The 71454-nt window shown below is 46.6% G+C and overlaps 1 protein-coding gene and 1 long non-coding RNA gene across 2 annotated transcripts; one reads left to right on the top strand and one right to left on the bottom strand.

Moving 5' to 3' along the window:
• Positions 1-16949: 16949 nt before the first annotated feature.
• SOX9 (SRY-box transcription factor 9) lies at positions 16950-21750 on the bottom strand. The gene is made up of 3 exons (XM_030838067.2): positions 20961-21750; positions 19722-19975; positions 16950-19173 (listed from the first exon to the last, which is right to left on the bottom strand). Exons 1-3 carry the CDS (start codon positions 21389-21391, stop codon positions 18329-18331), a joined length of 1530 nt encoding a protein of 509 aa, XP_030693927.1. The 5' UTR covers positions 21392-21750; the 3' UTR covers positions 16950-18328.
• Positions 18833-55694, top strand: LOC132594166 (uncharacterized). The gene is made up of 3 exons (XR_009560389.1): positions 18833-19105; positions 49819-50040; positions 55101-55694. It is a non-coding gene; the product is annotated as an uncharacterized lncRNA (long non-coding RNA).
• Positions 55695-71454: the final 15760 nt, after the last annotated feature.

Raw genomic sequence — 71454 nt, 5'->3', positions numbered from 1 at the left:
TTTGAGATATTTTAACATAGGAGATTGGTATAGTCAGAATTGTTTTAAAATGACCACTCCTTAGGCAAGAGTACCCCCTCAAGCCGTAATTGCCATAAAATGGGATAAAGGAGGGCTAACAGAAGGCTTTGTGAAGGAGGTAACATTAGAGATGGTTCTTGAACTCCAGATAGAATTTGCATATACAGCAATGGGGAAAGGCATTGGGGAGGGGACTCGGTCATTCATGGAGCATAGAACGGTTGAAAAGGAGACTCGTGAGAAATCAAGTCAACAATGGAAATTGGGTCCACGTGACGGAAGGCTTACTTGTTTGTCTTATTTGTGTTAGTTCCCTGCCATCTTCACTCATGAGGTCTTCCAAGCAGTAATCAGTCCTGCCCGCGACGTTCCCTGGGATGACACAGGAGTCTGCTCTCAGCATCCCTCCTGGTGATGCTTGATTACGGCACCTCCTTTCTGAGTTGGTGGCCAGCGCCCCAATACTGAGGGTGGGAGACTTGCTCTGTGCGCCAATGTTTCCTTCTGCCTCACTGCAGGAATGATCTGTGATCCATGCTGGTGCCCCAGCCACTGTCAACCATCTCCATTTGGCCATTTTACAAATTGCCCCAAGTAAGTACACACTTGCACATAAATTTCCAGTGACAGAGCAAACTAGAAAAAACATGTATAGGCTGGTCTCTTGTAGGACTTATTAGCACAACTACTCCAATAAAGTGATTTGGGTAAAAAAGAAAGCAACTAGTGACTATGGTAATTGACTTACAACCCACGTGCACATAGGACTTTGCATAACCCTCTTCCTCCTCATGGCTGGCTCCCATTTTGGACTTCTTCCTGTCTCCATAGCTTCAGAGGGATTCTAGTTCTGAAACTGGAAGAACCTTACTAAGCCTTCCTTAATGTAAAATAGTTTGGACATGAACTTGAATAACCGTTGAGCTGATTTTCCAGCTGATGGGAGATGGTTAATTGTCTGCTGTCTATAGGAGTCTTAAAAGTCTGTCTGGCCACGTTAATAGCGACTTGGAATTTATGACTTGAGACCACTGGGGGCGATGAGGAACTCAGAGCCCCGGCAACTCAGGGTAATCATCCCTTAGGTAGAAAACAAAGCCCAGTGGGCAGATCTCACTGTAAATAGAGATGATCAAATGTAAACATGGTGCAAGTTTAGCATCCCTGGTGGTATTATTTTCTTTCCTTCTGGGGTAGTGCCTGCTTGTTCAAAAGCATGTACAACCAGTTGAGGGTAGTGTAAGATTTGGAGGTTATGGAATAGTCTGTTTGTATGCTACAGGGTTGAGAACTCTGCAGCATTTTCAGGAATCAACTTTTTTCCCTGATACGGTATTTTATTCTAACAACTGAAAGGTAGGACAGGCAAGTTATTATGAGTAGATGAATGGACAGATCTTTTTTTTCCCCCTTGAATCTTGGGTCAAAATGCAGTCTTGACACTCATGGAAGGAAGACACCCAATCTGTCTCCCAGGGAGAGTGGGGAAACCTTTCACAGAGTTCATATAAGATATCTTGTTGAGAGAGAAATTCTAGCATAATCTTTGGGAGACAGGAACAGGATCCGCATTGGTATGAGCTGCAGGTTCTCTGCCCAGAAGCTCAGAGTCATAACAGGAATCTGGTCAGTGGTTCTCTGCTGTCAGCTCCTTGTTTTCTGGCCCTAGTTTAACTCTCAGCCTACCCGCTTCTCAGTGTTTCATTGGTTCCTCTGACTGCTGCCTTCTCATCCAAATACCTGGGATGTGGGGCCAATGAGCCCTCCTACCTCCTGGGGTCATCAGGAGGATCAAAAACGACAGGTGTTCAGCACAAAGTGCTAGAGAGATGGAAGTCCAGTAAATCACGTTGCCCTGCTTTTCATTCTTGCACTTACCGGACACACGTGCAATGGAAGGGCACGTGCAGTGGTTAACAGAGGTTTCCACTGGAAGCTGGAGAGTGTGGGCCCTTCCATGCCTTATTTCTACACATCTGCAATTTGTTAATTATTCACAACAAGCAGGGCATTTTTATAGTTAAAAAGAAAAATTTAAATGTCACAGCAGTAAAGAAAATGAAGGATCTTTACTCTGCATACAGCAGAGTAGCTCACCGTGTGAGGAGTGGTTACTTGCACTCAGAGAGCAGGTGAGAAAAGGCAATGACTCTGACCATAGTTTTTAAGCATTCCTGAGCTTGTGGGCTGAGTCAGTACCATCCTTTTCTTCACCAACGATGCACACAATCTCCTTTAATTCAGCTGAATGTCCCCCTTCCCTGTCTCCCGTGAGAATGCACCTCCGCCTACAGGGAGTGTAGTTGTACAAAGGCTTCGGCGGCTGTTCTCTGAAACCCGGCCCCATGTTGCTGCCGAAGCCATGCCTCCCTCAGGCTGCTTCTGGCCAAGGGCTGAGCCCAGCAAGGATGCCATGCTGAGGGAGACCTGCTCCTGGGAAACCCAGCATTCCTGTGAAGGCCGACTCTGGCTGGATAATTCCCATACGGCCTTGCCCAGCCGCCAAGGATGCTTTCACCTCTGCTTCCTGTGGAGTCAGACTTGCCTGGTGGTCTGAGAGCTCTCCCAGCTCCTCCAGCTCCCCATCCCCCCACCCATGTTCCTTCAGAGAGGCATGTCCTCTAATAACGTCCTTGCGCATCATCCCATCTCAGCATCTGCTTCTCAGAAGACCCAGGCTAACACTTCTTGGGTTTGTGCTTGTTTGCTTCCGTTTTCCTATCTGCAACCTCCAGGGTGGCAACTTAGGAGTCATCAATGAGATGACTCTGTCTTCTACTCTCCAGCTCAGTTTCTCCCTTCAGTCCCACTTCAAGCTTGGATAGACCTCGCCCTAACTCGAATCCACATGCACGGGTCTTGTAAGAGTGTGGTCAGTGGTTGTCCATTTCGGTTGCTCGGTTTTCAGGTGTTTTCATGCCTTCCTTATCTTCACCGCTGATCCGCCTTCATAGACCATCTGGAGGTTCTTCTGAGTTTGTGCTGAGAAGACCCAAGGTCTGGACCATACTTGCAGCAGGAGCTCCTAAGTACTCTCAGCGATGGAAAAACAAAACAGAACTACACGTGCTATCACTCTTGGTTTAAGATGGTTGCATTTGGGGAAGTTTCAAATCAGAAGTTATCGGAAAGCAGGGTCCTATTTGCATCCAAGCCCGAAGTCAGGGCTACCCAGACCTCAGCTTTCTGAGGATGATTTCAGCGGTTTGGTGAGAGCAGTTACTAGTAAGGGGACAAAGGAAGACCTTGGCAAAGGTAAGATAAGAAATACCATTCAGGGCTTCCCTAGTGGCGCAGTGGTTGAGAGTCCGCCTGCCGATGCAGGGGACGCAGGTTCGTGCCCCGGTCCGGGAAGATCCCACATGCCGCGGAGCGGCTGGGCCCGTGAGCCATGGCCACTGAGCCTGCGCGTCCGGAGCCTGTGCTCCGCAACGGGAGAGGCCACAGCAGTGAGAGACCCGCGTACCGCAAAAAAAAAAAAAAAAAAAAAAAAAAAAAAAAGAAATACCATTCATTCTCTCCTTCTACAAGAAGATACTAAATATTTTTTCTCCCTCACCTCTCCCCTTCCTTCCTTCCTTCCCTCCCTCCTTCCTCCCTCCCTCTTTCTTTCTTTCCTTTATCCCTTCCTTCCTTCTTTCCTTTCACCAATATTTATCGAGGGCTTAATATGTGCCATGTACTCTGTGATCAATGCAACACTGTATTAATTGCTAAGTGCTACAGGGGATTCCAAAAAGAAAAAATGTAAGGCACAACTCTAGTCATCTATAAGCTTGAAAACCGTTGCTGTAAAAAATAAACAAACCCACATAAAACAGTTGGGAAGCAATGACAAAGCAAACGTAAAATGCAGGTAAATACCTGGGTGTTATCGAGGTAGCATGGAAAAGGCATAGGATACACCAGCTCAGCAGTGACTCACTCAAGGTCTTCAGAGGACATGACTCAAGTCTTCAAAGATTTAAATAAGGAGGGAAGGTAGTAGGAGTATGCTCTAGACCAAGAATCACAAGAACATCGACCGGCAGCAATGGCTCTAGACCAAGGCAACTGTTCCCCTGCCCCAGGGGACATTTGGCAATACCTAGTGACTATTAAGTGTTGTCACAGCTGGGGAGTGATGCTACTGCAACTGAGTGGGTAGAGGCCAGGGATGCTGCTAAACACGCTATAATACACGGGACATTCCCCCACACCCCCAAAACGTCCATAATGCTGAGGCTGAGAAACCCCGATGTACAAGGATGAATGACCCAGCACTGTGATGGGGGTGGAGGACAGATTATCGAGAGACATGACTGGAGGCGGATCCGTTGGGGAAGGAGGAGGGGCAGGGCTTAAAAGAATCGAAAGGTTTACGTGGCTGACATTGTTCTGAGGATCCAGTGCTGGAGGTTCTTGAACGATCCAGAAACATAAGAAAGTTCGTGTTCCAGAAAACTCTGATGACAGCAGAAGCAAGGAGGGAATTCTACCAACTTCGGCATGAGAGGCAACAGCTCTTCTAGGTGGAGAACATGGAGATATCCTCCTGCCACAGAGTGAAGGAAAAATAATCATAAAAAGTCCGGTTTGGGTATTTCAGTGTGACGGCAACCTCAAAGCCCTAGCTTTGTCCCTGGGGCCTTAGAGACATCGCCCAGCTCTTCCAGTGCCCTTTTCAGGGATGACACTAATCCTTTCTCTCTTGAGGGGCAAGTTGGTCTTTCAACTCGTTTCTAACTTTTCCTAATCCTGATGGCATAATTTCTCTTAGGCTTTCTGGAATTTGAGTGAATTTTCACTGCGGGCTGAAACCATTAGGCCCGTTTTTGTTCGTTTTTCTGTTTTTGTTTTTAGTAGAAAAGTTAAAGTAAAATCAAGACAAAAAGCTGCAAGTTCTCCTAGGAAGAAAAGCGGTTGTTTTCAGGGGAAGGTTTGCTCCTGCATCCGAGGCTGCTGTCAGCAGACACTCTTCCTTTAAAGTTTTCTGAGGACACCACCTCCTCTCCCAGGGACGCCTCTCCTCACAGGTGCCTGGAAGGTCATCAGGGTGGAGAGTGTTCACTGGTGGTTCCGTTCTTTGTTGTCCTGAGAGGAGTTTGTGGTGCCTGGTGTGGAGTGTGTGTGCACACGTGCCTGCGTCTGCTTTGCTTCTGGGAACAGGGAAAAGCACAAGAGAGAAACAGATGGGCCCCCCTGAGCTTCTTTTTGGCCTGGAAAAATGAAACGCGGAGAAAATCGTCATAAAAAACGGAAACAGCTGTGGCAGGACCACAGCAGCTTGTGGGGTGGGTCCTCGCCTGAGGGGCTTGCAGTCTGTCAAGATTCTGCTCCCGGGCGGGGCGGGTATCACCCAAAATAATGTCCTCAGCTTAGCTGTTGCCCACCCCGCAGGTCATCACATCGACCCTATGCCCTTCCTCCCCTCCTTACTCTCCAAGCCAGACTGCAAGACAGATGGAATTACCTTTTAATGTATCAGGAGAAGATGTGCAAAGAAGCCCCCTCACTGAGGCTGGTAGTTAACTGTGCAGGGTGGCTGTCCCTTCTTCCACATCATATAAATCCCCCAACTTTGTTGAAACCTGTATTTTGTCAGTGTCTTGGCACATCAAGTTGACAGCAAGTTGGCACACCATGTCATTTTTGTCCACGATTGACCAGGATGGTACACTGAATAAGCAGAAACGACATTTAGTCATAATCACTGGCTCCCTGTCAAAAGCTATTGGGCTGCATCTCCAGAGGGTCTTTTGGGCTGGGCAGAAATCAAGAGGGGAAAATGTGGCAACGTGGGGGAAGGATGTAGCTCTCATACGAGACCAGACGGAGCTTCTGGGAAGGCGAGGAATTTGCCACTCCACCTTCAGTCATGAACGGGAATTAGAGTTTCCGTTAAATCGCTAAAGTTGTAATAAAGTATAACACGGAGGGTACGTGTGACCACGTGGCCCCATAGGATAATCTAAACGCCCATCAAATGGAAGATGGCTCTACCAACCAGGATATTGATTTTATTTTTCTGGTAATCAAGTTATTTATGGATGAAAGAATCTTGCATTTTTCATTTGTTATTTAAAAGCAATACGCATTCGGACGAAGACATTTAGAAACTAGGGAACTCCTGACTCCAAGCTCTATTTTTTTTTCACTGAACTCCCTGGACTAAATTTAATCCAGGAACAGAACTCTCCATAATTTATTAAATATCCTTGGTGAACGGGGATCTCTCCCTACTAGGTGTGAGGTCCCTCTGTACCACCGGCTTCTAGCATTGAGCCTGTCAGGTGGTAAATGAGAAACATTTGCTGTCTTGATGATTATGACCTCTTGAGCAATGTGGCTGGGTAGACCAGAGCAAGACAGTTCTTTCTATACTTTGTGCCCATGAGGACTGGTTTGATTAATAGCTACGGGTGCCGGCCCCTAGCTGGACAGCTGAATTTCATTTGGCCTCATGTTCATGGATCTGCTACTGCTCATGGCTGATTTCGGATACTCTGTTGGCTCAAGTTACTTTCCTGCCATCTTAATTTTGCTGTCTGGCATGAGGTGCAGGCTTGGTTTCAAGAGTTAACTGGGACTTCCCTGGTGGCGCAGTGGTTAAGAATCTGCCTGCCAATGCAGGGAACCCGGGTTCAAGCCCTGGTCCAGGAAGATCCCACATGCCACGGAGCAACTAAGTCCGTGTGCCACGACTACTGAGCCTGTGCTCTAGAGGCCGCGAGCTACAGCTACGGAGCCCGCATGTCACAACTACTGAAGCCCGTGTGCTGAGAGTCCATGCTCCACAACAAGAGAAGCCACCGCAATGAGTAGCCCCCGCTCGCCGCAACTAGAGAGAGCCCGCGCGCAGCAACGAAGACCCAACGCAGCCAAAAAGTAATAATAAATTAAAAAAAAAAAAAGATTTAACCACTCGCACTATGATTGAATCAAAATGACCAGATGACACAGTTGAAAATTGGAGTGGAAAGAGTCTTGGTGGGAATAGGAAATCAAGGAGCAGGGACACTGGGGAGACTTAAAAATGCTGTATCATTTTTTTTTTCAAATCCCAGAAAACAGCTGCAGGTGGAGAATAGGATGGATTTCAAGAATTCTCCATGGAGGCAGGGGTTCAGACAGGGGCCAGCTGGGTGATGAAATCAACTCAGAGGTCAGATGTGTGTTCATGTTCAGTGACGGCTTCAGAAATTTCAGGGACTTTCAAAATTGGTTCTGGAGAGAAGCAGATCTGTTGACTGGGCAGATGGGGACTAAGACATGATCGTTCTGGGATTCAGGGGTCTCGGGCTTAAGGGAAAATGAGGCTCCAGACTCCTTGCCCTATCTCTGTTTTGGGGGACCCTAGAAAAGAAGTGACTCTTGTTTGCTGAATTTACGGAGACATGGGACACTCAGAATAGGAGCAAATCTCACCCTTTCTAGGTGAGATTTAAGCTATAAAGTATGAAAGCCCCACAAACACCGTCTTTCTGTAAGTTCCCTTATCTGCATAGATGTGGGTTAGCTCCCCACAGGTCAGAGAACTGGGCGTAATTTGAATAAGCACCACCTAGAAGTTCAGACGTTTATTTGGGTTTTCACATTTCCCTCCCTTATCCTGACCTCCTCCACCCTCCCAAGCTGCCTGTAAAGGAGCTAAGAGCCCCCCATTAGATGCTCCTGGATTCCCAGCCCTATTAATCTCCAGATGGACCTGGAAAGCCAGCACAGTCGGCTCCCTCACAGTGCTTGGCATGCCCTGTATGGCTCTAGCCGGATTCATACAGTGCCGAGGCAGCTGCGAAAATGAAAAGCCATAAGAAAAATGGATATTCAAACCCTTCCCATCCAGTGAAAGGAAATAAACATCTGGGTTCCAAAAGAGTAGGAGGTCGTCAGATCTGATGTCATATGAATTCTGTAATGCAAAACAACGTGCAAGGGAGTTACACAGGTCTTGGAGGAAGAGAGGTCATTGGAAATGCACATTAAAAGCATGAGATACCATTTCACACTTGCAAAAACAGGTGTCAAAAATTTAAAATCTGACAACAAATGTTGGTATTGATATAGAGGAACTGGACTACTCTTGAGTTGCTTGTGGGAGTGTAAAATGATTTACGCACTTTGGAAAATGGTTTTGAAGTTTCTTACAAAGCTGAGCATTTATCTATTCTATGACCCAGCAATAACATTTCTAGGTGTTTTCCCAAGAGACATTTATATTAGTTTTATTCACAAGCGTTCAAACTAAAAAAAAAAAAAAAATCCAAATGTCCATCACGAGGAAAATGGATAAACACACAGTTGTTTATTCATACAATGGAATACTACTCAGCAAGAGAAAAGAATGAACTGAATGCACACAAAAGCATTGATGAATTTCATAGAAATTCTGTTGAGCAAAAGAAGCCAGATATAAATGGGTACATATTATATGATTCCATTTGTATGAAGTTCAAGAACAGGTAAATCTAATGTGTGGTGTTAGAAATCAGACCAGTTGTTGTCTATGGGAGATGGGGATTAAGAGGGAATGAGAGAACTTGCTGGGGTGATGGTTATGTCCTATAATTGGATCGGGGTGGTCGCTGTTCAGAGGTATTCGTTTATCAAAAATTATTGAGTTATACGCTTAAGAGCTATGCATTTCATAGTATGTCATTTAAAAAAAAATTGCCTCTAGAAAATAAGGGAGGGGTGGATCAGAAAGGGAAAAGAAAATCTGTGAAGGCTGGTTTTTGGAGAGTGGACGCCATGCAATGGATATTCATCTTGTCTTCGATGGAGAGGTGGGGTGGTGTTATTCACTAACCCTAAGTTTAGCAAATGGGCCTTTAAAGAGGTTGCTCTTAAAGCTTTGGAATGACTTTTTATAGGTGGGGAACACAGAGAAATGGCGCCTGACTCAAGAGTCTAGGTAACTTGGGTGAGATGTGAGAGGTGCTGACTTCTCCTGGCTGAGTGGTGTGTTTCCACTTACCTAACGTGGTTCTCTGGGAGAGAGAGCAAAGCACGGGGTCACCTTAGGTCCTGTGTAGCAGAGTCTCCTGCAGGGGCAAGGAGACCTCACTGCTGGACGAGGCCGGAGGTATTCTCAGAAGTGGGGTAAGGGTTGAAAACTACCAGTTTGAATAGCAGTGTATCTTTCTGAGTTAAGGCAACTGCATGAATAAGGAATCCTAAAAGTGCCCCAGGAGAAAAAGAACCGGCTCTGATCAAGAGCCTGGCCCACCAGGGATACCAGCTTTAACCATCTACGAGGACCCAAGAGTGTGATGCCATCCAGATGCAAGTCCCCTTCCCTTCCCTTTCCTCATCTCCCCTACCTGTCCAATCCCCTTCGAATCTGTTGGGCAGACAGAACACAGCAGACGGGATGTGCAGAGAAGGGTAGGGCCATCCCTCTTCCCCACTCCAGCTTTCCATCCTGAAACAATCATGAGTTGAGGAGGGAGAAGATTTAATATTAAGCCGTTGAGGTATTCCCCGGGATGGGACATTTCAAGGACTGAAGCAAGACTATTTATTGTTTTACTAAATAACCAGAGGACTTTTGATTTTCTGAGAATGTTGGGAAAAGTCCCGTTCTTATGGCCCCCATTCCCAGTGCCACCCTCAAGGATCACTCAGGGCCAAGGGAAGATCCTAGCTCTGGAATAAAGCCTAAAGAGGCAGAAAAGGCAAAAATACAGCTGCGTGTTGATCACAATACACATGCTGTGTTTGCTCAATATTATAGCTGGCATGTCTGTCCAAGTGCCCACTGAGCATCTCAGAGCATGTTCCTATATCCCAATGTTGGTTAAATGGTACCACCTCTCACCTTGACGCTGAAGACAGAGCACAGAGAACAGAGCACTTCATCCTCTGTGTCTACATCCCACCAGTTTTCACACCCTTCCACCTCAACCCCTTGAGTCTCTTCAGAGCCGTCATCCTCTCTCTATTTTTAGTGCCACTGCCTTGATCTCAGCTCAGGCTTTCACTCTTCCCCAGTAGACTGAACAAGAGACTCCTAAGTGGTCTCCCTGTTCTTGGATTTTGACAGCAAAGTCAAAAGTCTGGGCTGGGGGCTTCCCTGGTGGCGCAGTGGTTGAGAGTCCGCCTGCCGATGCAGGGGACACGGGTTCGTGCCCCGGTCCGGGAAGATCCCACATGCCGTGGGGCGGCTGGGCCCGTGAGCAATGGCCGCTGAGCCTGCGCGTCCGGAGCCTGTGCTCCGCAACGGGAGAGGCCACAACAGTGAGAGGCCCGCGTACCGCAAAAAAAAAAAAAAGTCTGGGGTGGAATGATGCCACCCCAACTTTTTAAAGCACACAACTGCTCTTGTGCCCACCCTGGTTAAAAGCCTCCTAAAGTTCCCTATGACTCTACCCTTGCTTATCTCTCAACTAATTCTCCGCCATTTACCTACCCACATCCAGTCCTAGTCACACCAAACCAACTTGTAGCTGTCCCCAAGTGCAAATCTGTTTCCGATCGCCATTTTCTTGCTTCAGAAAGTCCCCTCTCTGTGTCTGAAATGTCTCCCCTCAGCTAATCGACCTCCTCCTCCAGAAGGCTCCCTCTGCTTCCAGCTTCTGTGTTTGTATAGGATTCTGTGCACACCTCTAACTTAACACTCAACACTACTGTTGGTTTAATTACTTCACCTCCATCCTTTTCCTTGTGAGTTCCTTCTCTTATTCCTTTTGGAGTCCCCAAATCCTATCTGGCACGTAGCGAATGCTCATCCAATGTTCACTAAATTTATGATTTAATTACAGAGTAATCGATGACTTTTGGCCTTTGAACCCCTAATTCTCAATTCCTACCTCAGAATCTTGGGCAATAAAAACGACTTGAAATCTTAATGAATTCATCAGTAAACAATTTCTGAGCCCCTGTTATGCATCAGACACTTTTCTAGGTACTAGAGGCAAGTTGGTTACAAAGCAAAGTTCAAAGCCTTAGTCAGAGGAGAGGAACGTAAACGGCGAAGATCATTCCAGGAAGTGATGGTGTAACAAAAATATACAGGAAAATGAGTGAGCGACTGGGACGATAGCAGTGTGGGCTCTTTGATCTGGGACGGTCAGGTAAGGTCTCTTGGCAGAGGTGATGTTTGAGGTGAGATCTGAAAAATGGGAAGGAAACAACCAAAAATTCTGATGAAAGGGTGCTTTTAGGCTGAGGAAGTAGCAAGTACACAGGCCCTTAAGTGGCAAAGAACTTGGCAGATTCGAGAACGAGAAAGAAAGCAGAAGGGTGGCAACATAGGGAATAAGGAGGATGATGGTAAGAGACGAGGTCACAGAAATAGGCAAGGGCTGGACTCTGTAGCAAAAGGGTCAGCAAAGCTTTTCTGTAAAGATCATCTAGTGAATATTTTAAGCCATGCCGGCCAAGACCTCTGTTGCAACTACTTAATTCTACTACCATAGCATGAAAGTCGCGTTCACAGTATGTAAGTTAACGAGTGTGACTATGTTCTGATAAACCATTATTTGCGACAGTAGGCGGTGGGCCGAATTTGGTCTGTGGGCTATAATTTGCAAACCCCTGGAGTAGGACATAATAGCCTATGATAAGGGATTTGGATTTTATTCCAAGCGAATAGGTAGCCATTGGAAGGTTTTGAACTATGGCTGTGGGGATGTGTGTCGTAGGTCAGATTTTGCTTTAAAGATATTCCCTGTGACATAATCTACAACAAAAGAATTTATTCTCCTTTCTCCATTAAAAACTCTATTTCAAATTCTCTTTTGAAAACAGGACTAGGTTGGGGGGCAGGGGAGACAGGCTGTGGGGTGGGGGAGTCCATGCTAACTGTCTATAATGTTCACTAGTTACGTGACCTTAGGTTCATTGCTTAATCTCTCTGAACCTCAGTTTCCTACTTAATAAAACTGTAATAATAACACCTGTCTCTAAGGGTTATTAAATGGATTAAAAGAGATCATGTATATAAAACATGTCACAGTGCCTGGCAAAGTACGGGCTCCATGATGTCAGTCCCTTTTCCTCTTTTTCCTTCCATTGAATCTGTGTATGTCACTCTCCCGTCAAGAGAGAGGTAAATGTAAATCTTGGTAACTGAGTTCAAAAACTCAGTTGCACAATGACAGGATTGGTGAGGACTTCCTGGTGATTTGGCTACTACAACAACAAATACAATTTAAATTTAAATTAATAGAAGCACAATTTCCGATGACAAAAGGGGTGAATCTGTTTGTATTCCATATTAGTCAAACCATATCTGGAGTCCTGGAAGTAATTCTGGGCATGCTAAATTGAGAGAAATTTGGGTAAGTGAAGTACACGCAAAGAAAAATGGCAAGATATGAAAGGGCTTGGGAACCATATCATAATGTAAAATGTATTGGAAATTCTAACACGGTCAAAAAAAAAAACTAAAAGAAAACTTGAAAACTGTACAAATAGTTGAAGCTCTGTCATTTGGAAGAAAGACAAGACTCATATCATGTTGGTGTAGAGGTGGGTCACCTTGGACAATGGGATGGAAACTGCAGAGATCAGATTTTACAGCATCAAAAATCTCCCTGATAGGACAAGTGAACTGTCAATCAATGCAAGCCTTCTAGGAAACACTGAGGAGTCATTCAACAACTGAGATGCTGATAAAGGAATTTTGCAATGAAAGTCCAACCAAACTAAAAGACGTCTCATCACACCTTCCAAATTTCTGATTCCATAAACCTGTGGGGTGCCGTAACCAAGTCTCTGGAGGTCAGGAGACCCTCTTGGATTCCAGGGACTGGATCCTTCTCTTGATGTCTCTGGTGAAAAAGAAGATTGTGAGATACATGAATCTGTATTTTATCAAGAAGTAGAGAGACTAGTACAAGATTATTCTTGGTGGGCAGGAGGGAATGGCTAAGATAGAGTGGGTCCCCTCTATGTAAATTGGGTCAGAGTAAATTTCATGTCAGTGAAAAATGGATGGAGATCAGGAGAGAAAAAGCGAGTTCATGAAGGTCCCACCAAAGTTATTCCTAAATCCATCATCTACCTTGACCCTCCGCCATTCTAGACCAGGCCACCATCATCTTTCACCTGGATGGCTACAATAACCTCCCAACTGGCCCTAATGAGTTGCATTTTTTTTCATAGCACGTGAACAAGAAAATATCAAGGAGTACTATTTGTTTTCGCCTGTCTTCTTCACTCCAAAATGGAAACCCCATGAGGGCATGGGTTATCTCTATCTTGTTCACTGCTGAATCCTGACCCACAGGAGATGTTCCAAAAATGTTTAGGAGAAGAATGAGGCATATACATCTTCCTAAAGTGGAATATGGCAGCATGAAATTACGGTAACTGGATTAAGTTCAGCATAAAGTCCTGAAATTTCAAGAAACGTATCTAGCAGTAAACTACAAGGGAATGTTCATATTGCCTCACATTTTGCCTGGTTGTTTTAAATAAATGCACATATGACATTGCCTGTCCTGTGTTGTATTGGTCTAAAAATGATTCTTCTTCAGATATCCAGAGTCAGGCCTAGTCTGTGAGTGATGGAAAAAGAGTAGCCCAGTCAGGGCCCAGCAAACTTTTTTTTCAGCTGCAAGAAGCAATGGGAGATCCTAAGAAAACACAGGGGAAAGGTGGTGTAAGAAAGGAAAAAAGAGAAATGAGTAGGAAGAGGGAAGTGAAAGAATGAGCGAGGACAGGTAATTAACATTTCTTGTGGGCTTTATTTCATTTAATCTCTATTATGCCCACGAGACAGTATCATTCGAGAAATGAAAATCATTTGAGTCTCAGAGGGATAAGAAAATCGTGTAAGGTCAAGAGGTAGAATGCTATGGTATAGGTTCCCAATAACCTGTTCTGTGACATTGCCATCAGGTCCGTGGATATGATAAAAGGTTGGTATTTATTAATCACCTACTGTGTATTAGGCACTGCTGAGAACAGAAAGAAAAGCATCTTGTTTGCAGCCTCTGATGTCATGGTTTGCTGCCCAACAGCTGTAGTCAGGGGCAGACCTAGGTTTTGTGGGGCCTGAAGCTTTTTTTTTTTTTTTTGAGGGGTGAGCTCTTTAAGAAAAGAATATAAATTTTAAAAATACAAGTTTAAGTACAGGGCCTTCAAAGGAGCCTGTGCAAGCAATGAGCCCTGAAGCTTAAACTTCTTTAGCATCATAGGAAATCCATCTCTGGTATAGCAATAGTTCATCAATTCATTTAATTTAAAAAGTGCCACCGTGGTGCCTCAAAATCAGGGGAAGGGGAGGGATGGGACGGCGTTGAGGTGAGAAAGTCAAACACACAGCTCAAACTAATCCATAAGTTCAATTTTAATAATAGTGCAAAAGCCTGATTGTAAATGAGTTTTTTCAATTCCCTTTTGTTTATCCCATTTTGCTAAAAAATTCGCTTTTTGTAAAAATAGTTAAGAAAGAGAGAGCTTTTATTTTGAGTACAAATAAACAAATAACCCTGGATCTGCATACAAGCTTTTTCTGGTCTGGAGGACTCTGCTGTTTCCAATCAAGATCTTGTTGTCAAGGTGATAAGCTCTGCATTTCTGGATTTAGAATAAAAATTCCTCTAACGTATTTTATAATCTGGTGATCTTGGGCTTTGACCAGATCCGGTGGATGGGGGTGAGCTGATTCAGAGGCATGCTCTGCACTCCAGTGTCTGTTGTGTTTTCCTGTGTATCAGACCCACCTGGGGAGCTTGTGAAAACCTTTCTGCCCTTTCCTTCTTGTTCTAACGTAGGAGGAATCCTGTAGAGACCCGTCAATTCCGATGCAGTCAATTCCCAGGCGGCTCCCTGCTAAAAACTGCTCTAAAAACAACCCTGTTTCATGAGGGAGGGATTATAAACGTTCTTAACAAAAAGGGAAACCGAGGAACAGGAAAGTAAGAGACTTGCCCTAGGTCACCTAGCAAGTTTATGTCTCAGCAGAACATTCTGGCTCTAAGAAAGTCTGCCAAAGTTTACACACTGAGGAAAAGAGCACATTTCTAGGAGAAGAGAGAGCAATCTGACAAACGGTAGAGGTTTGGGGAAAGGGGTGGTCGTGATGGGATGGAATGTGTTGATTTTAATTGACAACAGGCTTAGGGCACATAAGGGTGTACAAGAACTAATGAACAGCACGGAGACTTTTAAAAAGGACGCTGTGAGTTTTGGCAAGGGGGAAAAATAGAGATTTTGTACCCATGGAGGATAGACTCTGGGCCTGAGTGAAGGGATACTACGGCACAAACAAGGAACAGAGTCTGGGTGAGGGGGGGTGGGCAGGGAGGGATTTGCACAGCACCCCGCAGGTCACAGGCCCTCAATCAGTGTTTGTTGAAGGAATTTGCAAAGGAGGAGAGTATAATGTTGCCTCGATTCGATAACTACCATGTTCCTGGTTGCCATGATCCTCGCGTGGGACACAAGCCAGGAATCCCATAAGCAAAAACAGACAATGTGACGTAATAACCAAGTTTGGACGCTGGTTAAGACTGTCAGAGACGTGGGCCCAGTAGTGAAACCAGCCTGAGATGAGAATGCAGACTCACCCCCTTAAAATCACTTCCCCAATCAGCTGGGGTGTGTGTGTGTCAGGGGGAGGTGGGGTGTCTCAGTGTTGGGGGTGGGAGGGAAGGAGTGATTTCATCTGTTTAATGAAAAATGACCTGAACGATTCTCTGATCCTGGAAACTCCCATGTAACTGAGGCCAAGGAAAATAGGATTAGGTCTTACTACTTCTACGACGGCTTTGCATCTTCTCAGAATGAGTTAAACTGGAGGGAACAGAAAAAGAAGGGAATCTCATGTCGTTGTGCCTGCAGATAAAGGAGACTTGATGGGACAGATTTCCCCCTGGTCTCCTTCAGAGAGTTTTACTTTGGCTTCCTTTGCCTTTTCAATGGACACCCCGTTTCTTTGCTATGTGTTCATAATCACAGAAGGTTTGCTCTAACCCCCTTTGGCATTCTGTCTTCTGACAAGCTACTGATTTCAGGGCTAATATTCCCCCTCTGACTTCTTTAAGTGAGCAGCTTTTGCCCTGAAGCATGAGGGTGTTAAAACCACAACAAACATCTTTGCCAGAATGGCAGCTACGGACATGTAATTCTCTATGTGACCTAATGGGGTGGCACTTTTCAAGATTCTTCTGCTTTGAGTTTTGGGGACACAGTCTTTTCTTCAGAGCAGGTTTTAGGATTGCCAAAAGTGCGCATACAAAATAAAAAACATCACAATGATTGGGATGTCATGATCCCTTTGGTGCCCCAATTCTTCAAACCATCCTTTTAACAGGAGAACCAGATGAGTAAGTCCACAGGCCATTGTCTTTTTAATGCAATGTATATTTATTGTAAACAATAATATACAAAAAAAAGAAAGGATGAGAAAAAGGAAAGGTAAGTTTCACAGAGAAAACAAAAGGTTTGGGGGGGAAAACAAGCAAAACAAACAAAACACAAACACAAACCAAACCTTACCTAAAGACAAAATATGATTTAAATGCCAGGTTTCTTAAGTTACAGGAATATTTTTTTTAAAAAAAGATCTGCTTTTATACAGAAATGGAAAGATGCCATATTATAAGAGTGCTTTAAGATTTTACTCTACTGACTTCTAAAACTGTTAATATATCTTTTTTTAAATAAAAAAAAAAGTTTGCTGTCTTTTTTAAAAAGCAATCCTCACTCCCCAGCCACAGAATTAAGAATTAAGGTCTGTCAGTGGGCTGACCCCCCTCCCCGCTCCTCCCCCTCTCCAAGAGAAAACGAAGGGGAACATCGATGACACACGCTTTTGACACATTGAGTCACAACACACACACACGCACACGCGCACACACACAGTTTAGGCAGCCCAAAGATCTGTGGCAGAAAACACTGCAAATGACTCAGTGATACACTACATCTGCAAACTCTCATTTGTACAAAAAGAGAAACAAGTTTCCAGTTTGTTTTCAACAAAACAACAAAGAGGAAAAAAAAAAAAGGACAGACAAAAAGGCATTTATACAAATCTAGGACAAGGAATCCAAAGAAACTTGTTTTTAATAAAAAAAAAGATTAAAGAGATAAATAAAAAAAACTGGTTACAGTTAAGGACATAATTTAACAAGAGATGACCATACCCTTTGAGGACGCGGCTCCAACAACCTATTTTAAAGAAGGTAAATTTAAAAAATTTAAAAAAAAAGAAGATTTTTTTGTTGTTTTTAATTAAAACCTCTCCTTACAAAATAAATAATCTTAGCACATGGAATGTCTTGAAGTTAACTGCTGGTTTTCAGAGAGGCACAGGTGACAGTGTAAGTGAGAGGATTCTAGCATCTGTGTTCCACATGGGGCCCGGGCAGGCAACCAGGGGGCAGTGTGCTGGGGCACAGTATTGGCTGCTGAAACATTCCCCAAACAGATTTCGTCTCCTTTGCTTGCTTTTTGCTTCTTTCTTAAGGTTGCGGTGAGCGAGCAAACACAGGAGGATAAATGCACTAGAAGAGGGCACAAGGATTTTCCAGCAGCATGGTTTTAAGGCTTTAAGGTGTTTTTCTCATTTAAAAAACATATATATGATAAAGCTTACCAAATGCTTACCAAATCGTCTCTAGACTATTGTTTACTTCCGTATTTGCAAAGTAAGGCCTTGATTTTTCTAAGGCAACTCCTCCTTGAATCAGAAAGCCTGAGGAATTAAGCAAAGCTAACCCCCCAAACTGATCACGTAACACAAATCTGTGGCTTCTGTAGGTTAATACAACACACACACTTTTTTTTTTTTTGTCTGTTTGTCTGTAAGAGAAAGCAAATCTGTACAAAAATACTCTGGTTGCAAGAAAAGCTAGGGCACGCTGTTCGACTAAGTAGTTTAGCTGTTGGAAAAATAAGAGCATTTAATTTTTTTTATCTAAAAATATGTATAAATCCCCTCAAAATGGTAATGAATCATACACAGTACATACTAAAAATATTTAAAATAGAGAATATTCCTCACAGAGGACTTTTTTCTTTAATTACTGCTAAAAAATAATTACAAAGTCCAAACAGGCAGAGAGACTGAGCCAACTGGTCACACGAATCTCCATCACCCTCCACGCTTGCTTTGAAGGTTTCCAGTCCAGTTTCCCGTCGGTTCTGCTGGTCCGTCTAGCCAAGAGTGGCCTGGCCACTGATTCACAACAAGGTGGTAATGCGTTTGGATAGTCAATGTTTCTGTCTTGTAATCTGAGTTCGACTTGCCTTCAGCGTACATGTCTTTAAAGGTAAGAAAAAAAAAAATGTCCAAAGGAAATTCTGGTTGGTTGCGTTATTTCTTGGGTTCTTTTTACGATCATCATGGCCATCGTCGCTCTCTAAGCGTTCCTCAAGGTCTGGTGAGCTGTGTGTAGACGGGCTGTTCCCAGTGCTGGGGGCTGTGGGTCTGCGGGATGGAAGGGACCCCGGAGGTGTCGGCGATGGGGGTGTACATGGGCCGCTGCGCCGGGTTCATGTAGGTGAAGGTGGAGTAGAGGCCGGAGCCCTGGCCCGCCGCATGGCTGTAGTAGGAGCCGGAGTTCTGGTGGTCAGTGTAGTCGTACTGCGAGCGGGTGATGGGCGGGTAGGACGGGCTGTAGTGCGGGAGGCTGAAGGGGCTGTAGGCGATCTGCTGAGGCGAGTGCTGCTGCTGCTCGCTGTAGTGGCTGGGACTCAGCTGCTCCGTCTTGATGTGCGTTCGCTGGGCCTGGCCCGGCTCGCTGCTCAGCGTGGTCAGCGTGTGCGCCTGCGCGGGCGGCTGCGGGGGCGCCTGCGCGGACGGCTGGGGGGGCGCCTGCGCGGGCGGCTGCGGGGGCGCCGGCGGGGCCGGCGGGGGCGCCTGCGGGGGCGGCGGCGGCGCCTGCTGCTTGGACATCCACACGTGGCTAGCGCCCGCCGGGGTGGCAGCTGTGCTGCTGATGCCGTAGCTGCCCGTGTAGGTGACCTGGCCGTGCGTGGCCGGCACCCCCGGGTGGCCATTGGGCGGCAGGTACTGGTCGAACTCGTTCACGTCGAAGGTCTCGATGTTGGAGATGACGTCGCTGCTCAGCTCGCCGATGTCCACGTCGCGGAAGTCGATGGGGGGCTGTCTGCCCCCCTCTGGCAGTGGGCGCCCCTCTCGCTTCAGGTCAGCCTTGCCCGGCTGCACGTCGGTTTTGGGGGTGGTGGGTGGCGTCGGTGGACCCTGCGATTGCCCTGAGGACGATAGAGGAAGAAACACAGGGCGATCAACCAGGGCTGTACGGAGGCTTTAGTCTCAGGAACCCTCCTGGGACCCCTCCCCCCCCGCTAACGTGTCCCGTATCCGCGGGGGAGGCGCGCTGCGCCCGACAGAAATCGCTGAATGATTAACTCGCCGGTACACACTCGGCAGTCTCCTTTTATCAGGGGAGGGTCTGAGGCCCGGAGGGTCCGGAAGACCAAATTGCTACTTGTACAAGAGCCCTGTGTGTGCTTTTAGGCTTGGGGGAGCAAAGAGAAAAAGGGAGAAGCCCTGTAAGGCTGTAAAGGCATTTTACCCCGCAATAGAAATTACTGTTAGGGTGCAGGGATTAGGTTGGGGTGTGTGTGTGTGTGTGTGTGTGTGTGTGTGTTTTTCAGGGACTTGGCGCAGGGGTTAGTGTGTTTCCCTCCCCAGGGAGCGCCAGGTCCCTAAGCAGAGCCCACTAGGTGGCTGGGGGCCCGGGGGTGTGCCAGAAGGGGCGCGGTGGCCAGGCCGGGGTGGGGGCCGGGAGGAGACTCACCGGAGTGCTCGCCGGGGGAGTGGACCTCGCTCATGCCGGAGGAGGAGTGCGGCGAGTCGGCCTGCAGCGCCTTGAAGATGGCGTTGGGGGAGATGTGCGTCTGCTCTGTGGCCTCCTCGGCCTCCGCCTGGCCGTTCTTCACCGACTTCCTCCGCCGCGGCTGGTACTTGTAATCCGGGTGGTCCTTCTTGTGCTGCACGCGCAGCCGCTCCGCCTCCTCCACGAAGGGCCGCTTCTCGCTCTCATTCAGCAGTCTGGGGGCGGGGTGGGGGGGGTAGCAGACAAAAAGAGAGAGAAAGAGAGGGAGGGGGGCTCCGTGAAACCGGCTGAGCTGTCAGGTCGGCGGGAGGGTGAGGTGACCCCCACCCCTCGGCTTCTTCGAACACAGCCCCCCTTCCTCCCTCCTCCCTGCTTTCCAACCACTACCGCAACTCGAAACTTTTCTTTAAAAAAAAAAAAGTAAAAGAAAAGAAATAAACAAAAATCTCCGTTCTTCTAGACCGACCTGAGCGGACCCTCCCCGCCCCGCCCTCTCCCCTTCTCTCCTAGTTTGGAAACCCTGGAGATGAAAACAGCTTCCCGCGGCTCCCGCTCTCCGGGCCTTTGCTACTGGAGTTATACCCGCCCCCCTTCCGTCCGCAACACCCTTTAAAAACTTTCTGAAAAACCACTTAATCTGCAAGGAGCTCCTCCTGCCCACCCCCACCCCCGCCACCGCACTCACACACACTGCACCCACCTATTAGCAGCAGCCTCCCTTCTCGCCCCTCCTTCCTGCCACGGGGCCCTCTAGCCTCGGCTTCTCCCCCCACCCTGCATCCCATCTCCGTGGGCGAAGGGCTTCACGGGGGAGCGCAGTTCGAGGGAGGGGGAGGCGGATTTCAATTCCTTGGGATTGAACTTCACTGCGACGGGAGATCCGGCCGGCAGCCCTCTCCCACCGAGTCTCCTGCTGGTGTTCTCCCCTCCTCTGGCCATCTTCCGCCCCCCGCGCCCCGCCGCCCCTCCCCGCTCCACCTACCCCCTCCCCCTTTCCCCCAAGAGCAATCCAAGAACTTTGTCAAACTCTGAGCCAACTTACACCTCGTCCCCATTCCTCCCCCTCGCCTCCCCCCCGCCCCACCCCGCCTGCTCCGGGACCGGCAACTCCCTCCTGCTGGGAGGCGGGGCGCGGAGAGACGGTCCCGGCCAGCGCCCCCCGTCGCCGCCGCGGAACCCACCCTGCCGCGCCCGCCCTACCTCCAGAGTTTGCCCAGCGTCTTGCTGAGCTCGGCGTTGTGCAGGTGTGGGTACTGGTCGGCGAGCTTCCTGCGCGCCGCCTGCGCCCACACCATGAAGGCGTTCATGGGCCGCTTGACGTGCGGCTTGTTCTTGCTCGAGCCGTTGACGCGCACCGGCATGGGTACCAGCGTCCAGTCGTAGCCCTTGAGCACCTGGCTGACGGCCTCGCGGATGCACACGGGGAACTTGTCCTCTTCGCTCTCCTTCTTCAGGTCCGGCTCGCCCTTGGGGAACGTGTTCTCCTGGGGCCGCGTGTTCTCGGTGTCGGAGCCGGAGCCCGAAGGGCAGGGCGAGCCCGCCGAGTCCTCGGACATGGAGGGGCTGGGGGCGCCGGACAGGCCCTTCTCCTGCTCGTCGGTCATCTTCATGAAGGGGTCCAGGAGATTCATACGCAGGCCCGGGACAGGGGGCGGGTGGCCGGGAAAGGCGAGAAGCCGCGGCGGCTCGGGGGCTCGAGGCGCGGGCTACTCTCCCCTCGGCTGCCCGGACGCGGGGCGAGCGGCTCCCGGGGAGCCTGGCGCGTCACTCGGCCGCAGCGGCGAGCTTTTAGGAAGGCGCGCGGGGGCCAACCCGCAGCTGCCCGCTCCAAGTGGGGGAAGGCGAATTGGAGAGGAGGGGCGGAAGAAAGCAAAAAGCGGGGGGCGACTGCACCCCTTCTCTCCTCCTCCTGCAAAGAAAAGTTCCTGGAGTGAAACTGGCAAGTCGCGGCGCCACTCAAGTTCCCAGTCAGTTTCAAGCTCCGCACTTCGCTCTCCAACTCCCAGCCCAGCGGCTCTTTAATAAATACACCCCCTCACCTTAGAGACGTCAGCCAATCACAGCACGGCATTTCAGGTTTCAGGGCTTGGCAGGCAGCTGATTGGATCCACTTCGGGGGGGAGGAGGATTGTGGCGCTGGGCAGGGTGTTGAGAGGGGAGGGGCGGAGCGGGGAGGGGAGTGCAGCCGCTGGTCCGCCGGTGGGGGGTTGGGGGGGTGGGGTGCTGCGGGGAAAGCGGGGGACCCGGGACGTCCAAGTGTGTAAGTTTGCCGTGCTCTGGTAATGTCAGAATTCGGTGCCGTCTCCGCGCGAATCTTTGCGCGCCCGTGTGTGTGTGTGTGTGTGTGTGTGTGTGTGTGTGTGTGTAGACTAGGATCTCTCCCCACCCCCAAGCATTTCTGTTCGTTGTTTTCTCCGCGGTCCCGGGGACTTAGTCGGAGTTTGCCATATTCGAAAAGCTGTCGCTCCTGACTTAAATCATAGCCCAGTTTCCGCGCCTGGAGCCGGCCTCCGCCGAAAGCGCTTAGAAATTGTATTGCGAAGCAAAAGTTTTAGTGACTCAACGCCCGCCGTTCCTCGGTAATAATCCATATAAATAGATTTAACATGCTCTGGTTCGCCGGAGCTGGTGCGGCTGGTCGGGATTCGGCTGCGCTCCTGCAAAGGGAATCAATGAAAACCACAGCGAGGTCCCCGCTCAGGCTGGCGGCCGCAGCGACGCCGCAGCCCCGCGCTCGCGGGAGCCGTCCCGCGCGCCTCACCGACCTTGAACTCTGACAAGTCCTTCTCCAGCCGCCCCCTCCCCAGCCCCCCACCCCGCCGACCCTCCTCCGTGACAGGGCGACTGCTCGGAGGTTCTGCTTTTCACTTCTGGTCGAATCAGAACGTCAGCAGAGTTGCCCCTGGAAAGAGTTTGCATACTGCTCTGGCTTTGAGAAGTCGAACTTTGCGAATGTGGCTGTCCTGGGCCGCGAGGCTGAGGCCAGTCCCTTGGTTTGAAAAGGCCAAACCAATGGGCACCACTGCAGACAAAACACTTCACTTTGGTGGAGTCGTGCCGCTTTCGCCCTTTTTTTTTTTTTTTTTTTACAAAACACCTGGAGCGGTGAAGCGCCTGTCGTCCTGACTTTAGTCGGGTCCTTTAGGACTTGCAGACGTTCCGGAGTTCTGGGGAGGGGGCTGGGGGTGTCTCTGATGTATTTCACGTGTGATTTGAGCACAACCTTTGTGTTTACACGAACTGCTTAGAGCTTGGTTGGCTCTCTGTTCTGGGAGAGAAGAAAAATCTTAGTCGCCTGCGGGTTACATGTCTCCAGAATCACAAATAAACGCACAACTGTGGAAAATGCAGTTTTAAATGTTCCCCCCACCCCTTTCTGGCTCTCGCCAATGTTCGCCTCCGAATTAAATTATTGTTAGTGTCCATCGGCCCGCATCATATCAAAGACTTCTTATTTCTAATTTGCAAATTGCGGACACTCTTGCAAGATTTCAAAGAATGTTTTCCTTGAAGAATTTTTTAAAATCTCGTTTTAAAAGAAAGTCTTTCTGAAGAAGTCAACATTTGTTACAGGAAATGGAACTCTTCAGAAGGTAGTCAGCTACAAACCTGTTAAACAATATTTACTTTTTAAACGAATGTAACTCACAAGTGGATGTCTTTAGTACCCTGTAGCTTGTTTACCCGTTTGAGAGACATCATACAATAGCCTTGTATTCATGGCTCCGTGAATACGCTCGGAAAGTATAAGAACAGCTTCGTCCTTTCTTAGGAGAAAAAAATCCCGGTTAGTATGGACTGATTTCTGTATCCTAGGGAGGGGACAGTTGTTCGTATAACTGTGCCTTCGCAGACACCTGACCCAGGAGGGGACTCAGAGGCCAGAACTTCGGGCAGAAGTTTTAACCAGGCCATCTGTATTTAGTCGCATTTTATTGTAATTCCCATGTTTACTGGCATAAAGGCAGTGAAGACGACTGTGACTTGAAGATATTTTGGAGGATTTCACTAAATATTTGTCAAGATAAATACGTACACATAATATATTCTTAGTACAATTACATAATAGGAGATACGTAATATATCGCATTTTAAATCATAAGTTACCTTGGTGTATCCCTTTTCTGTTCGTTTGATGCCAGCATTTTTGTATCTTTTTGAAAACCTGTGGTAAACAATCAGTTGACTTTAAAAACGGACTGCAGTTTTTAGCTGTATCCAGAGGGGGCGCCAAAAGCCCAGAAACTGTCTGACACAGAAACTGCGGAAAACTTAGACGGTGGTGGAGAGGGGGTGGTGTGTTCCATTCAGTCAGGACTGCGTGTTGCTGCTGAGATTTATCTCGGCAGAAATTCCTACTCGATATCCCCTCCCGTGCGGATCCACCTCTGGGCATCCCAGTTAGGGGAACTGGGAGGTGTGTGTCTAGGGCACGGGGCAAAAAAAAAAAAAAAAGCGTTCGAGATGCCTGACGTTTCTGTTCTGCACAGAACGGGGACACCGAGACCACAATGACCCTGGGCTCCCAGGTGCCACGCGTCGCCCTCTGCTCGGCGTGCCGGGACCAGGCCAATTCTGACCCGTGAGCACCGTCCATTAGCCAGTGGGGGCGATCCTGCCTTTCTGCAAGCGGTCGGGTGCCAACACTCCTCCACCTCTCTGCCGGGGCTCTTCTGCGTCGCCCTTGACCTCCCTAACCTGCCCAGGGAAGAACGCTCGCAGTCCCCGACCGGAGAACCTCAGTCAGAGAGAACCCGAGGGAAAGAAACCCGTGCCACAATGTTCCGCTTACAGATCGGGAAACTGAGGCTGTCGGCCCAGTTTCCGCCAGAGCGCTCTGCCTGGGAGCTAAACAGTCTAGTGGGGCTGAGGGAGGAAAAGGACGCAGATCAAGAAAAGGGGCAGGCGATGGACCGCACTCCACGGATCCCGAGTCGCGCGCTTGGGTCCCGCTCCGCAGCCAGCGCCGCGAGGTCTGCCGCCGGGAGCGGAGCCTTGGAGGTGCGAGTGGATCCCAAGGGGAACCTCGGGAAACCGAGGTCTGGGATACCCCCCACCACCACCACCACCGCTTCTCTACTTCTCGGCGTCGGGGGCCGGCGCCGGGCTCAATTTCCCCAGCTCGGGCGGCCAATCTCCCTCCGCGCCTACGCGGGAGCCCAGGCAGGAGCCCAGGGGTGCTGGCGCTGAGCAAGTTTCCCTGGCTCGGGGGGAGGAGGGGGGCCGGCGCAAACGCCGGGGGTCTGGGGGGGGTTCCGTCTCGGATGGGGGTGGACGGTGTGAGCGGATGGGGTTCCCTTTGCCTGGGGAATTAAGGACCACGACCTCCCTCTACAAAATTCCTTAGCAAAAGTGGGGACTGTGTCTAAATCCGTTTTCTGCAGGGAGGCAAGTCCTGGAAGAAATTGGTCGGGGTGAGAGCGGCAGCATCTCCCAAAGATCTCAGCCCCTGGCAACGTTTTCTACATAAGTGCTCAGGAAGAGGGATGCCCCTTCTCTGTGCCAGTTCCCCTGGCCTGGTTCCCTTGAGGTCAAAGACCCCAGTCCCTGGCGGAACACTTAGGTCCCTGGCCCTCCCTCCGCTGCCAACCGCTCCTCGGTAATTAGCACTTTTCACTGGGCGTGGAGCCTGTTTGCCTGTCGCTCTTTGCGCCGGACACCAGTTCTCTTTGAAAAGGAGCGGCAGGTAAGCTTGTCCCAGGACAAGCGTTGGGCCGGACGGCAACAGCAAGAGAGCAGAGGAAAGTCCCAGGTCGCTTCGTTAGGTACGCAATAAATATCTGTTGACCGGCCAAATAAATGTGATCTTTGGACATCGAAGGCCTCCAGACCTCCCAGCAACACGTTCCATAAACGCATGTGACTGTATGTTTCTCCATGTAAATTTCTCCCCAAACGGGCGCCCTACTCTGGGAGATTAACCGACCAGTGTCACCCAAGACTATATAATTCCAGCGCCCCTAAAACTGCAGGCCGAGAGGGGCATTTCAGTTTTCTTCCCCTCTCTGTTTTCGAAGAGAAAAGGGGGTGAGGTGGACGGGAGGAGGTGTCGGGTGAAGGAGGCACGAACCGTCAGTGTGCTCCCCTATGACCCGGCCGGGCCGGGGGCGCGGACCCTAGCCAAAGCAAGAGACTGGATGAGCTAGTCCAGGGCTGGCCGGCTATCCGAGGGGGAATGGAGGGGTCGGAGTGGGGAAGTCTCAGTCCCAGTCCCAAAGGGACTTGGCTTCCAAAGGGAGTGTGCGCTTTTTTTTTAAACCTTACTTTTTCGAAAATATCTGTTTTTAGTCAAGGTACAAGGGAGCCACGCATCATTCGGATTGCTTCCACGCATGCATCCCTAGAACGGCCTGCGGGAAATTTCCTGGGCCAAGTGTTGTTTTTTTTTTTTTTTTGTCCCTCCACAATTTTCCTCTTTTAAAAATCTCTCAGGCATTTTCAGCTGAAGGTGCTTTTGCCTTGATGTTTCAAAAATACAAATAAAATAAGCGCTCGACGCAGCGGTGCCTCGGTTGCCGACGGCTCCACAGGGTCAGGGCGCTCACTTCAGCCCCCAGGAGTTTCCTCTGTAGATCAGATTCCCACCTGCCTCCCCTCGGGTCCCCTTTCGGTTCAGGGTGTGTTCGGTCCCAGGGAAGGAACCGACAGAAAAGAGCTGAGATTCTCAGGACTTTTGTGCCGATTCCCCAAAGGGACGGCGGGTTCTAGAGCGAGGACTTAATCTCAGCCTGAGGGGACTCTAACAGCTGCTTCCTCTAAGATGTCCTCAGGGGTGGGCGATTATTTCGGATCTTTATGAATCTGGGAAATGTTTCCATCCAGCTACAAAAGGGAGAAATGCTATTATTGAACAATCACGCAGATAACTGTCAGAATTAAAGACAAATTATCTTGTGTCTTTCTCGCAGTCCTTTTCTATCCCTGGGGCAGAACGCATCTCCCGGGTTTCTGGCACCTCTACGTTCTCAGGGCCGAGCCGGGCATCCTTCCTGCCGAGACTTGGGCCCCGCTTCGGAGCGGCGTGGGCGAAGCTCAAGGGCAGAGAGCGCAGCTGGGTCGCCTGCCCTCCGGTCGGAGCGCAGGCGGCAGCGGTAGCGCGTTCTGCCCCGAGGGCCCCGGGAAGGCCAAGGCCATGAGGTCAGCCCCCAACTTTCGAGTTTCCCCGGAGTGAAGTCTTAAGGCAGAGGGTTCTCAGAGCTGTGACGTCGCAAAAACGGTAGCGGGTAGGCGGACCGAGAGCCTGGTTATACAGCCTTGGGGGTTCTCCAGGTGGGGGCCACAGGGAACCCGGGGGACCCGCTGGGCTTCCTGCCTTGTCATTGTTTATTTCAAATTAATTTCTTGGTCCGCGTCGCTTTCCGCAATCCTGCAGGAAGGACAGGCAGCATGATGACCTGATTCCCTCCCGGGGTTGCTTCAAGGGAGAAGCAGGGGGTGTCTCTGGTTCTCTCCCAGCTTCCAATAGGCAGATGAGGCATTTTGAGAAAGCAGGTTTTCTTTTCTTTTCCTTTTTCTTTTCTTTTCTTCTCTCCGTGACATTTTTCTCCCAAGGCCCTTTCACTGATGTAAAAGGAGTAAGTAAACTCTTCAATGCCCCCCCCCACCCCCGCCGCCCGCCCTTTTTGACGAGCATGAGATTTGGCCTGGCATAGATGAGAACAGGGTTTTTGTTGTGTTGTTGCTGTCGTGGTTGTTTTTTGTATCCTCGCCTTTACATCGTTAAGACCCAGAAAACTCTCACAGTGTCCGTGTCTCCATCTTTGGGACAACACGGGTGTACTTCCAGTGGGAAAGAGCAGATTGCTTATGTCTCACTGAGTTCTTGGGCTGGAACCTGCTGCTCCCCCAGTTTCCTGGTGGGAGGAAACATGAGAGAAGGCCCAACAGCCTGGACGAGGCAGGAGTGGTGGCAGAAACGACTTCCCTCCCCGGTGCCCCTAAAGCTCACAAAACTGCCGGCTTCTCACCTGCCGTCATAGCCACGCGCCACGCAGAGACAAATAGCAGTTCTCCGTATAATTTAAAGGTAGGGTCACTAGAGATTCGGACCTCAGGGCATTTATTATTCTTCAAAAGGGACAGGTAGTCTAAGACAGCCCTAAACGGAGGCATCTTTTCCTTCAATACTCCCTTTCTGGGAGCAGTGGCGACGTCTCACAGGTTGGGAGGCTGTCCTCGGAAAAGTGGTGTCTGATGGAAGGAGGGTTCTATCTCCAGTAGGAAAGGAAGGTAGGGTGGGTAGTCTTGGCTCACATGCCCTATCCTGGCTTTCACCCCCTGCCTCCAGGGTCTGCTCCTCCACCAGAGGCCTGGCCCGTGAAGGAGCCCCGAATCCAGCTGTTGTTTGAACCTCAACTGTCCTAAACGCATGAGGTATCATGGGCAGCAAACCAGGTGCCTCTGGTGCTTGCAGATTTCCAAGGTGTGGGTCACCCCGGACGGCTGTGCGGGAACGGGCCCCATAGGTCTGAGTGTTGTCTGCAGGACCCCAGATAGTGGAGTACAGTTCTGGGTGGAGGAAGTACAGCGCAGTGGGGACATCTTGCTCTCTCCATTCCCATACCCTTTCCTGTCATTCTTTCCCTTGTCATCTCTGTCCCAGAGAGCCCAACCTTAGTCATCCTCAGCTCCCACATAAATCAGTTCAGTGGACATTGCTTGGTGGGCGGGCTATGTGCCTGAACATCCAAAGGGGACAAGACTGCTGTTGTCTCCCGTTCTGCTTTCCATCAGAATTCAGCCTCTGAATTCCACCCATTCCCTGCTTTGTCCTCTGGGCTCACGATGTTCTGAGATCTGCTCTCCCTGCCTCTGCCATGATTTCCCCTCTTCCTGCCCTGAAAGAATGCGTGGGTCGCAGAGAGCTACTTCCCATCCTTGCGGCTCCATCAAAGTGCTGAGGGAGAAGTGGTCCTGAGCTCCTGGCTCAGTGTCCGACCCCTTTCCATCTCCTCCCTCTTGCCCCCAGAGCTCACCTCTCTCCTTCTGTCCCCACTGATGCCCTTCTGCCCTGTGCCGCAGCCATCATTTTCCCCGCCCCCCCCCCCTTTCTTGGTCCAAGCCCAGAAACGCCTTGTAGTGTGGGATATACGCTTCACTCTCTCTTTGGAGGACATCTGCCAACCAGCACAGTGGTGATGACAGTTTCCAGATGATTTTCCAGGAGCAAAGAAATCTTCTGAGGGAGGAGAGGGTGGCATTGGCCAAACGCTGAGTGGGCTGAATGTTGTGGTTCCGGAGAGGCCCAGGAAGGTGGGGTTTTGGGAGGCTCCAAGATTTCTTTTTCCCCTTTCGATTCTGCCTAAAGCAAAACTCACTAATTGCTTTTTATTTTCCTGGCACGGAGGAGGCTCTCTTGATTCTGAGTCTCCTCCAGGAGCTTAGATCTGAGGAAAGCAGGGTTTCAGAGTGATATTGGTGGAGGTGTTTGCCTCCAAGCTCCCTTCCTCAGCTCAGCAAGGCCTGAGACCTGCTTTGGCCAAGTCTTGGGTTAGTATCAGTCAAGAGGACCGGACAGGTTAGGCAGAGGATGGCAAGAACGGTCACCGACCCCTTCCTTTGTCCCCAGGCTTCGCCAGCCCACGTTTGCCAAGGGCACTTTGATTTTCAGTCAAACAAACCAGGAAGTGACGGTGAGGCTGCTTTTGAGACTTAAGAATGGGTTCAGAGGAAAGACCAGGTTCTCTTTTGATTCTAAGAAATCGCAAGCAAAGCTTCCTTGGAATTTCCTTAGAAAGAATTATTGATTTGCCTTCATTTCCTCATTCCTGAGAGTAGTCCTAATTCCTCAGGTGTTTCCCATGTTTCTTTGGTTGTTTCTCAATGACTCACGTATTGAAGCGGCCCAGCCTTCCTGGATTTATGTACTGGTTTAGACCTCATCTTCGAGAGTTTCCTTTCTCATGGGCTGGGGAGCCTTCCTTACAACCCTTGCTGGCAGCACACCTCTCCCTTTGCAGGGAAGGGTGTCTCTCTCGGATAAAAGCTGCCCTCATCTACTGTTCTCTTGGGAAAGATGTGAGTCTTATTCAGACTATGGAGTAAATGACTATATACTTAGTATATTCTCGGTCTCAGAGGTAGCCAGACGTTTACAGGAGATAGAGATCCGAGGTCTTCACAGATCTAACCCCTCTGTGAAGACTTGAGGTCTCCCCAGGAATGGATACTTGCTCTTATCTCTCTGTTTTTATAACATTTTGTTCATGCCTCTTTGTGTTGTCATTTGTCCTATGTGCGGATATGCTTACCGTTAAACTGTGATCTCCTTGAGGACAAGTACAGAGTGTTATTCTCTTTGTATCCCCAGTCTATATGCCACAAAGACTCTGCCGAATAAAGATTCATTTAGAGAATGAATGACCAAAATTTAGCCACAGCAATGAATATCTAATGGTAGATTTCTGCTAGTCACGTGGTGAGACACCTTGGCTGGTCGGATGAGATATCTTTATGGCTCCCCTCCAAAATGTGAGATATCTTTATGGCTCCCCTCCAAAATAGACGGCTGCCTATGCCACTCACAAGGAAGTATGTCCTTGTTCTGGAATCCTCTTTTAAGTTTCCTACCCTCTGACTTCCTCCTATAGGAAAGAGTGTTGGAGACATGCCTTTGGAGAATTTTTGGAGTGATGGATGTAAAGCTTTTAGATTACAATCTTTGTACATTTCTGGCCTGGATTTACAGGTTCTGAGAAAACAAACCACAAACTGAAATCATTATTAACATATCAGAACCTCTAAAACCCCCAGACCTTGCTACCCAAATATACAAGGATAATAAATATTTTTTTCTTCCTGGTTTTCTTGCTTGCTTTTCTAAGCATGAGGTACAGTCCTTTCATGGATGAGCCGCGGTGCACGGTGTGGCTGCCTGTCGAATGAATGGTGGGCGGGGAGAGTGGGGAAGGGGGGTGGTCCGGAGCAGAGTAGACAGTTATGACCTGGCTTTCCTCTGCAGCTCCCCTAAGAAAGGCATTTTCTTTCCTCTGCCAAGGGCGCTGCTGTTTGTTTGGAGAAGGAGGGCTGTGGGTATGGAATTAGGGGTGTCATGTGGGCTGCACATGTGGCTGGAGCTACCTGAAATCTGCAGGCTAATCAGTCCCAGGAGCCCCAGAAGCACAAATCCCTCCCCTATTCCTCTTTGGGGGCGGGGGGGATTTAAAGGGAAAGAGAGAATGAAAGTGTGTGTAACGTGGATGTACGATGTCTAGGGACTTGGGGGACTCTTGCAGTAATGTTTGGACCTAGCACCCTACATCCTCTCCAACCAAAGGCACTTGAAAAACAAAATCACCCATCTCCACCCCTGCCCCTCATTCCAGAGAGAAACCGGAGCTTTGCGAACTATTGTACTGGCTTGAGGGTGGGGTGGGGCGGGGTGGGAGGAGTTAATTTCAACATGTATTTATTTAGCTATTAAGTGTCAAAGTGTCACGGCTCTTTGCTCTTCCTGGGTGAAACTTGGTACCATACAGGTGGGGTGATGCAGTGCGGGGTCGAGGATGGGCATTCTCTTCCAGCCAGTGGGCGGCCACCCCTGGTAGGAAATGTGGGGCTCCCGGCTTGGGGAAGAGAAGCCTCCAGTCTGTTTAGAGCCTGTATTCTCCCTACTCAGTGCACTGTGTCCATTTCCATCACTCCGCCCCACAAAACCAGCAGCTACCCGGGTCACCCATCGTAGCTCTACACGGTTCCCTCCGAACGCCCATTCACACGCTGCGGAATCACTCGCTCCGGGGCAGGAATCCTGGGGGTTCACACTCTATGCCTTCTCTCTTTTTCTCCCACGCGCACGTGTACACGTGCACACACGCATCACTCTAAAGAATCGGCCCTTGTGCCTTCTCATCTATTACTGAAAAATAATTTCACCGCTAATGAGAATACTCCTTCCGGCTGCTTCCTGCTTCTGCTTTTGAAGTGCCCTTACATCCACGCATGATCTTTATTCCCTGGACATGTTTAGGACGCTGTGAGGGGAAGAAATTATGCTCCCTGCTCTTTCGTGTTCAGAAACAGAAGCCCTGAAAAGAGCGTGTGGCTTGCTCAAGGTCACGCAGTTAAGGGAGAGGCAGGTCCGTGGATCCCGTGTTGCCAGGGTCGCATCCGCCTCCCCTGGCGCGTCCCACACACGCAGAAGGCCACACACTGCCGTCACTCCCCCACGTTCTCACTGTTTCCCCGGAGATCTCCTTGGGCTCTGGCTCTTTTCTGGGTCACGCGGAGAGACGGGGGTGGGGGGGGGTGCTCTACCCTTTTGTGAAATGTGTCTCTGATCTTATCTCCTCCCTTCTCCCCTAATCAGGGTTTGGCCACCTTTGTCTCAGAGGAGCAGAGAACAAAGTGTGACTTGAACCATGCACATCTGACGTGTCTTTCCTCCTCTTCATTTCCTTCTCAGGAGAACCTCTCTGGGTTTGCAGAAGTGGCGCCTTGGCTGACGTCGTTGCACAGCCATCATTGCACTGTGACGTGTGCTGGGATTTCTTTCTTCTCTGGGTTTGGGTGGCAGCTTTCTTACATCTTGATCGAGGCTTGTCCAGGTTTTCAAAATCATTTTACTCAACATAGCAGAAATGGGAGGTCACTGTCCCCCGAATCCTGGAGAAGTCCTCAGCATTCTGGAAGGCAGGACCCTGTGTCATCACCCTGTCCCTTTTTGCTCCATGGGGTCATTTATTAATAAGAGGAAGTGTTGGCAGAGCCCTTACCATGTGCTTGGCAATCTGCTAAGGGCTTTACCTGGATATGTCACCTGTATCCCCCCAAGAAAACCTTTGATGGTACTTCTTCCTTTCCCCCATTTAACAGATGAGAAAGATAAGGTTTAGAATGGTTAAGTCACTTGTCCAAACTTTTACAGCTCTCAGGGTAAAGGGCTAAAAACCCACACTAACAGCAACAGTGAAACAGGAAAACAATAGCCACCAGTGCTTGGGTGATTATTGTGTAAAAACTCAGAAGACCAGATGGGCTAGGCATTGTCATCTCTCTTCTCCAGTGGGGGAAATTTTACCCATAGCCTTGTTTCTTTCTTGGCCTTGCCTTATTTCCTTTGGACTCTGTGTTTTATGAAGCAACAACCCAGATTTGGGGACAAAAGTTCCCAAACAAGGCTGTCAGTGGAAGGGAAAGGCTTGGGAGGGGAGAGGGGCTGCTGGGATTTCTGACTCTCAAATGGCTGTCTTGCGTTTTCCATAAGTCACGGCTGATTCAGTAACCTGGTGATCTCACTTCCCATCGGTACTCGCTGTTTGCCTTATAGCCATTCTCCCCTCCTGCCCAGACCCTGGAGAAACACAGTGTAAGAGAAGAGCGCATTCTTTGGGGCAGGAATCAAGATTAGAATCCTCTGGTTCAAACTTGGTCTGTAGGAGAAGACATTTCATTTGTACAGATTGATGTTTGAGACTTGTTGGTGTACAGCACGTGGGGAGAGGGTTGTGATGCTGGTTTAAGGAAAGAGGAAGCGGATGGTCCAAAGAGGGGGGTGGGCAGATGCTGCGGAGACTTGAGCTCAGCTTCCCCGATGATGTCCTTTCCACCATTCTCTAGTGGTTTCTCTATGGAGGAGACAGATTAGAATTCAACTGGGCTCAGTCTTCATTTCTGGCAATCATTCCGGTATAATTGGTTGGAAAAAAGGAAAGGTGGGTAAAGGTGATTGCACAGGACTATCTCCAGAGAGTATACAGAAAGGGACAGAAGACCTCCAGAGAAGAACAAAGATCAGTTATTTTAGTAGCACAGTTTATGTATTTATTTATCTATTTATTTATTCATATGGCTGTGCCGGGTCTTAGTTGCAGCAGGTGGGATCTAGTTCCCTGACCAGGGATCGAACCCCGACCCCCTTAACCGCTGGACCACCAGAGAAGTCCCTAGTAGCACATTTTATTGATGTTTCCTGACCTCAGATACTTCTCAGGGGAGCCAGGGAGTCTAGTGGGGATGAGAACAATGACAAATTCAAACGTTAGGACTCCTGCCTCTGGGAAGCATCCAGTACATTCTAACAATGACACAGAGCCCTTTAAAAAAAGCATCGCACATTCACTCCACAAACATTTCACGTATGTCTAAGACAGGCCTGGCTTGTGCTACACAACTACCCAAATGGACCAACTCAGGGCAGCTTCATTTCTTAATCCATCATGTCAGGCTGTGCTGCTCTCTTAGCTGAAGCCCTTGCCCGTCCAGCCTTTCGCAAAGAAATGCCACTTTGGGGACCTGATTTATTTTAAAAAAGCAACACATCCATGCCACATAACTGGACACTGCCCTCTGCCTTCCCCGCGTGTGTTGGACGCTCGTCATAGTCTTTTTCTAGTCTGTGGTCACAGGGGTTTCCATGGATGGTATAAAGTGCTTTGTGTATTGGAAACTGTGAATAAAAAGGTAGAGGGGGAAGAAAAAAAAAAAGGCTAACCCTCAAGCTCACCCAAACCCTAAACCTCAGACTCTTGGAAGGAACCAGTGGTGTAAAACTGTCCCAGACTGCAAACATACCGTCAGCAGGGAGCCGTTTCCGAAGAGACTGGTGTTTCTGCCACTGTGGAGGCCTCGGCTGGCCGGTCCACACCGAGGAGTTGAGATCCTTTTTTAAGTTTCTGAAAGCAAGATGCTCTCTTCCTGCCACAACCCTCACCCCGCCGCCCCCCACCCCTCGAGCCCCGCCCCAAACCTCTCTGCCTTCCAGGAGGATGGCCCTCTCCTCCAGGGGCTCCTGGCTGCCCCCCAGCAAGAGCTGACACCCCAGCAAGAGCTGACACCCCCCAGCAAGAGCTGACACCAGCCTCCCCTTGGTAGCACTCACTGCTCTTGCCAGCCCTTATCTGGGAGAGCAGAAGCCCTACCTTTCAGATTCCCCACAGTTTCTAAAAGAAGGTATTGTTATTTTCTCAAAACTGCCCAGGTTAGGAACAAAGGCAGACTCTGCATCTTCTTTGAGCAGGAGTGAGTTGAACTGGCATTCCTTTAAAATGGCTTGTTATTACAGCCGATCTCTGCTAACAATTACCTGACAATATAGAAAGGGATCTGACTCCTTTAGGGTCCTGTTGGGTTTTGCCTTTTCTCTTTTTCTTTTCCTGGAGCCTTAAAAAAAAAAAAGCATACTCGCAGCTTAGACGGGCCTAGTGTATTTTCATCCATGACGTCTGGGGAGATCTTACTGATAAATAATTATTTTATACAGATGTGCGTGCGTGGCTATGTGTCTGTGTACGCGCGTTCTCCGAGAAAAGAAAATAGGGATAATTTCTTTCTTTTTATAATCAAGGTGTCACTTCTTGAGAACAGGATGGTAGAAAAAAAAAAAAAAGAAAGGAGTGAGGTGCTGAATTTTGGAAACAGAGAGAGAGTGTGATAAGGGATGGTTTGCTTCACAAGCGGGTTTAGCATTTTTTATCTGATTTGAGCAAATGCCTTGAAGGTAATTGGTGCTCAACAAATATCTGTTGAAGGGAATTGCACCTGCCATGCTTGATATGTTTAAGTGAAAGGAAGTCCAGATTGTGTGCTGGAATTGGTTAGGTAGGAGAAAAAATCTTTCACTGACGATTTGGGAGATAGGAGAGTTCTGAAGGTTCTAATGCAACAGAGCTTGAGAGGATGGTCGGCACGTTTGGTTAAACCTAAAAACTAACTTCTGCCAACACAGTGCAACCTCCATATACCTTTCCGTTAATAATCCAAAATCCAGGGTCGCTCAGACCAAAAACGTGACCTCTGTGTTCCTGTAAATATGTTGTGTTACCTTTTGAGAAACACTTTGCTTCTCAAGGAGCCTGTTTTCTCCTCTTAGAAATGAGAAGCTGCCTTGTCTGAGTTTCCATAGATATTTAAGCGGCATTGCCTCAGGCTTACTAGGGACTTTGACCCCTGAGATAAGAGCTGGATTTAAAAAGCCGATCCAAACAAGCACCTGGCACGATGCGCACTGTTATTCCATTAGATCCATTTGTTTGACAGAGAAGCTTGGGGTGGAATTGGTGGGTGCCCTAAATGCCCTCGCCTGGTGAGAGGGAAGACACTCCCTAAATATCTCTTGCAGCCCAACCAACCTCCCAACTCAGAAGACAACTAAACAGAAAATTCCGTGAATACCAGGAGACTGGGTTGTTTGGGGATGGATGGAAGCTCTCTCCAGACTTCCGACGGATACGAGCCCTTTCAGAGGCAAAGTGTGTCTAGAGGGGGTCAAGTCCTTGTAAGACTCTTTGTAATATGAGCCTCATCCCAAACGCCCAGAATGCTTTTTGATGAGGATGGATTTGATCGCAGATAGAGGGTTGTGTTTGTTTGTCTCAACCAAAACCAACGTGTCACCTTCCCCTCTCACCCCTTTGTTGCCACCTTCCCGGCTCCCTCTGGCGGGGCCCACACATTGATTTTCATTTTCAACACTTAGAGCCTGACTTAGTGATCTAAGATCACTGACTCAGAAAATGGGAAAGGTCAGTCTGACTAACACCTCACCCAGCGTCCTGGGATTAGCATGCAAAACAAACAGATGGGAGATGGCCTGTAGGCTCCCAAGAGATGATTCCCGTGTGTGAGACAGCCTGGGAGAAACGGACGGCGTTTCTCAAGCTCACTGACATCACTCAAGTTCATGATCCAGGGTTTCACCCTATTGAGGTTGGGGGTTGGGATCCTACTGGACGAACGGAAGAACTAGGCTGGTGGGTTAAAAAAAAAAAAAAAAAAAAGGAGGGGAAGGGAGAGGAGTTCTTCCTGCTAATCAAAGGAGAAACCAAATAAAACGAAGGAGGTCCAAGAAAAATACAACGCTGTTGTTTTGGGGGCATAAGACGCTGGCTGGAGGCTTCATTGAGTAATCCAAGTCACACCCTTTCTCTGTGTGACTGAAGGAATGTTGGCTGTTTCTCTGAGGCAGGTGGGAGGTGGGTAGACAGGTCTATGGAGATGAGAATTTCTTGGAGCCAGAGCTCTCTGAACATCTCCTGGTCTTGTAGCCGGGAGGCTGGGACACAAAGAAGCAGGAATGTGACGCTGAATTAGAGCCAGGGAGAAGCGACCATGGTCAGAGATGAGGCGAAGCAGAAAAAGGTAGAAGAAAACTCGGAAGCAACAGGGGAAATGACCTTGTTCTTTTTTGTTCTCATCTGAACAGGGCTCCTATGTCCTCAAGAGCCCCTTGGCTCCCTTTCACAAAACCATAGGGCGGCTACCCAGGAGAGGGAGCGTGTCTGGGTCTGGGGTGCGACGGGAAGCAGGAAGTACAAGTCATTTCACAAGAAGGCTTGACAGTGGAGAGAGAGCCAGCAAAAACTGGCAGACCCCCAAGGTGGGGTAAGAACGTCTGGCCTGGCCTGAAGAACATTTGGCTTCACGTAGTTCTGTGAGTATGTTAAAAAACACAGCAGTCCACAGAGTTGTTCTGCCAGCCCACCTAAAACATCACTTTCTCTTGCCCATCCTTGATCGTTTCTCTACGAGGCCAGGTCAGCTGCTGGCGGTGAACTTCCACGGCCCAAGGAAGGATTGATGTGCCCACAGGACTTGTCAGGAGAGTCCTTCCCGAAGCAAGTTCTTAAATATAATTCTCATAAATGTGTGTAGGCTCCTGATGGCCGCTGCTACATCATTTCATCCCTCCTCCCCGCCTCACTCCTTCTCCTTCTCTTTAGATTTTAGCAAGAACGTTTGTATGGTTGTAGACACAGCTCTGGAGCTGCTGTGACTCTACTTTGGGGAGAGTTTCACGGTTTGATCGGTTGGTGGTCCCTTTCCTTCTGAACATGTCCATCTGTTCTGTGGACCTTTGTCTCTCTCCTGGGCTGGGCATCTCTTAGCCAAACTCTAACTTTTCTTCTTCAACTACTAATGGCAAAGACTCAGAAGATGCCCCTTCTTTTTCATCTGATGCAAAATGTATCAGATTCATCAACAGTGTCCTATCCTGGTGCATCTGAAACTGCACTCTTTGAGAAAGACAAATGTCATTAGCGTGCTTTCAATTGTTTCCAAAACGCTTGTTCTCCAAGGATTTGTTTCAGTTCTCGAGTCTCTGGACTTATGCAAACGGGCGTTATTCCTTATCTAATGCACAGCAGTACTCTGGATTCAGAACTCATTCTGAATGAGTTCTCTCTCTTTTTTTTTTTATTTTTTGCTTGATTGACTTGCCCTGTGACTTTAGAAAAGCTATACCGCATCTCTGGGCTTCGGGTGCATCTCTCACTCAAAGGCAGTTCTTCATCAAAAGTTAGCACGCACTCACTCTTCTTTTGCCTTTCCCAAGGCCAGAAGACTAACCGTAGCAATCTCTAACATGCTCCCTTCTGGAGGAATCTGGTTAGAGTTGTGTGTGAAGGAGCTTAGAAGGAGGGAAGTTGGAAACTGTCAAGAGCTTTTTGGCCTGAAAGATGGCAATCCATTTGCTTAAGAATCAGAGAAGAGCTAATCATCTGTGGGGCATGAGCCCCAGAACTCTCAGGGTTTCATATTTGTATGGCAGCCACCACGGAAAATATCTCTGGGCTGAACAGATGAGGGATGAGTCTGTCTGGAAATATTTCCACAATGTAAATAGCCATGTTTACAGTAGGGCATATGGACAGAGTTTAGAGTTGATAAATTTCCATCATTTAAAAAAAGAAAAAAAGGTGATCCAGCCAATAAAAGATATATCTTAACAAGTGCTGGTGTCTGAATTCTATTTGTTTGATACAGCATGGCCTTACCCAACTATGGCGTTTTAACATTCTCTGGTTCCTATCACGACCGTACTGTCCGGTTTTCTGAATTTAAAATCTGAGCACTCAAAGCAGTTCTTTGCAGAAAGGTCTTTGCCCGCTAGACAGAAAACAGCTCTCCAGGGGACCCTGGGTTTGGCGGGTAGCATCCCTCGTGCTCCAGCAATAGTAATGGCCTCGATTGTTAAAAGAATGGAGTATAGGAATCCAGGGCAACGAGAAGCACTTATTGTTGGCTATGTTCTCATCTATAACTGGGTGCTGATTGGGGACCCTTTCTAAAAATACTACTGCTGCTAATACTAATCCTTGAATTATTCATTGAAAAGCCACAGTGAGTAAGAACTTTGTACTAGATATGCCACGCTCACGATGGCTCCTCTTACAAGGGCGCCACAAGGTAGAGGACCTGGATGTCCAGCCTGATTCTCTACAACGGGAGGCAAGACTAGGGCCCCTCTCACGAGGCCACTTGAGCGTTTGCGCTAGCGGATGTCGCGTGGAAGGCTTCCTGGAGTCTAATAAATGGTTCATTGGGTGCGCTCTCTGCTCACCATAAATCGAAGGCAAACTGAGGCTCAGAGCAGTACACTAACGCTTCCAGGTTCACGTAGCTGGTAAGTGGAAGGGTTGAGATCAAAACCAGACCTGTGTATAATGGCAACCCGGGCTCTTCTCCCTTCTGAAAGAGGATGCCCTGGAGATCACCTTGGAGAACCACGGAGTACTGATTTCCCGTGTCGTAGGTTTCCCATGACAAGTCTCTTGAAAAAGGTGGCTTGGAGAAGAGGGTAGGAATACAAGAGCCATGCAGGAGAAGGGCAATAACTTACAAATATGCCTCATGGGTCGTTACCGGGTGATTCTCTCCAATTTCCTGGATAGTTGAGATTTTCATAATAGAATGTAGGGGGAAATAGGGTGCACTGGAAGCAAGATGAGCTTTGGGCAGAAGGCAATACAAACTGTGATCTCAGCATTTGCTAGAGGCAAGAAAGAACAGCAGTGACCTGGGGCTCTGAGCACCTTTTCTGGGGGCTCAGCTCCTGAGACTTGCTTGGCCTGATTCAGAAGACATCTGCCCGAGTGGGTAGATAGGTTCTAAGGAACAAAAAGCCTCTTTTCCCAGAACCTTGCTGTTCTCCGCATTACATAATGTTGAGTTATGTGCCTGCTGTGAGGTTGGCAGGAACCTGAACATGATATGTTGACAATACATGGAGTCTTGCATGCAAACTTTGTTTATATGCTGGGCCCTCCCTCTGAGTCTGGGGGCAGGTAGCTGGCTGCACCGCCTCCATCAGAGCCGGGAAGAGTCGGTATTTTATGGACGGTCATGTTTATTTTGCTAACTATGTTGGCCATTGTGAGTTTGGTTAAAGCAAAGCCCTGTAAAGGGATGGAGAAAGCATCCTTTGATAGAGAGGCAACTGCGTTTCCGTATGTATCTTCCTTGTCAGATGGCGTCCCTGTCCACGGAGGAGGGCCCACCTATGTCAGAAAGGAGACTAGAGCTCTCTTTTGAGGCTTTAACTCATTGCTTAGATGTTTTGTTTTCATGCCGACGCCCACTGAAATATGTAACCAAGTTTTCTGTCAAAGTTGGCTGCTGGCGTCAGAGAACGGAGAAGTGGAATTCCGCCCTTGAAGGAACAGCAGAACCACGCAGTCCAGTCTCTCACTTGCAAGCCATTGGATCTGAGTGGGAAAAGAGATCAGCCCTTCTCAAGAAGCCTTCCCCATCCCAGCCAAGAGGGAGTTCGGGCCTCAGGTCGGGGCAGGTCCCCATGAAGCAGCCGAATGTTTGCAAAACAAGCAGCAGGATGAAGAGACTCAGTCTCCAGAGACAACCCCAAGGTTGTGACAGTCTTGGGAGGGGCTATGGAAGCTGGGGCCAGGAGGCAGACCTGCTTGGGAAGAGCGTGGTCCCCTCCGCTCACCGCCTGGGATGCCGTGTGCCGAGCAAGGAAGGGCTAACTGGCTGGGATAATTGTCCAGTGTTTATATTTGAAAAGGGATACTACACTTCCAGGATAATTCCCTCCAGCCTCCTCTTGGGCTAAGATTTCCAATTGGTCTAGAATCTTGAAGAGAAATCAGGGGCTGATTACCTGGCTGAGTGGGCTGCAATCACACCTTTCAATACTAATTATCTGCTCCTTGAGCTCAATGACATTGAGCGTCCGGGCTCTGGCTGGGGCCAGCCTTGCCCAGTGGTTTGCATCACTGGCTTAAGACAATGATTTGAACAGACAAAGTGCCCGCACGATGCCTTGATAAGCAGGAAATGAACGCTTGTTTGCAAATAAGATTGGGAAATGTGATCGGCTTCTTGTTCTGCATCGGTCTTTGGGTAACTAGCCTGATAGTACTCATGTAGAAATAATATGTTAGAAGACACCGAGAAAGGGAGCCTTTTTGTTATGACCCTCCCCTGAAACTTTCTGTACCTGAAGCCAGGCAGAAGTAAATGAAATTGTTGTTTTGTGCGCTTTTTATCCCCCTGAAACTATTCTAGCTTGAATGTTTCTTTGTGGGGATTGGGGGAAACGGGTAACGATTTGATATGAAACTTTTTCAGCGTTGGGCCTTATTCACATACGTGTCTTTTCCTAGATGCCTGTTTCTGTTCTCAGCCTTCTGTGACCACTTCCCCCAGGAAGCCTTCCTTTGCTGAAGAGAATAAAATGTTCATTTCTACTTGCATGCAGCTACCTCAAGGCTCCTTAGTGTTACATAAACAGCTGTGGCGTGGGATTATTTGAGGGGTGTGTTACTCTGTAACTGAAGTGCATTATGAGTGTCTGGAAGCTCATGGAGGTTTAAGATGTGGGTTGGGTGAAGGGAGAGAGATTACGGGCCAGTTACCCATTGGAGATGCCTGCATTGGTGTCCATTTTAATATATCATTTCTCATGAAGGAGTATTGGGCGCAAAGAATAGATGCTCACGGTCTTTAATCTTTGGGGAATGTTACTTTCAAATCTTGGCCTCTTGTTCGTAAGTTAGAGAAGTCTAGTGTTATGGGTTGAATTGGGTCCTCCTAAAAGATGTTGAAGCCCTAAGCCCTGGTACCTCAGAATCTGGCCTTATTTGGAAATAGGGTCATTGCAGATGTAATTAGTTAAGATGACATCACACTGGAGTAGGGTGGGCCTGAGATCCTATAGGACTGGTGTCCTTTTAAAAAGGGAAAATTTGGACACAGACATATATATACAAAAGGAAGAGACAGGGAGGGGAAAGCAGAGGATTGGATTGATGCATCTGTCAGCCACGGAACACCAGAGGCTACAGAGGCTGGGAGAATGACATGGAGCATACCCTTTCCTAGTGCATTCGGAGGGACCATGGCCCTGCTCAGACAATGACTTTGGACTTCTAGCCTCCTGAACTACGAGACAATACATTTCCGTTGTTTTAATCCACCCAGTTTGTGGTACTTCATTACGGCAGCCCAAGGAAACTGATACACCCAGCTTCTACAGATCCAAATACTTCGGACGGGAGTAGCAATGTCAGCCTCCCCAGACCAAAGAACACATACGTCCTTTGATTTTCCAACTTGGGAAGTGGGAGGTTCTCAGTCGGTGATGACTGACGGCTCTGGCCTACCTTGAGGGTGTTTGCGTTTCAGGGGACTGAATCAACTTGAAGCGAGCCTCAGGCCACATTACTAACAGGGGTCAGGATGCAGCTGAGACGGCAGTATGGGAGGATGGATTTCCACTTTGAATCTCTCCTTCATCCTCTTATCATTACTCCCTTCACCCTGGAAGGGCAGCCAAGAGATAAACACTCAGGACTGGGGCTCACTCTACAGTCAAGGATGCTTAAAGCCGCAGACGGTTTTCATGGATTTTTCTTACCTACTTGACCAATCTTACAGCCCTTTGAAATAGATTAGAGTGTTCCCTTTAGCAATCCTCCCATGCAACTGCCCCCAAAAGTAACTGGAACTCAGGGGAAGTGGAGACCCTCTGGGCTGAAAACAGCGAGTGTATCTCACCTTCATCTTTTGGTTTCTATCCTGAGACAGTCCTGATGTGTTTCTTTGTCTACTTAGCTTCTGCTCTGTGATGGAGAGGACAACCAGGGAGGAGATTTCTCTTGCCCAGGCCCTTGTTTTTTGCCATCTTAGTGTTTAAAACCTTTGAACCATAGAGCTCTAAGGACCCTCAGAGATTAATATTAAAGCTTCCTTATTTTTACTTGAGAAGCTGAGTTCCAAAGAGTGAATCAGACTTGCCCAAGATGCTCTTGCCTTAAAGTGGACTTTGAATCCACGTATTTGGAACCTTTCTCTTTGTTTCATACCATGTCTCTATTCCTTCCTTTTCTCTGGAAGGTTCAAGGCTTGCCTCACGATTTGAGAATTCCTCAGTATTCTCTCTTCCCCAAGCTCCCATCCTTCTGCCACCAGACCACGCAAGTTTGTTCTCTTTCTCTGTGCAGCCCGCCCTCTCCCCCCGGAGGGAAAGGAGAACTTATATTTCCTGGACACCTGCTCTTTGCCATGCATCATGCTGAGTGCTTTACCTGTGTTAGCAAATGAGGGGACTGTGGCTCAAAGGGGCGAACGTCATGCCCCAAATTTTACAGGTATTAAAAAGTGGAGCTGGAATCCACGGTTCTCTGGGGAGTTTCTTTCTTCAGCTAGAGAAAGGGGACCACACCCATGGGGCCCTGCTTGGGTGTAGTTGTAATCAGCAGAGGGAGGGTGAACGTGGTACCTTCCTGCTACATTTCCATTCTCTGCCACACTCTTCCAGCTCACCTGTTTCTCGTTTCAAGTCAACAAGAGCATTTTGATTCAATAGGAGCAATGCCTGCTATCAGTAACGAGGTGACTTATTTTCTCCTGCTCTGAACCTTCCCAAGATAAATAGGACACTCTATGGTCATGGCACATGCAGACACTCCCGTGGCACGCTTATAGGTCTAGCATCATGGTCAAAGCAAATCAACAAATATTTGGTGGGTACCCACGATGCTCAAGGTGAAAGGCGTGATGTATGAGCTCCTCTGTTTGAGTTGGTTCCTAGCCTCAAGAGGGATGACTCAGGAGCCACTTAGCAAGTCAACATGCCCAGAATAAGGATGTTCTATGAGGAAAGCAGCCACTGGCCATCCCCCAGTTCACCTCCAAACCTTTCCTGTCACGTCTCTCCATTCCTAGCCTAGCCCTGTTGCTATGGCCGCGGCCATATCCTGCTCGCTCAGTTTGGTGCCTGAGCCGAGGTTTTGCCCCACCTCCTCCTAAAGTGGCCAGAATGATGTAGTGGAAAGACTGGGCACCTGGGCTCCGTGCTTCCTGATCCTTCTCTGCTACAGGAACCAGGTAGGGGGAAAATCCCACCGAGCCCCATTTTCTACACTTGTAAATAAGGGGTTCTCCCAAAGGAGATGAAAACAGGACATTGAAAGGACATCTGCAGCATTATTCATAATAGCCAAGAGAGGGAAACAATCTCAGTGCCCTCACCCATCAATTCAATGAATGAACAGATAAAGGAGATGTGAGATGTATGTACACATACGTGTGTGTGTGTGTGTGTGTGTGTGTGTGGCTGAACAGTGGAATATTATTCAGCCATAAGAAATAAGGAAACCCTGCCATTTGTTGCAACATGGTTAGAACTTGAAGACATTATGCTAAGTGAGATAAGTCAGACAGAGGACAAACCCTGTTTGATATCACTTATATGTTTAATCTAAAGAAGCCAGATTTGTAAAAACAGAGGAAAGCGGTGGTTACCAAGGGCTGGGAGGTGGGGGGATAGGAGAGATGTTTTTTTTAAGGTTACCAACTTGCAACCAGTAGATAAATAAGTCCTGGAGTTGTAACGCACAGTATAATGAGTATAGATGACAATATTGTATTATAAGCATCAGACTTGCTTAAGAGACTAGGTCTTAATTATTCCCAACATAAAAAAAGAAATGATAATCATGTGACCTGATCGAGGTGCTACTGCTAAAATGGCAGTCATATTACAATATATAAATATATCAAATCAACGTGTTGTACCTCTTAAATTTACACAATGTTATATGTCAAATATATTTCACTTAAAAAACACTTGTACTAATGAGAACCTACTGTATAGCACAGGGAAGTCTGTGGTGACCTAAATGAGAAGGACATCCAGAAAAGAGGGGACATATGTATACGTATAGCTGATTCACTTTGCTGTACAGTATAAACTAACACAATATTGTAAAGCACCTATACTCCAATAAAAAAATTAAAAAAAACCCACTTGTAATAAGGGGATTCTATTTACTAATAAAACAAATCCTTCTTCCGGTTCTAAAACTTTATACTTTTCCTGTGCCAATCCCTATTCAATCACTCTTTTCAAGACTTTAGCCAAAACTCTTTTCTTTTCATTTTTTCCTAATTCTAACTCAAAGCATTTAACTAAATAGTTTCATTATAGTATTTTATGCTTTTTAAATAGGCTCCTAGAATAGTTTCATAAGTATATATATATACTTACATATATATAAGTATACTTATATACTTATATATATATACAAGTATACTTATAAGTATACTTATATACTTATATATATATAAGTATATATACATATATAGCAAGTTTATTAGCTATTGAGTGTAGAACTGCATCATTCATTTATTTATAACCTCAGGCACTTGACAAATCTGTATCATATAAATAGAACTTAATTGTAAATTCCCATGTATTAGCTTGTCACTGATAATATTTTTTCATCCAGCCTTCTGTTAAATTCCTCGATGATTTATTGATAGATATTTTTATAAACACACTTCCATACTTAAGCAGGTAGAGAGGATTCCCAAGCAGATGTGGGAAACATGTTATACAATTGGTGTAGTATCCAAATTACAGAACACACAACAAAAGAGTTTGTGATGTCTTTTCTGGCAACAAGATCGTTAGTCTCCTTGGCCTTTTGGGCTACACATCTTTCTGCCACTGTTATTTATCATTCACACGAGTTCAGCTGAAGATAAAGTTGCCCACAGGATCAAGGATGCTGGGTTCTGGCGGCTGTTATTGATCTTTCCCTTGAACTAATTAAGCCTGGACAAAGCAAGGACATTTATTATGATTTAAACACATATTGATTGAGTCCTCATCACATTCCAGGTACTGTGCTGGCACAGCAGAAAGCAGCTCCCAAGGAGCTTCACGTTTGAACAGGAAGACAAAGCAAATAAAGGGTATTCGATATTGTGACAAATACTTGAAGAAAACCAATGAATGCCCAAGATAGGCGATAATTGGTGTGGGGTGGGTGGAGGATGGCCTCCTTCAGGCAGGGTGGCTGGGGAAAGGCTCTTTGAGAAGATGGTGTTTAAGCTGAAGCCTGAAGGATTAGGGATGCCATTCATGAGAGTCGGGGGACGTGGGGAGAGCATCGCAGGCAGAGACAAGAGTACATTCAAAGGCCCTGGGGTGGGGAAGACTCTGGTATGTTGGAGGAAACAATAGAATGCTGACTAGCTTTCAAATGTGGAGCCTCTGGTGTAGAGAGTGAGTAACTTTTTCAAGCCCACCCTGCTGGAAAGTGGAGAATCCAAGTTTGTCCTCTTTCCTGCCCGCCATGCTTCAAGGCGTGCAGTCGGCTGGGTGTGTGTCTCTAAGGAAGTCAGAATGGATCACCTGTCAGGACTAGGAGGCCGGGGCTTGGCTGGCAGGATGTGGAGTGTGTGTGTTTTCTGTTTATTCTTGAAGTTTACTTCCCTGCAAATACATGCCTAACTGCCTTGCACCTCTCACGAGGAAGCCAAGGCCAGCACTCCATCGCTCATGAGCAATCCTGAAAAAACAAATCCGTGTCCTCCATGCAACTCTAGTGCCAGCCTGTCAGGCCTGCACTGGCCAGGCAGCCCGGAGCTTAGGAACAATCTGGTCCTTAGGAAGGGAGGGAAGAAAAACAATTTCGAATTCCAGGCGCTAAGGGCCGCTCACAGACGGCCATTGTCAGGGGCAGGAAAGTTAAACTGTGGAAAGGAGCACGGTGGCGCCTCTGAGAAGGGCAGAGGATATTGAGTTTAGGGGCTGCTGCCCTGGGCGTGTGGGCAGTGGGGATGGGGATGGGGGAGAGTTTACTCCTGTGAGCTTGGGCAGCTTGCCTTAAGGGACTCAGTTTCCTGATTTAAAATTATAAGAGTGATATCTGCCCTGCCTCCGTCAGGTTGGACGAAGGAATGAGGATAGCCTTAGGAAAGGGCAACGTGCTTTTTAGGGATTGCAAAAGGGGGCTGCTTCCCCCTTTAATTCGGTGGTTGGCTAGACCCTCCAGAATGTCCTAGGGATTTCCCCCCTCCTGGGGATAACCACGGGGGAAGACTCCTGCAGTTTCCTTCTTCCAAATGTGAAGGTGGTGGGTGGAGGTCTTTGGAGTGATCTAGGCTAGGTTTACGCCCCACGTGGTTTCGGTAGCTGCAAAATGGTACCAACTCGAGTTTTACAGCACCAGGAGCTGCCATAGAGAGATGCGGCAGGGCTGTTTTAACATTTTGATGGGGATGAGGGTGGTGACGTTGATGATGGTGACTGTTGTCATTAAGTTGGTTGAATGCTACTGCATGCCTGGTGTCTTAGTCTGCTCAGGCTACGAAAACAAAAATACCGTAGACTGGGTGGCTTATGAGTTTATTTATTTCTCAGAAATTTACTTCTCACAGTTCTGGAAGCTGGAAATCCAAGATCAAGGGACTGGTAGATTCAGTGGTGAGGGCTGGTTTCCTCATAGCTTTCGTCTGTGTCCTCCCATGATGGGAAGGGTGAGGGGTCTCTCTAGGGTCTCCTTTATCAAGGCATTAATCCCATTCGTGAGGGCTCTGCCCTGATGACCTAATGACCTCCCCAAGGCCCCACTTCCAAATACCACCACATTGGGAGTTAGGATTTCAACATACGAATTTGGGGAGATACGAACATTCAGTTCACTGCACCTGGGAAACAGCACTAAGCACTTTATCCTTATTATGTCACTTGAGCCTCCACAACTCTATCAGGCAGGTGCTAAAGTCATCCCCACTTTGCAGATGAGAAGACGGAGCCTAAAGGGGGTAGATAATTTTCCGAGGTCATACTGCTAATAAGTGACAGAGCTGAACCGCAAAGCCACGTATATCTGACTTCAAAAAGGATGACCTACCAATTACATATGGATCAGTTTTGACAAATGCACCTTAAAATTTGAGTAATTGATGTTCATGTTTTTAACGAGCTTGTACAGGTACTTGTAAACTGTAGTTAACATTTATTGCTTAAAAAGTATTTCCTATATGGCCTTGCTTGATTTGTGGCTTTGCACATTCTTTAGTTCCGGGAGCTTTCAAAGAAACGAAGTATGAATATAACGTAAAAACTCAGCTGAGAGCTGGTACTATGTGTTTCTGCCCTGTGTTTTCTAGTCCAGTAGATGTTAGCCAGAGAAAGAGAAGGTGGGGCAAATAAGTTCCAGACAGAGGGAAAAACATGGGCAAGACCCAGATATCAAGAGAAAAGCTGGCAGATTCTGGGAACCAGGGTGGATCAAATGTAGAGAGTTATTGGGGGTGAGGGCTGCAGTGAGAGATAAATCTGGAAAAATAGGCTGATGTCAGATCAGAAAAGGTCTTAGATGCAGTGTTAAGGACTTTGGAATTTATCCAAAACAAATGAAGGCTATGCAGCTGGAGACCTATATGATCCGATTTACATTTTAGAACAAGGATGCTTGATGTATCAAGCACGTCCCATGCTGCAGACCTAGATTCCCTTCCCTCCCCAGCCCTCACTCAGATAGTGAGAACAATGGAATTTTTTTTCACGATGTGGTTCAATACTCCAGGGATTAGTCCTAAGGGTGATACCATCTTCCTCTTTTAGGAGTTCAGCTACCACAGCGGATGGGGCAGCCCTGCCCTAACTCCATGAGAACACATGCTCCCTTCCAGACTCTCAGTCCAGGCCTGTGCTTCCCCCTTTTTTTCATTTATGGGACACTAAAAAGACAGGTGCTGAGTTTTAGGACTTTCAGCCCATTGACTGTTAGCCTTGATGCTGTGTTTTGGAGAATGTACAGCTGAAGCCATTTGGGTGCAGATACTGATGTGAGACCCTGAGTGATTTTTCACCACAGTTACAACTCCTGCACATCAGGAAGGAGAAGGCTGAACAGAACCATGGCACGTCAGTACTTAACAACAAAATAGAAATGTTTCTTCATCTCCTACTGGCACTTACATCCCTAAACGGGTTCTCCATCACCACCACGGCAGAATATACAGTTAAGTGACAGATTTATGGGCATTTAATAAATTGGGTGCATTAGACTTGAAGTGGGTCAAGTCTGCTGACCTCTCTTCTTGACTTTGGTCTTCCCTGAAGTCAGTCTCACCAGCTCCTCTTTGCTTGGTCCACTCCAGAGACTGCAGGTCAGTTAGAGGCAGAAAGAGAGGTATGCTTCATGCTTTTTCTGATCCAATTGTCCAATTCACTCAGATCACTAACTACAAATTTCTTGAGGCTCAGTTGTGAAGGTCCACTAATCAGGATAAAGGATCCTGGCTCATGACTGTGCCAGGAAGCAGAGCCAGAAAATTCCCTCCTTGCTGCTTCACAGGGGTCAGGTCTCAGAAGGTAAAGGACTGCTGTTTGCAGGGTGGACCTTCGTCACCTGAACGGAGCTTGGGAAACTTCACAGCTCCACTTCGAACTGGCCTGTAAGAAGTCAGAGCAAACACTGGAGGTCAGTGACTAAATCGTGTCTCAAACTCTTTCCATGAGAGTCAAATTCCACTCCCAGCTGTTTAACCAGGACACCTAGGACCTGAAATGTGAACATTTTGACATCCACGTTTGAAGGGACAGTTCATGACAACCTACCACCACGTTCTGGCCAAAGGAAGAGGGGGAAGGAATAAAAATGGTGGAATATGTTGTGCTACCTTTAATTTTGTCAGATGGTTTCACAGCCCCAGTGGTATGTTTGAAAGGTGGTCACTAAAAGATGGATCGTAATTACGGATTTCTCTTCCATTTTATTTTCCAAGTTTCAATGTATTTCAAGACCTAAATCTTATCTGTGTTAAAAGTCATGGTTAACTTAGGGTGAGAGCAATATAATGAGACTAAGCAAACCTATGGAGTTGCAGTTTTGTACAGCAACAAATTTACTTTATAACTCTGAGCTCCAGTTCTCTTACAAACACAATGGAGAAATGATTGAAAAGGTGGAGGAGGCATGACGAATATCACGGTAGGTATCTTTACATTAACTTCTTAAAAACCAGTAATCTGTTTGGAAGGACATGACGACAGATGTATTTGTTCTTGGTATTTCAGCCTTTTTCGTCCTTCACTTTGAGAGCTGTATGGTTACTGAAGTGTATTAAGCCATTTGGAGATGATGCGTGAGGCTCCGTGTCCATCTCTGCGAGACCCCTGACAGGTTACCTGCAGCAAGCGGGATGAATTACAAGAGTTGGTGTGTGTTCACGGCAGAAAGAGATGCTCTCTCTTCCATCAGGGTGTCTGCCTGGATCTTAGTAGACCCAGAACTGTGAGGTACGTCAACCCTCACATAGAACTGGACTTCAGAGACTAGTCTTCTCTTTGTTTGCCTGACAGCTGTACTTCCTGAAAGAAAGGATTTGATTGGGCTCGTGTGCCGCCATCCTACTTAGACAGCCTTATGGGGCAGAACTGGGGAGACATTCAGACTTCTTCATGCCCTGTCCGTATGTGGCTGTCTTTGACTTCTCGACCATTCGGTGGAGCAGTTGGGTGTGGTTAGAGAGCAGGGTTGGTTTATCCACACAACATGGTAGCACCCTCAGCATATCACGACGTAGGGTAGAAATGAACCCTTTTAGCCATTTTCCTTACATGTGTATGGGGAACGTGGGCATCTGATGACTTGGGGCTCCTCCCAAAGTCCCCCCCCCAATACTATTCTCATCTTGTCCACAGTCTTGGAGTATAGTGTCATTGGCCTGCCATTCACCAATGCATTTTGATGTCATGGTAGAATTTGGTCTTTATGGGTATATCTAAAAGACCTTTCTTTGTACAATGTGTATGGACTAGCCTATAGATATACCAGGTAGAAGCCCATGAACGCAACTAAGTCTGAAGATTAGTTCTGAGAACCAGCGGTCTCATTGTCAATGAGGATTTTGTCCAAAGACCTCAGGGAACCCCTAAATTTGCCAAAACATGAATGTTGGTCCTACTGTTGTATGGACTCTGTTCTTCTCTTGAATCACATTTCCTCTGAGAGTTATGCATGTTCTGTAAACATCACTGCACCATGAGACAAACTGCATCTAACCTTCTTTCTACACTAGTTTTTTTTTTTTTTTTTTTTTTCGGTACATGGGCCTCTCACTGCCGTGGACTCTTCCGTTGCGGAGCACAGGCTCCGGACACGCAGGCTCAGCGGCCATGGCTCACGGGCCCAGCCGCTCCACGACATGTGGGATCTTCCCGGACCGGGACACGAACCCGCGTCCCCTGCATCGGCAGGCGGACTCTCAACCACTGCGCCACCAGGGAAGCCCGGCATAGTGTTTTTATTAATTTTTCAAATAACAAAATTAACAATAACTAGTACCTATTGAGTGTTCCCTATGTGTAGGAAATGTAACTTACATGTACTTGTTTATTTCTCCTTGCATAAAACCCTATGAAGTATCTTCATTCCTGTTTTACCTACAAGGAAACTAAGAACATGGAGATGTTAAAAATACACATCCCAAGGTGACTCGTCTAGGAAATGCCAAATCCAGGAGTTGGACTTGGGCAATCTGATTTTCAACTATTGATCTCTAAATTTCAACTGGATACTTCTTCAAGGGCAGTTGTGTCCACATGACACACAGAAAGCTTCTACGGCTGGCTTTCTAAGCAGCTAAGTCAGATACTCCCTAGCATTAGCCTAATCATAACCCGTGGGATTTGAAGCTATGAGTTGCCGAAGGTGAGAATTTTCAGGGTTGCTCTCCAACAAGAGAATTTCAAATATCAAGCTCTAAGACTGCTTATTCTCAGCATGGTCTTTTAAGGGAATGATCCATTGATCGATTCATTCAACAAATATTTATCTAGCCCCTCGTATCTCTTGTGTGCTGAATACTGTTCAGGACGCTGGAAACACAGCTGTGATTAAATTAATTAATGACTCAGTGCTCACAGAGCTTACATTCTAGCGGGGGAGATAGATCATAAGGAAACAAACAAATATATTATATGATGCCAGGAAGAGAAATAAAGCAGAACTAGAGGGTTTGGAGTGTTGGGTGGTAGAAGGTGTCATTTTAGAGAGGGTGACCAGGAACGATCTCTCTGAGAAAGTGGCATTTGAGTAGGAAGTTGAGTGACACGAAGGAGGGAGACAAAATGCAAGGCTCACATGGTAGAAGTGCTGTAGTTATTTTGTAAAATAAATTCTTCCTACTGTGCATTTGACTTTATATGAAAAAAGAACACAAGATCGACAGGGGCAACAATGTTAATAACGAAAATGTCACTCACCAAGGCAAGGCTTTGTGAGTTATTTTAATCTACTTGCTGTGGCAAGAGGGAATAGATGGGGTAGATGGTCCACAGAACTATGGGCTCCGTGGGCATGTTATTCTGACTGGCGATTTGAGGTCTGCTGAGTGATTCCCTGTTTTTTTGTTCTTCTGAATTAAGCTAGAATCAGACAGCCTCCTTTTCGTGGTTTTGTTCTGCAGTCTCTGGTGGATCAGAGCATCAGCCCATTTTCATTTGTGTTGATTCAGTTGGAGGAAAATGTTGTGGCAGAAACTGCCCGACGTGTGTGAAATAAAACCGTTCTTGGTTGATTGCTGCGGACTCTGTTTCCATTATTCTTTCCCAGGGGCAGTGTTTTCAGGTCTCTGATTTTGAGCGTCGCACCAGACAGTAGGGCTCATGCACGGAATGTGTAAGTCCTGCCTAAGGCTTGGTGAGGAGAAAAGCTGCAAAGACAGTCTTATACGTACTTTACTGGGCAGGCAGATAGGTTAGCCTGGGTGTGGACTCTTCTTCCGTGAAGATCTAGAAGAAGACAGAGATTGAGTTGGGCAGTATATTTTGGCCTCTTCTGGCCTGGGACCGGGAGGAAGTTGACATCACACTGTGATCTGGGTGAGTGGACTGTGAATGAAGGTAGATTCTCCCAGGGCATCTTTGGCCCGAGGCAACGTTTTAGCTCTGTTCAGAGCCAAATTTTAAGTTTTGGCAAAAACACGTTTTTGCAACTCAAAACGTCTCTTCCTGCTTTACTCTGATGAGCTGTTGGTTGAAAACTCTCAGCATCTCAGCTCTGCCCACCCCTCCCTTTTGTCCCCCCCCCCATACCCACCAGACAGCTGCAAATTTCCACGAGAAGGGCTATGCCCAGAGTAGACATTTAAGACAATTGTAGGAAGGTAGATGGGAAGAAAGCAGGGAAAGAGGGGTGGGCAGAAGGGAAGGAGGAAAGAAGAAATCCCTAATTCATCCAGTTCTGGTCTTGGAGATCCTGCTCTCCAGGGCATGTGAGATGCAGGAGTTAGAACAGTCCTGTTCAAACCTTGATCCCCCATATATATGTGTCAGCATACGGTATTTGTTTTTCTCTTTCTGACTTACCTCAATCTGTATGACAAACTCTAGGTCCACCCACCTCACTGCAAATAACTCAATTTTGTTTCTTTTTATGGCTGAGTAATATTCCATTGTAAAAAAAATGGTACTGATGAACCTAGTGGCAGGGCAGGAATAAAGAGGCAGACATAGAGAATGGACTTGAGGACACGGGGCGGGGAGAAGGGGAAGCTGGGGCGAAGTGAGAGTAGTGTCGACATACATACACTACTGAAAGTAAACTAGATAGCTAGTGGGAAGCAGTAGCATAGCACAGGGAGATCAGCTTGGTGCTCTGTGATCACCTAGAGGGGTGGGATAGGGAGGGTGGGAGGGAGGCTCGAGAGGGAGGGGATATGGGGATATATGTACACATATGGCTGATTCACTTTGTTGTAAAACAGAAACTAACACAGTATTGTGAAGCAATCATACTCCAATAAAAAGCTATTAAGAAAAAAATATTGATCCTCCACTGAAAGCACTGTGTGACCTCAGACAAGTGTCTTAACCTTTCTGAGCTCTGAATTTGCCTCATCTGCAAAGGAATAATGTGAGGATTCATTTCAGTGAAATAACTTTAGTCAAATGATGCTGTTAAACTACTTAGCAAATTGCATAACACATAATAAGCATGTAACTTACTATGAAATAGTTTCATAATTTCTTTATGACTTGATTGAGACAGTGAGACCCCCATTTCAGGGGTGGCACTGCCTGGCTTGGGGTAAAGTTGCAGCCGTGAATCCCAGGTCCACAAAATCTTTGGCTTTCCATAGCCAAGAGGTTTGAATAACCCCAAAGCTTCTTACGATACAAGAACTTCATAGAAGTTCAGATGCCAGCAAAGCCGTCAGAGCTGTGATAGTTAATTCTAGGTGTCAACTTGGTGAAGCTAGAGCACCTGGCTATGTAATCAAACATTCATCTAAATATTGCTGAGAAGGTATTGTGTAGGTGTGGTTAACACTCAAAACCTGTTGGCTTTAAGGAAATGAGATTACCTCAATAATGTGGGTGGACCTCATTCAGGCTGTTGAAGGACTTGGGAGCAAAAGCTGTTTCCCAGAGAAGAAGAACTTCTGCTTCTAGAATGCAGAATCAGTCCACAACTGAGTTTCCAGTTTGCTGGCCTCTCTGCCCTATGAATTTGGGGCTTTCTAGTCCCCATAATTACATGAGCCAATCCCTGAAACAAATTCCTTCATATACATATGAAGAAATATATATATAAATGTATGTATTTCTATATATGTATATATATGTATTTTGTATATACATATAATATGTACATATGTATATATAATTATAAAATTATATATCTTTAAATTTATATATTTATATATAATATATAAAACATACATTTAAATATGTGTGTATAAAGTATGTATATGAAATAGATATAAACATAAACATATAATAACATATAATAAAAATAATATATAATAAAAATAATCCAATATTTGTACATTATATAATAAATTATTATATAATAATATATGGTGAATATATATTTTATATATATATATAAAATGTCCTATTCCTTCTGTTTCTCTGAAACACTGACTGACATAAAAACCCATGACTTAAACATGTATGTAAACGATGTTTAGCAGGAAGCTTTTCCTGGCTTACCTATTATAGGAATCCAGACTTGAGCTCTTAATGAAAGCAACCAAAAGGGATGCAGGCAGGAGCCTCTGGCTCAGTGGAGACTGGTGTGGGGAAGGATTTCCTAATCTGAACCTGAAAAGGGGATTTCGGGGTAAGATGGACGGCATCCGAAACCCCAGCCCTGTGTTCCGTCCCTGAAAGGCTCAGGAGAAGTAAACAATCTGGGTGGGGCGTGCAGTTTTGCCGGCTCCATTGCTTTGTGAACCTGGCCTTTCCCCCAGGCTCGGTCATGGTGGTTTGTTTAAAATTAGTTCTTGTTTGGCCTGTGGGGAAGAGTGAATTGCAGAGTCTGGGATTTACTCTGAGCCTTTGCATTTCAGGTTCTGAGGCCAGATCACTTGTCTATTTTCAAAGTGGAGAGACGTGGGCCCAAGACCGTCCTGTGACCAAACCTCCATCCTCATGATCAGAGCTGGCTAGAAACCCTCAACTGAGTCAGAGGCCGTCACCTGGGTCTGATCTTCTCTGTCCCAGACAGAACTCCCTATCTCCCAAGCTGAGATGCCTCCAAACTTCTGGGAGAGTTGTCCCTTTCAGGAATGAACTGTCAGCTGCCCCACTGCAAAAGTGTCCTCTCAAGGCCGTCACCGGCCATGAACACACATCATTGTTTCATTTCGCCTTTGGGGGTAACTCACATCCCCTCAAGCAGGGTCACCTTGGAACAAGAAGCAGGATGGTTAAGCTTGGAGGAAGGAAGGTGGAGATACCAATTGCATATAATAGCCTATTTGGAAAAGAAGCTCGGGCTCTCTGGGAGTCAGCATACAATCACTGGGGGCTAGGAAGGGGAGGACACCGAAAGAGCCAGTTCTATAAGGGACTAAGGAGTATGAGAGCTGACATCCATTCAGTTCACAAATGTGTTTGCAGTTGGCATGAAACCTTCTTTGATGGAGTGTTTTCTCTAAATATATTTGCTTTCCCCTGTTCTGTGAAGTTGGTTTTGATTCCAGCGTCAGAATAAGGCTATACATTGTTGACTACACACATTGCCTGGTCCCTGGGAAAATATCTAAACTATTCTTGAGCTGAGGGGCACCGCGGATGGCTGTCCTTAGGGGACTAACATGGTGCAGCTCTATTTGAACCAAGAGCCATATCGCCAAGCCATACTGCGAACCTGTGTTGTCAACTCGGGAAGCTGAAGACTCGTACGACACATCCTCACACACACTCGCTCCCCATATGTTGACAGATATGCATACACACAGAACATTTTACTACACGGTAAGTTGAGCTTAGTTATATTCATTTCAAACTCAGCAATGCCTGGTCTCTTGGCCAGATATCAATGGTAAAAACTGAGGTGAAGAAAGGTGATTGGACCCCTAGTCACATGATGGTACCCATTTAAATCTTTGGTTGGCAATTCAGTCTCACGCCCCCACACCCCCAGAAAGAGTGATCCTTGCGGTAAAGATCAGCTTGGTAAGAATGGTAGGATTTTAGTACTCTAGATATGATAAATAAACAAAAAAGTTAGAAATAATTGGAAAATTTGCTGCAACTTCACTTTAAGTTATAATAAAAGACTTCCACATACCTGTTATATAGATAGTTGATTTCTGTTCCAATTACAGGTAACTATGTCATCTGTTATTGAGTTAAGAAAGTTTATATAGTTTGTGTTCAAATAGACAGATTTGAGCAATGAAAGAAATATTATAACTGGGCATCTGTTGGTTACGACAACAGCTCAGGCCCCAATCCCTGCTATGTCTTCCCGACAGAACCCTGATTTGGTTGAGCTTTAGGGAAGCAATGTATCAGGGAGGGTGGACGAGGAGGTTTTCAAGGGAGACAACTTGATTGATCTTAGCCAATCATGAGATTCCTAAATTTCCCTTTGCTAGTGATTGGCTTAGAGGTGGGCATCTGAAAGATGATAGGAATCTGTTAGATGCTCTGGGAAAATACTGCACAACAAGATTCATCAAAATAGGTCTTTCCTTTTTGCTTTGACTGTTGTCAGGTAGGAAGTAATGCCTGAAGCTGCTATAAGTTGCAATTATTAGGGAAAGCCAAGACACTCTGAAAGAGACCATTTATTGAGCCGCTGAATTAACCCCTCCTGGAGACAACCTGCCCCATGTCTTTTGATGTATCCTTACCATTTGAGCCACTTTTAGTGGGGTGTTTGCAGCCAAAAGCATTCCACGGATACACTGTGCCCTACCAATTCAGAAGAAAAATAAACATGGGTGAGATTTAGGCTTTATATCTTTTTGGGCCCCAAGTAAAAGGTAAAGTAGTGGACAGAAAGCTGATTGCACTTTTTGTAGCTCTAGGAGCCATTACATAAGAATAAAGCAGATTGGGGGAATTCCCTGGCAGTCCAGTGGATAAGACTCAGAGCTTTCACTGACACAGGCCCGGGTTCGATCCCTGGTCGGGGAGCTAAGATCCCACAAACCGAGTGGCACAGCCAAAAAAAAAGAGAAAAAAAAGAATAAAGCAATTTGGAAAGCATGTGTACACTCACGTGTGTGCACACACACAGAGTCCATACTTGAGGTTGACGTATTGGAAGTTTCCAGGCATAGACTGTTTCACCATTTCCATGAATAAAACATTGATGAAGGATCCTAAACACCCAGTTCTAGAAGTTGTATAGCTCCTTGTACGTGAGTGTGATGAGGTGGGAATGCATAAATGGGCAGGGAAAGAAAGCAAGGGGTACTGGGACCAGCTGAGGTGAATAATGACCAGGCGGAGAGCAAGGCTCAGCCTTGTTGGGGTCCCCCTCTACCCACATCACTGCCCAAGCTCAGAAGTCGTGTTTGCTAAGTGTGCTTCGCAGATCGAAAGTTCCAGGTGGAGAGAAGTCAGGACCTGCTCACAGGAACGGAATGATCCAAGTTCCCAATGCTTCCGGAGAATTTTCATTACTGCCCATTACCTCTGGCTCATCTTCTCTTATGAACAAGGAAATGCACGCCTGCTCAGCCCTCTGAAGATCTGTTGCCTCTTTATGAGCTTGAGTAGAGAAGAGGTCAAGTCTGCTGGGTCTGCCCGACTTGCAACTATGAGTTTGTCCCAAGAAAAATGGTTTTCATTTCAATTCACCCAGCCATCTGGACTGCTTGGGCCTTAATAGTCAAATGTAAGGAACTGCATTTGGAAGAGATTTACTTCTGTAGTTTAGCAAGGGGGTCACCGGGGTCCCTCTCAGGACCTTGCCGACACCAGACCAGCCACTGATGGAGATCCTAACTGTGTGTGACAGGTCTGTACATCATGCTTCCAGGTTGCTGCAGAGACACACTTCCTGAAAATCACCCCTGATTTAACACTTTCCTCTGACAATCCAGCTCTGAAAGTGCAGTATCCATACCATCCCCCGAAGGAGCTGAAGAAAACCTCCACAGGTTATCATGCACATTCCTAGTCCAGCTGTCGTTGGGTGATTCCTCAAGGACAAGGAAATGTATGAAAAATAGTGTCAACAAGGGACTGAGATGGTTCGGGTACCACTGCTGCCTGGGGTTGGGCATTTCTGTGGAGCAAGAGAATCAGAGCTAGGGACTGTCACAAGCACGCCCCCTCTCAATTGACGAGGGACAAGAAATTAGAAGCTTGTGATGGAGACAGCAAAATTAAGAGCCTCCTACATTCTACTGCTTACATTCTGCCTTCCTCTTGGCGGCGGCTGGGGTGGTCACAGCCCATGGCGATGATGTTCCTTCTTCCTTGGAGGAGTTGGGGAGGGTGAGGAGACTTTTTCCATCTTTCTTCAAAACCAAGACAGTCTAAAATTTTTCAAAATATCACTATTTTTAAAGTAGATTTTTATCAGAAGAAAAAATTTAAACATATGAGTAATAAATAACAAGGTCCTACTGTATAGCACAGGAAAGGATATTCAATATCCCATGATAAACCATAATGGAAAAGAATATGAAAAAGAAAATAGTGATATATATATATATATATATATACACACACACACACACATAGGCACATATATATATATATAAAACTGAGTCACTTTGCTGTACAGAAGAAATTAACACAGCATTGTAAATCAACTATACTTCAATAAATTTTCTTTTAAATTAATTTCTTTATATATTTATTTTTGGCTGCGTTGGGTCTTTGCTGCTGCACAGGCTTTCTCTAGTTGCATCGAGCGGGGGCTACTCTTCGTTGTGGTGCGCAGGCTTCTCATTGTGGTGGCTTCTCTTGTTGCGGAGCACGGGCTCTAGGTGCACAGGCTTCAGTAGTTGCGGCACGTGGGCTTAGTAGTTGTGGCTCGCAGGCTCTAGAGAATAGGCTCAGTAGTTGTGGTGCATGGGCTTAGTTGCTCTGCAGCGTGTGGGATCTTCCCGAACCAAGGCTTGAACCCATGTCCCCTGCATTGGCAGGTGGATTTTTAACCACTCTGCCACTAGGGAAGCCCCCAAATTTTAAAAATATATATGAATAACACGAATTAGTTGAGTCTCCAAAAATAATTCTTAGAAAACGAAAATATCACCATAGAATAGCTTGTGACCAATACGTTTTGTCCTCATTTCTCTGGCTTCCTGCTTCTGTCCCATCCGGTCTGGGACTTTTTTACTCCTTGGAAACCAGTCAGCCTAAATTTCCTGCTCTGATTAAAGTTACATGTGACTGTTTCTTTTTGTTTGTTTCAAATATATGTATTCCTCAGCATCTATCCTCTGAGGACAGGGTTATGATCCTGTGGAAGAAACTTGTTCTTTGTGTATTGATACAGCACCTGTAATTAACATATTCTTATTTTTGCTTCTCACTTCCACTGCTATCTGGATCATTCTTCAGATACATTAGTCCCCTCCTTCTGGGAATATTCTGTCTTGAGTCTAAAGGAATTTGGTAACTGCTGCAGTGAAGTATCATCCCCTGTAAACTGGTACTTCACATTCCACCTAATAACACCTTCCAGGGTTCACGTTCTCAGGGAAGTACTTTTGGAAATGTTGAAGTGATGCAATATTCTGGAAGCATTGGCTAAAATTGCCTTGGAATATTGGAGGTTTCCAAGAGGAGGTGACCTTTCATCTTGATCCTGAAGACTTAGTAAGAACTCAACCAGGAATTTGACCGGAGAAAGAGGTTAATGGTTAAAATAAGGAGGTTAATGTGTTAAAATAAGGACTACTTAGAGAACTTGGCATATTTGGGAAGTTTGGAATGTCCATCATGGAGGGTATCTGTGAGTGAGGGGTAGAGAAGGAAGGAGGAACAGTTTGGACCAGAGCTTGAAACGTCTTCAATACTGTGCTGATTTCTTCCATTTGTCCCTCCACATCACTTTCCACCCTTGCCCTCCTTGCTCTTGGAAAGATATCAATGGGTTCCTTTGCCCTCTGGTTTCTGGTTGGATTCCCCCCTTGGAGAGCCTTGGCAGGAGATTGGGAAAAGGGAGCAGAGTGAGGTCAGAGTTTTTGCTCTATTGGCATCCTCCATCCTCCATCTTGGGATAGATGCTTATCCCAATGGAAAGTCATTGGCCCTCTAAACCTGGTCAACTCAGCTTGTCCTTGAAAGATCAGGTAACTGCTGCTTCTCCTTATCTTTTTGGGTCTAGAAATGGTAAACCCTAGGTTTCTGCACTGTCCCTTGTGATTCTCCTATATGCACACCTTTGTAAACGGTCGCTGTGTAGATAAAGCCTTCTTAAATTGTCCTTTTTCAAATGTGTCATCTACTTCCTGTTGTGCATAAATGTGATGCTAAACACCTAGAATATAATGTAGACAAAAGAGAACAATGAGAGTTTTTAGTAAGGGTATAGTATTACCTGATTTACATTAGCAAGAAACCATTAGTAGTCCCAGAGTCAGATCCTGTTTATCTTGTTAATAAAGAAGTGTATATACCACATATCACAAATTTGTTTTCTAAATATTTGGATAACTGCATTTCAATATAATTTATTTTTTATAATCATATATATTTCAAGTTATGTATTTAAACATACAATTCTTAGAAAAAGCCATCAACAAATTTCCAAAAGGGCTAATGGTACACAAATTGTTAACCTCTGTTCATTCATAGATACTCAGTCAAGGAAATATAGCAATAGCTGGATCTCAGGGATATCCCTTTCTAGAAAAAAAAATCCCCAGTTACAAGAAAGCCTGAATAGTTTCTATATTGTGGAGTTTCTGGACTAAATCTCTTTAGTTCAATGTGCTGACTGTATCTAAATTATCTTAAATATTTGATCTAATTTTATTTTTCTCTAATTCTTTCTGTGTTTCCTAAATGTATTTCCTATTTACTGTTTGTTTCTCAAGGGTTAAGGGCAAAACTTGATATCTGTGGCCTAATTTTAATTTTCATTAGGTAAACTTATAAGAAGTAACTCACAGATTGGTGTCTCATAGCTCACTTCTGAAATATCCAATGAGAAACTGCCAACTTCTTCATGGTTGTTTATTTTGGTCCCAATACACTGTCCATGCTCTGGTTGAATATCTTGCCAAATTTCCTCCAATTTATTGCAAAACCAGTTGGCAGAATAATGAGGAAACATGTTTGGGCCAATTTTAGGGAACTGATGGTGCTGCCTCTTTCCCCCTCCCCCGCTTTCCACTAATCCCTCAAGTTTCTTCCAGATCTAACCATTCTTCACAGGAATATGACACCTTGGCATGACTCCAAACATGAAAGAAACACATTCTCTCATCCTCATCCCACTTCTCCCCTCCCTTCTGCTTCCTATCCTTTCCTCAAAACCCACATCTCCCAATATTTACTTCTCTCAGCACAGAAAAGGGTCAACCTGTCATTGCAACATCCAGAATAAATCTTATTTTGAAAATGGGTGATTATGATCTTATCAACAAAGGAACAAGAGATTTCAACCTCTTTCTGTCAAGGTGAGTCTTTCACAAAGCAGCAAACCTGGACTATTTCCTATGTGGTTGATGTAGACGGGAGGAGCTGTCTAGGAGAGCCTATTGAGATCAAAACTAGGAAGCGTCTTTACAGCCTGTTGATATTCAAAGTCGTTTTGCACAGACAATGATGCCTTTCTAACATAGACCTTAAAGCTCTTTCACATAGACTCCCTGTAGTTCTCACTGCATTTCTAGGACAAAGCAAGAGGCTGAGATTATTTGCCCCCATTTATGGTCTAGAGCCTCAAGAAGATTATGTGACTTGTTGAAGGTTATTCAGACAACTAGTATCAAATGTATAGTAAAAATTTTTTCTTCTCTTAGACTCTGCTGTCATTTTGAGCAAAGAATCGGATTCTCAGATTTTCCCTAGGTGACAAGCAGAAAGAACCCTTGGATATTGTATTAGTTGAGGGTATGGGCAGAAAAACAGAAAGCATATTAGGTATTTCAACAGAGGGAATTTAATATAGGGGACTGGTTATATAGGTGTTGGAGGACTGAAAAAGTGAAGTAGGAACAGAGAGGTAACACAGTACCTGATGGAAGAGGCTCCCTGCCAAAGGCTGGGGGAATATGGGAAGAGATTAACCTAAGAAATCAGAGGAAGGGCCCTGAGAAGGTAGAGCCTAAAGCTCTGAGGGGGAGGTTCTGTCTGGCTGCTGATGGCATCTGCAAAGCTTGGAGGAAGCGACCTATGGAGCTGGAATTCAGATCTCTGAGGAAGGAGTACTGTTGCCTTGTGGGGACTTGTACCTCTGAGAAAGCACTTGGGGCTGGCTCTGGGAGATGGAGGCCACGCCCAGCTGTTGCCATGGGGACAGAGAAAACACTGCTGCTAGGCAGCATTGGCAAGAACGGCAAGTAAAAAGGAAATGGGGGTGCATTCTTCTTTGTCCTGCTTTCAGTCTCCCTCTAGTGTCCCCTATTGCCAGAACCTCTCAAGAAGCAGCCAGCAGCAGTGAAAAAACATTTGCAGAGTACCCCTTAGCACCCTAAGTGATGTACAGGAGTTTTGGAGCTGAGAAACAGTAGTGGACTACCTCACACAGGTACGTAGGACTCTTTCAGATTACCAGAGGGTGCGCCAGTCACCTGTAGGGACATTTGGTATCAGGAAGAGGCTGATTTAATATGAAGTCTTTGGGTCCTGCAGACATGGGAGTCCCTGGGACTTCAGATTTCCTAGGTCCTCTCTCTTGTCTGTGCAGTCCTGTTGCTTGGGGAAGAGAGTGTGGTTGGTGTGAGACGAAGGAGACTGCAGCACCCAGAGCTGCGCGTGGCAGTGCTAGTGCCTCTTGTCCGGCCACGCAGGTACTAGAGACTCTATAGCAGTTGGGTTGAGCTGCAGCCAGGTCTTAGGTGGAGAGGAAACTGATAGACTATCTGAAGGACCGCACCAATATCATTTTCATGTAGCACAATCAGCGTATTGGTCTAGAGAAGCACTCACGCCCACTTATGGCTCAGGTTTCTGGAACTGTAAGGAATTGAAAGAGTCTTAACAATATAAATATACAGATGCATATGCTCATCAGATAATTATGGGGCATCTAGTCTATGCTACTCACCATGCTAGGGTCTGGGGATATGAAGATGAATTAGGTAAAGAAGAATCTGTCTCCAAGGGAACGCAAATATTAATAAGTATGTACAATAGAGCATTATAGCCACTTTTTTTTCCCTGGCAAAGTGGGAACAAAGCTGAGGGAGAGGTACCTTAACTAGGACACATCAGGGAGACACATCACTAAGTGCTGATAGAAGGATGGGAGCTCAGTGGGCGTCAAGGGGGTGGGGGAAGAGGAAGCAACATGACTCGAAGCCCAGAGGGACAGAACAGCCTGGTGCCCATGAGAAAGTGGGAAGAATAGATGGAGGAGCTTAGGGTCTTTGTTAAGGTAGCAGCTTCATCCTCCTTCTCTGCTCGAATGTGCTACCGGGGAGCAGCCTGACCAGCTTGCGTTTCCTCTTCTGCTCACCTCTGATGAGAGCAATAATCATCACTATCCCAGAGAGCAACCAAAGACAGAGGAAATGCAGATTTGGACAACACACCATTGGGTTAATCAGCTCTTGGTTAATTGAGAGAAGATGGATACATGAACAGTCCTGATTTACTTATGAAGGGCAGGACCCAGTACCCTTGGCATTTGCCTTTTTCTGGAACCAATCCATATTTCCTTGTGGCTTTCCGAGGTAGAGAGGGTCTGTTGGGACCTCTGGGGTCTTTTTCACATTTTAGAGGGAATGAGGGACCCACAGCATCTCCGCAGGCGGAGTGTGAGAGGCGGTCCCTTCTGAATGAGCTGGCCACTAGAGCCGGCTACTTCCAGGAAGCTGTCCTATGACTGAAGCCACAGCAGCGGCCTTCTCTCAGCCTCCCTCCCCCACAGAACCTTCGGCTTCCATCTGACCAGGCTTGACACTCAGTGTCCAAACGCCGATAAAACTGATCCCCCCAAGTGTGGGAAAGTCCTCGAGCATCGATTGTTTCCTCTTCATCACCCTGTGCCCCAGTGTTAGCGCTCATGTACCTTCCTTGTTTGGTTGGACGAGGTCAAAGCCCTGACGAAGAATGAGAGGAATTCCACAGGATCAGGCCAGTCTTGATAAATGACAGCAGGGGATGGTGTGGGGAGGGGGAAAGGATCAGGGAAGCAGGGAGGACTGATTGGCTCCCAGACAATCAACCCGTTGCCTCCCCTTGTGCCATCCGCCTGCCTAGTGCTTTTAGAGTGACTGAAGGCTTGCCCTTCTAAATATTTGGAGTTTCAAAAACTGACCTATGGAATATGGGTTTTTTAAGGTGAAAATTTTTTACTTGAATTTTATTTTATTTCTTTTTATACAGCAGGTTCTTATTAGTTATCTATTTTATACATATCAGTGTATATACGTCAATCCCAATCTCCCAATTCAACCCACCACCCCCGCCTCTGCCCCGCTTTCCCCCCTTGGTGTCCATACATTTGTCCTCTACATCTGTATCTCTGTTTCTGCCTTGCAAACCGGTTCATCTGTACCATTTTTCTAGGTTCCACACATATGTATTAATATACGGTATTTGTTTTTCTCTTTCTGACTTCACTCTGTATGACAGTCTCTAGGTCCATCCACGTCTCTACAAATGATGCAATTTTGTTCCTTTTTATGGCTGAGTAATATTCCATTGTGTATATGTACCACATCTTCTTTATCCATTCATCTGTCAATGGGCATTTAGGTTGCTTCCATGACCTGGCTGTTGTAAATAGTGCTGCAATGAACATTGGGGTGCATGTGTCTTTTTGAATTATGGTTTTCTCTGGGTATATGCCCAGTAGTGGGATTGCTGGGTCGTATGGTAATTCTGTTTTGAGTTTTTTAAGGACCCTCCATACTGTTCTCCATAGTGGCTGTATCAATTTACATTCCCACCAACAGGGCAAGAGGGTTCCCTTTTCTCCACATCCTCTCCAGCATTTGTTGTTTGTAGATTTTCTGATGATGCCCATTAAGGTGAAAATATTTTAAAAAATAGTTTTGAGAGTATTGTTGTTATACTTCAGGGAACTAGAACCTAACCAAGCAGGATTGACTATCATTAGTTTGAGGCTTCTGTTTGCTCTGACACTTTTTTTTTCTTTATTGCCGTGAACCTGATCAGTCCATCTGAAGCTGTGACTAGCCCATTGTACCGTGTCTTTAGGTAGCTCATGACTGTCTGCAACTCGCTATAAAATGAGGGGTGGGTTGCTGGTCTCTTATGTTGTTTCCAGATTTGACTTTTATGGTCTCTAACTTCAAGCTACCTCATCGAGTCTGCGGAATTAGACATAGGTGTGTTCTAACACCAGATGAGCCATCTGGAAAGTGGTACAAGGACAAGAAGGAGAGTTCTTGCACTATCCTTTACATCTTCTCAAACCCAGCCAGGGATCACAGTGGCAACACACCATGGAAACCATGGAGATGTTTTTGGTTATTCTTCCATGGGATGTCCCTTAAGAAGAAGGTAACTGCCCACACTATCAGGCCGTCAGACTAAGATATAGATACCTTGATTATAGACACTACTCAGATCTCCTAGTTAGGATCAAAGATGCAGAGAACCTGATGGCTTTTGAACATATGGCCAGTGGGCTTCTCGGGAAGGCCTCTCCCAAGCCTGGGAAATGTCATGTTACTGTTGAAGCTTCTGCACAGACCAAGAAAGAACATCCATTTCTGTTACCCCTGGGTTTAAAGTCATGCTGCAAGTTCAACGAGGGGCTTTGGCATATAAGATAGAATAGAATGGGATTGTACTTACCTACCCTCCTTTCACTGAGGATGAAGATTTCTGTCCATTTAGTTCAGGGGTTCTCATCTGGGGACAATTTTCATCTGGGGACATTTGCAATATTCATAGATATGTTTGATTGTCAAAGGGGGCGATGGGTGCTACTGGCACCTAGTGAATAGAGGCCAGGGATGCTACTAAACATCCCACAACACAGAATTATCTGGTCCCAAATGTGCTATAATTGAGGAGTTGTGGTTCACTGATTCCAGGTGCCAGAGCAGCAGGCTGCTGGTGGTGGATGGACTAAAGCCTTCCTGTTGTCTGGTGGGAAGACTCAAATTCAATCATTTATACCATATTCGGTTTTGCTTAAGGCTGACAAGACTGGCTGGCTGTGGAGTGAAGGGAAACCCCTCCTTGATCAAAAGTGCTTCAAAATATGTCTGCCTCCCCTTTTCTGGTGAGTCTTCTGTCCATGCACAAGTGGGAGGTAGGAAGGAGGCCACTGAGAGGCTCCCCAAGGATACGATAGGAAACAATGGCTATGATACGATAACTGGATGAGGAAACTCTGGAAATGAGGGCCCCACTAATGACCGTTTCATCCATGCCTCTGCTTTGAAGCACCAACCCAGGGGCCATCCAAGGCGAGACTATGACTTATGCAATTTTCAACACTGCTGTTCAGTCTGTCTACACTTCCCTCCATCATTTGCACTATTTTTGGTGACTTCTTTGCTTTTTTTAATGTTTAAAAAAATTTTTTTTATTGAAGTATAGTTGCTTTCAATATTGTGTAAGTTTCAGGTGTACAGCACAGCGAGTCAGTTATACACTCACACACACACACACACACACACACACACACATTCTTATTCAGATTCTTTTCCCTTATAGGTTATTACATAATATTGAGTATAGTGCCCTATGCTCTGCGGTAGGTCCTTGTTGGTTATCTAGTTCATACAAAGTAGTGTGTGTGTTCATCCCAGCCTCCTAATTTATCCCTCCCCATGCCTTCTTTTCTTATGGACCCTTCTTCCTCTACTCTGAGCAGTATTCTGGCTAATTTGGACCCCTACATCTATGGGAGAACACAATCTAATTGGTTATCTCATGCACGACTGTCAGCCACCCATCCTGCTCTCACTCGCAACTCTATTAGCCTTTGGAAATGGAGTTCTTGAAGAAAAAGTACAGCTTAGCCCACTTTCCAGTGGTGGAGTCCTAGATGTGATAATCCCCAAAGGAAGAAAACATTTTTGATTACGGGCCTCTTATACCTCTCTTGAAATTGCGGTGTATAGGCAGTTACCTACTCTTAATAGCGACTTTATCGATGCTAGAATTCTGAGCAAGATATTCTATAATCTTCCTTGGAAACACACCTGAATATTTAATAGGATGGAGTCCGCGAGATAACATCACCACATTTGCCTAACTCTAAACTCTTGAATGTAATGGAAAAATATCTCATTTGGACTGACTGGGAATATCTATGGTTTAGAGCTGGTAAACTACAAACCAGCTGAGTCTCCTGGAATTAAATATGATTTGCCGTCCTGGGTGCCTTCTTAGCACTCTCCAGCCCTCTCTGATGTAGAGTTACAGGCTATAGATGAGGTGGACTGCTTTCTGGCTTTGACCTCAGCAGAGGGAAGGAAGGCAGCACCTTCCCGATTAGGGAATGGAAAGTCTAATGAAGTTCAAGAGCCTGTCTCTCCCACACCCCTGAATTCCCTAGAAAAAGACTAGGACTGGGGTTCTCGGTGATGAATCAAAGTCCGTTTTTATCTCTCCAGACCTCCCCCCATCTTTTATGGCGTTGTTTTAGAGAAAGAAAACCACCCTTCAAAAGCTCTGCTCTAGGGCTTCCCTGGTAGCATAGTGGTTAAGAATCCGCCTGCCAATGCCAGGGGCACGGGTTTGATTCCTGGTCTGGGAAGATCCCACATGCCGCGGAGCAACTAAGCCCATGCGCCACAACTACTGAGCCTGCGCTCTAGAGCCTGCGAGCCACAACTACCGAGCCCGCGAGCCACAACTACTGAAGCCCGCGTGCCTAGAGCCCGTGCTCCGCAACAAGAGAAGCCACCGCAATGAGAAGCCCATGCACCGCAACAAAGAGTAGCCCCCGCTTGCCGCAACTAGAGGAAGCCCACGTGCAGCAACGAAGACCGAACACAGCCAAACATAAATAATAAATAAATAAAATTTTAAAAAGCTCTGCTCTATCAGTTTCCCCTACCTACTGTGTGTTCTTACATGTTTATAACACTCTTTAGTTTACGATTATGATGTTAGGACTGTCATCGATTAATAAAACATATGGTAAAGTATAACTTACCATTTTGATTTTTTTAAAACATGGCAATAACATACATGGTTCTAATCGTTTTCTAAGACAGCCCAAAGTATTCTCAACATCAGTAAAGAATGTTAGCAGGTCACACTATTTTCAGGCTAGAAATACATTGACTATATATTTGCTGGTGTTGGGGTCATACACCTTGCTTGTTGTGAGAACATGTGAAGTATTTTCTGAGACTTACAGCAGCACAGCAGTTACGGACGTATTTTAGATGTTTTCCAGTTGTCTGTAATTTGTCCTTGTTAGACAAATATGGCCACTTGAATTCCTTTACTGACAGTATTCTAGCAGAGGAGTAATATGTGTTCAGAGATCTGCATGAAAAGCGTATGATAAATAAGCTATTTCCGTGAAATATTTTGACTATCTTATAATTAAAGTAATTATGCTCACTGTAAAAACTGGGGGAAACATTGGAAATGTGAAGAAGCAAATAAATACAACTGATGATCCCATCACCCATTTGTAACACTGTTGACTTTCAGATATACACGTGGATACGTGAATATGTAACTATATCATATACACACACACATATAAACAAGGAAAATAGAAGTGCTTTGGTAATCCTATTGCATATACAGTTCTGTATACTTCTGTTAACATTATGCTCTGAGCATTGTCTCCTGTCAGTACAGAATTTTTTATAAACAGTTTTAAGGGTCTGGTGGTAAAGCATTACGTGGCCACAGCATAATGTTACTCTCAGCAGTTATACAAGAAGGCTGTTTTCAATTTTTCACGATTATAAACAAGGCTACAATGAGCATTGTTGCCCTAATCCTGTAGATTTTGTGAGGATGAAATGAGATGATCCACGTAAAGTTTCTAATATAATAGTGATAAACATTCAAACTGTTGTCCTTTCCAACTCTCTCGTTTCACCTACTTTTCTCCTGCTGTCACTAGTGCATTTTCCCCCTGAGAATAAGACCTTAGAATTGTGGCTACTTAGTTAAAGCAAATACACATCTTTTAAGATCTCAGTATGGGTCACCAGGTTACTTTCCAGGGAGTTCGTACCGATTTCTCTTCTACCTTGAGTGCTGTTATTTGAATCAGATTTTGGTTGGTTTGTGCAGCTTCCTATCCTCTGTTGCAGTCTTAGTGCATTTGAAAAAGAATGGATACATGTCTACAACTGAATCACTTAGTTGTACACCTGAAACGAACACAACACTGTTAATCAACTATACTCCAACATAAAATAAAAAGTTAAAATATTAGAGGGAGGGGGGAGGGTGTCAGTCGTCTGAGTGGGGAAGCTTGTGAGCCGGCCGCCATGTCAAATCCTTGCCCACTTCTAGCTTTATCCAACCCAAACCACCAGAGCTTCCTGAGCCAATCTTCATGAGACTGGGTGTACATCAGGAGTCCCACCTGCTCTGGGGGGTCTGGAATCAGGTTCATTGTGGGCGGTGTCACCCAAACACCTTCCTGTTCACCAAACCCATTTATGTCACCATATTTATTGGACCTTTGCTCCCCCAATTCCTGGCTTAACACTTTACTTTCCTCCTTGCAATGGAAACCCCGTCCTAAACATTAGCCCACTTCTCTGGGGTCTGGAGACCCTGTCTGGTCCCTGCTGATCCCTTACCCCTGGGGAAATGCAGTCTGTTTCCAACTGGATGGACCACATGGAAACACACTGCTGTCATTCTGTCACATCAACTTGGAAACTTTTGTTCCTCTGTCCCACCCACAAGAACCAATCTCCTTGAGTCTGTACTGTATTCCAGATCGAGGTCACATTTTCTATTCCTCTTTGGAGTTTTGGTCACCTCCCTTCCCAAAGCCTTGGCCCTGGGGCTGATTTGCTCCAACTGTCTTGAGCCCACAGTTCCCAGCATCCTTCTTGCATCCTCAGCCGGTGCTGCCGAGTTCTTACTCTGCTTGTGACCAAGCCAGCTCACAGAACAACAGCCTCTGGTGTACTTCTGGCTATTTCATGGCTACGAGGAGAGGCAGCAGCTGGCAGAAAACATGTGAAACAGACCTGGCTCCTATGGGAATCACAGAGTTAAGCGTTCTCACCCCTTTAAGCCGCCTTTCACATTTGATTGATTTTTTTCTATTGGTTGTTTGCCTGATCTGATCAGAGAGTTTGGGCACCAGTTTCTGTTGACACTTTATTTCACTTTGGGTAAAGTTTAAACATGACTTATCACAACTCTGACACATCTGGAAGGTCATGTGTTGCCCCCCTCCTGTTTTCTACCTCTTTCGGTTATGAGAACACAGGGTATAAAGGCATTTAAAAAAATATATACGTAAGAAGCAAACTCATTGCTTTGGATCTCTTTGGAGAAAGGTCTTAGATACTCCAGGTTATAAGCATGGCTGGACAATCCTTCTGTTTTGCTCTAGAGTTTAAACCTTTCGTATTTATTTCATTTCCCACAGGTGAAAAGCGTCCATTTCCTAGAGAAGCTCCTGTGGGATAGCAAAGTCCCAGGACCAAGACTTCTGTATGTCTCTTTCCAGTGAAGTGGCTGAAGGTCTGGAGCTGAAGTTGCAAATTCCATAGTGTCCTTGATTCTCAGGTCTAAATTGATAAATTTCCTAAAGGCCCTCTGGTTCAACCGTCTCCTTCGTATGGAAATCTCTTCTATAGCATCCTTGTATGGGAATCATAGGTCTCTACACCCACCTAGCATAGCTTATTCTCATAATTAAAACATCTCTCTCTCAGTAAATGGGAAATTACCTCCAATTTTTATTTATTCCCTACTTGTTCAGTACCTATCATGTGCCAGGCATGCTGCTAGGCTCATGGGATGTCAAGCTGGGTAAATCCCAGGATTTGTCTTTAAGGGGTTCAGAGTGGAGCGATGGACATGGCTACAGGGTACAATGCACAAAGTTCCTGGGGGGACACAGGTGGAAGCGTACTTAGTTCTGCCAGGGAAGGTGGGAGAAGACTTTGCGGGTGATGTGACCTCAGAAATGAGCCTTGAGAGATTGGGTCAGATTTCATTAACCTGAAAAAGTGGCAGAAGAATCCACTGGGGAGGAAGGAAAACATAATCGCCCTTCCCCAAACCAGAAGCATCCATTGCAGAGCATGCCTGAAACAGAGCAGGGGTGCGAAGGAATGGATAACTCTGGAAAGGTGGGCTGGAGTGAGGCTGATGTGGACCCTGAGTGCCGTGCCGAGA

Source organism: Globicephala melas, chromosome 20 (assembly GCF_963455315.2).
Source record: "Globicephala melas chromosome 20, mGloMel1.2, whole genome shotgun sequence".
Taxonomy (NCBI): Eukaryota; Metazoa; Chordata; class Mammalia; order Artiodactyla; family Delphinidae; genus Globicephala; species Globicephala melas.
This window is presented reverse-complemented; position numbering and strand designations above follow the sequence as displayed.

Coding starts and splice junctions, on each gene's coding strand:
- SOX9 (XM_030838067.2), bottom strand. CDS start 21,391: ATGAATCTCCTGGACCCCTTCATGAAGATGACCGACGAGCAGGAGAAG. Junction 19,976..20,960: donor ACGCTGGGCAAACTCTGGAG/GTAGGGCGGGCG, acceptor CCCCGCCCCCAG/ACTGCTGAATGAGAGCGAGA. Junction 19,174..19,721: donor CTCCCCCGGCGAGCACTCCG/GTGAGTCTCCTC, acceptor TATCGTCCTCAG/GGCAATCGCAGGGTCCACCG.